Genomic DNA, 72,089 nt, shown 5'->3' on the forward strand with positions numbered 1-72,089 from the left:
AGTTATCTCCTACGAGCTATTGGAAGGTGAGGTTTTCAATTCCAAGTTTTGCATTAATCCGTTAGAACCAATTTCAATGGCCATTGAAAGGTGAGTTTATCACTTTGAATGACTTTGAGTTGCCAATATTTAGTAAGCTTTTGGCTTTAGACCATTAGTTATCTCTTACGAGCCATTCAAAGGAAGTCTAAGGTGAATAACCATTGATGAAATTCACTACCATCTGTTTTGCCATTTTAATGGATTAAAACTTGATTTGCTAAATCCATACCGGTTCGGGAAGCAAGCATCACCATAGTTGCAACCCCAACGCGAGGAGCCTATCCTGAGATTTCCAATTTGCGTAAGAGCCAGAGCATAGCTATCCTATCTTTGAGAAACTTGTTTTTACACCCTTTTATTTTAGTCTTTAATGTTAGCTTAGATTAGTTTAAATCTTTCTAAAACATTTACATCTTCTTTTAAAGCTAACATCCATAAGAAAATCACCTATTTTCCTAATTTGAATATCACTTGTGTTTGCGAAAACCCTTCCTAGTGAACGATCCTAGAACCACTATGCTATAGTAGCTTGGCTACTTTAGTAATAGTATTCAAGGTATAAATTTTGTTGATACGCCTTTAAAGCTAAGCTACCATGAGTCGCATCAGAGAGTATATGTGTCTTTTGTCCAATACAGGTAATACTATCACTCCAAAAATGTACATTACATGTAATTATAAAAGTATGAAAGGCACATTGCTTGATTTTAAACTCAATGGGACAATGTGAAAAACAAGGTATAGGTTAAATAGGTCACGTGGAGAGCATATGCGTCTTTCGTCCAATACAAGTAATATCTTCACTCCAAAAAATGTACATTGCATGTAATCATAAAGTATGGAAGGTACATTACTCGATTTTTAACTCAATAGGGCAATATGTAAAACAAGGTATAGGTTAGGTGGGTAAAGTGTGAAAAATGGTATTGCTCTTGATACCACTTGAAAAATAACCGAAAGTCAAATAGGAAACACCTAGATGGAGGGTGAATGGGTGATTTAAAAAATGAAATAAAAATGTATATGTTATATCAAAATTTTATCTTAAGAGATATCAAGGATGTCCCAATAGATGAGATAAACCTAAAATCTTTAGGTTTATAAAAAAAAATATGATTTTTAACATTTTAGGGATACCCTGCAATTGATTAGGGATAAAAAAAAAATATAATTATTAATATCTAAAATATATATTGAGATATGTTAGGGATAATAATAACCACCAGAATAACCAACCTAATAAACTCAATAACAATCCCAACAAATCAATCAAAAATGATCTTGAGAGTAGTTAAGGAAAACAATATTTGGTCATAGGTATAACTACCACAACCACCAAGATAATCAACCCAACAACCTTAATAACCAACTAACCAATCAATTATAAGGTTATCAATATCATTAATCGAATATCAGAAGTAATAAAAATATATGCAATGAGGCATAAGATTTTTATGTGGAAAACCCCCACAAACTATGGAGATAAAAATTCATGAGGCCTAAGACCTACCAATCTAAATTCATTATTTGAAAGCAATTTACACAACTTTAGCCACATTTGCAATGCAACAACTCCCTATTGCTCCCTAGTAGATCCTTTGGTTACTCTGAAGGGGTTAAGGTCTTCAACCAAATATTCAAAGAATTGAATCTTTTAAGTTAAAATAAAATAAACTATAAAGGATCACTCTTAACAAGCTTAGTAGAAAAATCATGGTCTTGATCATTAGTGAGCTAAAAGGGCCTAAATTATTAGTCCTATTGAGGCTTAAAAATTTAGTCAAGTAGTGATGTTTGTCTTTGAGCCAACTTAACTTCATACGCTTGAAATAAAATTCCATAGTTCTATTCCTTAAATTATAACCACCAATGTGAAGGAATTGAGCAACTTGTTCTTCTACATTATTATGTGTATTATTTATAAGACAACCTATTCCTCGAAGTATGTTTATTAGTCTTGCATATGCATCATTCCTCATACATAATTGGATATGACTATCTTCATTGTCCATTAACACAAGTCTTTCTAGTAAAACATGTCATTCATAATCTCCTTCATCAGAAATTAACCTATCTAAATGGTTTGAAAGATAATATATTGAAACAAGAACTACTGCATATGCAACATACATAGCTACACGAGTTATAGTCCATCTTCAAAGCCTTTGCCACTCTTCATTATAAGTGTACATGATAGAAAATTTGTGAAATATATATGAAATGATTAGTTAACCTCAAAATTAAATAACCTAATGTAACTTTCTCGAGATAGTGGAAAGACAAAAGCATTATGCAATAAAAAACCATCCAATACTAGTAAGCTATTACCCAATACAAGGACAAGTTTTGGTATATTCTAACAAAATAAAACTCAAAAAGATGTTTGCATTCACCAATTAAATCTCTTGCCAACAATTTGACCAATTGGCATTCAACAATGTATATATCATCAAAATTTTAACATAGCCTCCTAAATTTAGATAAGCAATTGATAAAATAATTAAATAAAGTGAAAAAAATACTAACTTTAATATAATAGAAAAACTAATATAGAAAATAGACATTATACTTAATTAGAGCACAAATTTAGCTTACTAATATCCATCTTATGAATATGGGAAAAAGTGCTCAAATTTTGGGAATAATAATGTAAGCCAATTTATAAAATAAGGATTATTACACTTTGTTAGGACATTGAGTCTTATTTATATGTTGACAATTTTGTTTCAATTAATATTTGGTCATAGAAGTCTTTTTAGATAGTAACTTGCTCTCAATTAAATATCAATGGTTGTTGTTTGTCCAACTAGGAAGTTAAAGGTACATCTAAAAAGGTTTGGCTTGTGGCATATAGGCTTCTTTGAGGTATAAAAAGTTTTTGTATCATTTTTAGATTTAAAATGTTTAAAAATCATTTTTCAAAAGAAGTAGGGGTTGCACAAGTGGTTAATCCCGCTCAAGCGGCTAATCTCAATCAAGCAAAGCGCTCAAGTGGTTAATTTCAATCAAGCAAAGCGCTCAAGCAGTCTAAGTCCGCTCGAGCGATCATGATAGTCCTGTCGAGTTTAGAAATGGATTTTGGATGAATTTCACTCAAACTCTAATTTTTAAACTTAAGATACCGAGACTCTTTTGGCTTTTACCTATATATACCTTTCTAATAACCTCTTGAGGAACGGGCAAAGAGATTGGAGATCATAGAAATCTTATAGTTTAGAGAATTTTCATTCTTAAGAGAGGGACTCCTTAAGAGAAAGCCTAATTGTCATACTATTCCTAAAAAAAAACCAACTACTTTTGGCTCCATCTTATTCTCGAAACCTACCCTTAAGAGATTAGAGAAAAAGGAATTCGAAAAATATGAGTTTGATTTTTCTTAACATGTGTCTTATAGAATATTTTGTTTTTCTTTCTTTCAATTTTGCAATCTTAAAAAAGCATACAAAGCTTAAAACCTTTGAACAACTTTTATACTATCATTTAAACTTATAAGGAGATTGCATAAGCATTGGAATTGGTTCAGAAGCAACAACTTGATAACACATCTCTGTGATAATATACAAGGGCACACATCACACTAGCTCTACTAGTGAGAGTGTTGCTCCAAATATTAGTCTATCATAAATATATTGGCTAATTGGGACTTTACTTTAAATATGCATAAAAATGACATAATTTCCAAGTAAATTTTGAATTTTTGTTGTATTCATTGAGAATATTCAGTTCATGGCTTAACTCAAATATTCTTAAGTTTGTACAAATTCACCAAGGAAACTCCAAACAATAATATGCAAACAACTCGAACAATTATGACAAGTCTCATTTAGCCCAAGTGATGAGCAAGCATTGTGCTCAATCCTAGGAAACGGTGAAAATATGAAGTGCCCATATTCCTTTGGAATTCCTCTCTAACACTTTTCTAATTTCTTCATATTTAGTTTCCTAGATTGGCTCAAAACTAACTGTACCTAATACAAATATGGTCCTCTCAACATAATGCTCCACAATCACAACTCTAAAAACACTTATTTAGACAATACATACAATATTGAACCAACACAAAAGGAAAACTAAATTAAATAAATGAAATAAAACCAAGAAAACAAGAGAACCCCTCTCTAATAAACAAAATTTGTATCTCACAAGGCCAAAACCAGAAATTCAAAGCATCGAAAACAAACAAGTATAGAATTGTTAGAGACCCATTTGTTGAAGTAGTGAATTCTAGTTCCAAATCAAGAAATAAGAGTTCATACGTTTTTTTAAGCTCAACATCCAAGTAATAACACTAAATCTAGCTTGTTTGCTTATAACTAAACACATGAAATTCTTCAATTAAATTATGAAGAACCTTGGGTATTAGATTTTTAGAAAATAGAAAAAAGAAACCCTTATGAAATTACAATATGTTGAACTTAATATATAAATCAAGATGTAAGGTTGAGGGAAGGGAGTTGTCAAACCTCACATGAAAGCCATTGGCTCAACTAGATTCATCTTATTCGATGGATGAGATTCATCCATTAGAGGTTATCATTCAAGTGAAGGTGGAGTTTTAAAAACATTGAAAGGTGGATAGAGCGATAGTGGTGGCTATTGGAAGGTTCATCATCAATTAGAAGCCATGGATGAAGGTGAAATAGGTGAACTTTGAACTTGTGAAAAAAGTCCTCATGAAAATTTTCCCAGTTTTCTTTCCGATATTCCTCACTATTTTTTGAGGAAAAATAATAGGGAAAATATTTTAACATTTGTCATAGTGTTTTTCTTCCAACTTTTTTCCTCCTTATTTTCCTAGTCATCCAAATATAGGAAAATGAATTTTCATGAGTATTTTTGGGAACCAAACATAGTCAAAGGTAAATTTAGGAAGAGGAAGAAATGCTTTGTCTTAAATTAAATATTAGAGTAGCAATATTGTTATCCCTTAAGCTTAGTTAGATACAAAAGAGACTTAGGAAAAGTTGTTCAAGAATTAATCAATTGAGAGTCAATTGCTCCTATCATAATAGTGTATAGATAGGTATAAATAAGGCATCACGTGTACAACTTGGGTACAATAGTTTTGTATTCGATTCTACTCACTTTTTATCATTTATAAGTTTTATTACTTTGTATCTTAATCTCATCTATTCATAATTTGGTCCCAGTTTGTTTGTATACTAATTTTATTTCTTTATATCCCAATTTCATTTTTTATTATTATTTTATTCAATGAGTTATAATTTATTATAGATTTTCAATAAATTAGATTTTGTTTCATTAAAAAAAGAACTTTAAGTAATAAATAAAAATAATTAACTTATTTTTAAATCTATATTTTATTTTATTTTTTTACTTCTATTTGTCTTAGTTACATTTATAGTCTTTTTTTTGCTGTTCTATAACCTCCATTGTTATTCGACCTTCTTTATCTTAATTATAATTGATAAGAATAAATATATCAATTTGATAATTTATAATAAATTTAAAGTTAATTTTTTAAAATAACTTTAATACTTAAAGTAAAATTAAAAATTAAAAATTAAATACATTTTAACTTAAAATCAACTTAAATTAATAAGTAATAAGTATTAAGTTCTATCAAAGATTCTCTTAATAAATTTTATTTATTCATTTATTATTATTTTTTTAATATATGTTAAAATAAAATAATAATTTATTTAACAAAAGAGGGCACAACTAAAATTGAATGATGGTATAAATATTCTCACTTTTTATCTTTTGGGATCCATTTTTGGCAACCAAATTTATGATTTTTTTTATTTAATGTTACATGTAGAATCCATTATTTGGATTGACATTTTTCTAAAGTTAAAAACTTTTTTTGGAGTGGACTAAAGATTTTTATCATGGTCATGATAATTTTTTTTAAAATTTTTTTAAGAAGGTTTTTGCCAAAAAAAAAAAAAAAAAAAAGTGTGGTAGAGATCAATATTTCCCGGTGCCAAACAGACCCAAATCTAAGAATCTATATCTAACATTAAATGCTAAGTAATAAAAGAAATGGAAATATATAAATTAGGTAGGTAAAAAAAGTACAGTTAGCGCGGTCTGCACACACAGCATATGATATGGAAAACGCACCAATAGGAAAAGAAATAAAAATAATAAAAAAATCATTGCGTGAGACGAGTCTTCTCTCTCATACTCCATTTCTTTCCTTTTTCTTTATTATTAAAACTTTTAAAAATAAAAAAATAAAAGGGTTTTAAATTTCGCAAAATCCGTACTTCTGACAACGACCACTGAGGGATGGTGGCACATGCCTGGTGTCATATCAGTGGGAAATGGACGGCCGAGATTCGCAGGTACGGATCCCCGAATGGTGGGGATTGGAATTTCCAAAATCTCCCACTCTCTCTTCTTCTCTCTCTCTCTATCTCTTTCTCTCTCCTCTTCGCCTCTCTGCCATCACTTCCAGCTTTGCTCTCTCTCTCTCTCCCTTGTTCTCAGCTCTTCAAGACTCGCCACTCTCTTTTCTCTAGTTCTCCTTCTGCTCCCTTTGTCTCCATCCTGGTAGTTTCTCTGAATTCGACAGCGATGGCGTGATGAACTGAAAGCAAGCTCAGTTCTACTTTGTTTGGTGGCGATCTTGGAGGAGAGTGGCTTTTGTGGGTGTGATGCTGATGTGACCTCCTCTTAGGGTTTTTGATTTGCTCAAGAGGAAATGGTGTGAATTCTTGTGGTTTTTTTGTTTGGTGGGTAATTGGAGGATGCAGATGGCAATGGTTGGTGAGAGGAGGATTTGGGTGAGGAGAGAGGAGGTAGAAATGTTAGACTGGAATAGTTCTAGGGCTTGAAAAGTACCAGAAATGAAGCTTTCAACATCAGGGTTGGGGCAGCAGCAAGGGCATGAAGGTACCTTATATCTATATAATATATATATCTCTATCTTTATGTGTGCGTGTATTTGTAGTTATTGGGCTTAAGAAAGATGAAACTGAATAATTGATAATTCATTTGTTTTATTTCTTGTGGGATTGTGGGGAATTGGCGATAGGGGAGAAAAAGTGTTTGAATTCAGAGCTATGGCATGCTTGTGCTGGCCCTCTTGTGTCCCTGCCTACCGTTGGGAGCCGTGTGGTTTACTTTCCTCAAGGTCACAGTGAGCAGGTGGTGTTCAAAATTGAAATTTATTGTTACTACTGCTATTGTTATTAAATATTGGTTTTATTGCTGTTTTTGGTTTATCATTTCAATGGAAGTAGTGGTCTGATAATCCCAATTTGGACTCAGGTTGCTGCCACAACTAACAAAGAGGTTGATGGGCACATACCCAATTACCCGAGCTTGCCACCGCAGTTGATCTGCCAACTTCACAATGTCACAATGCATGTGGGTCTTTACCGAATTTAATAATGTTGCAATTACAATTGTGGATGTATTTTAGTGAGAAGGTTTGTAAAATCTGCAAGGGAATTGATTATGTTGTGAATTATGTGTGTGGCATTTCAGGCAGATGTGGAAACTGATGAAGTGTATGCACAAATGACTTTGCAGCCACTTACACCGGTAATCTTGAGTTTCTAGTTCCAAATTGAGTTTCAGTTGTGATGTTTAATTATTTCCTTGAGTTATATTGAGTTGGAAAATTGTTTGTTCTCTGGTGTATACAGCAAGAGCAAAAGGATACATTTCTTCCTGTGGAGTTGGGTATCCCGAGCAAGCAGCCCACCAATTACTTTTGCAAGACTCTCACAGCAAGTGATACTAGTACCCACGGGGGGTTCTCTGTTCCTCGTCGCGCAGCTGAGAAAGTTTTCCCTCCATTGGTAGTCTCCTTTCTTATTTTCTTTGGTTTGATGCTATTCTAATACTGATTTACATTTTAATATTTGGGTTCACAGGATTTCTCTCAGCAGCCTCCAGCTCAGGAACTTATTGCAAGGGATCTCCATGATGTTGAGTGGAAGTTCAGGCATATTTTTCGAGGTAGTGTTTATACTAATTGTTTTTTTAATTGTTTCTGTTCTTCTAAGTTCATAAGAATCTTGCCTTTTGGTATATTTTATGTTTTTCTTAGTTAAGAGTATAGACTTGAAACCATATACTAGTCTTTCAATTTGTATTTTCTATTAAATTTTTAGGTAGCCTTTGTTCTATTCTTATAACTTTAAGGTGAGATATAGAACATGTAAATCATGCATTAGATTGGTAATTCACCTTGAGGTTAAAACCTGTTTGTGTTTTGGAAACTTTATAATGTTCTAGAATCTGTATCGTTCGGTCTTAACTCCTTTTTACTGCTTTGCTCTCGCCTAATTGTGAATCCGGTCAGTTGCTGCATTGCAAATGGTAGTATTAGAGCTCCTTGTGTGACATAAGTAATAGAACTGGAAAATAGAGAACATAAATTAGTTCTCTTTTCGATTCTAACTTACAGCCATCTCTTTTTCTCTCATTTTCTTCTGTTTTCTTAATTTACAAACTATAGAAACTTTTCCTCATTTTTCTCTATTTGGTCAAAGTGTTGAAATGGATGAAACAACTGATTCATATATTGCCATTGTTGGGTGTATGATGCTGATGCTAGCATCTATATAAAAACACGGGAGGGGTGAGTTAGATTGATCTTTTGGGTGCCCGGTGTTTCAGAAATCTTCATGACCACTTAATGTGTTTCTGTCTTTTGTCATACTTGATTTGCATACAGGCTCTTTTTGAGGGGGAAAGATTTGCTGTTCAATGAGGTTTGGCAATTTCTAAGATTGATTTGCCTGTCTATGTGTTGCTGGGGCTATCTTTCCATTATTCAATTCTCTCCTGAAGGTTTTGAATTATTTGTGATTCTTGACCATGGGTATTCTTCTATTGGATGTCATTTGAAGTCTGTTAGCTTTGGCTAGTGACTAGAAGAATTTTGTTGTTCTTTCCTCGTCCAGAAAGCCCATCTGTGGTCTGGTTATTTGGCATATTTGAGAAGACATTTGGGGTTACCTCAATTTCAATATTAAGAGGAACTGGAAGTATTTTATGCATGATCAGCTGTTATGATGCCCTTTTTTATGGGATATGTCACCCACATTGTAATAGGACAGCTACTTGGAACAGTCCTGGCCAGTTATAATGCTTAGTGGAAGAAGGTAAAAGCTTGGGAGCATGGAAGATATTTGGAACTACATGTATCATGTTTATTACATTACAAGTGGCAAGCCAAGAATTGCTTTAATGGTTTGTAGAAAGGAGAGAAAAAGAGAAAAGAGAAAAGAGAAGGAAATATAAGAACAAAAGGGAGGGAGAGAAAGGAAGTGTCCCCTTTAGATGATTAGCCTTCACCCTAAAGGCTCTTGTTTTATGTGAATTGAATATGATGTATTGGATCCATAATTAATGATGCACCACTTTATGTTTGTATATCTCACATTTTTGACATGTTCAATACCTGATGAAACACATAGCTGGACACTCTTTTGGTATGGACCTTTGCTAGTTGGTTGCAAAGTGGGAAGGGATGATGAGAAGAGTGTAGTAGAGGTTTTACAAGTGTTATATTTTGAGCCGAGCCCCTCTACGAGCACAATGGCAGTGGAAGCGATCTTTGGAAATAATGGCAACAACTTTTTGAAGGAGCAGATTGGGGAGGTAGGCTCTGAGCCCTCTGTGAGTCCTGGTGAGGCTCTTGATGGGCCGTTGGGCTTTTTGCTTCCTAAAGACAAGGTAGAGGTTGGCCCATGCTCTTCTAAAGTGGGCTTAGGTGCAATGGATAAGAGTGGTCTTTATGGCCTTACCAAATGGTACTTATTGGGTTAGCCCAAATGCATTAAGAAGCCGCCCATTTTAGAAGTGTTGGTGGGCTTGTCTTGGATGGGCTAGGGTGTAGTATTGGTGGGCTTGCCAAGGACGGGCTAGGGTCTTTTTCAAGTGACTCAAGAAGGTTACCTTCCAAGCCTATTAGAGGGGTTTTGGGCAAGGTTAAGAAAGCCTTTGAGGGTGTTCAGTACCTTCTGTTCAATGGAGAGAAAGGTAGCAACGATGAGAGGAGAGGGTTTTTGACGACCCCATTCTTTAGGTGAGGTCTCAAGGATTAGATGGGAGGGGTTTGGCTGTTGACAACACTTTCTTGGTGGAAGCAACAAGTTTTGAAGGTAGGTCAGCTCTCTGCTTTGGGAAGGGACTTCCTGTTTCTCTTCTCCTTTTGCTTTTGTGGCTAGGTCGCTAGGTAGTGGTAAACCTTTGATTCAACCCTTGGGAAACAATCGTGATTGGAAGAAGAATTCTCAGCCGAAGATGGGGCTTTGTGAAGATCCGTTTGAGGGTTTGAAGAACATCGTGGAAAGTCCTTTAGGCAAAGATTTGGTGATCAGGTTTGAGAAGCAGGTGTCTTTAGAGTTGAAGTCTTTCATTTAGCAGGTGAGGGAAGAGGTTCTTTTTGATGATCTCTTTTCTAAGTTGGCTAATTTCAGTAGCCTTATGGGGATGCTTGTCGAGGGATATGAAAATGAAAATTTTCTCCCTTTTGAGGAAGATGGAGACAAGAAAGGGGCGTGGTGTTTGTGTCTTAGGGGGGAAAAATAAGCTAAATTCACCTTCCCGTTTCAAGAAGGAGATCCAAAAATTGGAGTGTTCGGTTAATTACAAAAACTCTCCTTTGTTAGTTAGGGGCAAGGGGAGGAGTAGCGGGATCACACAGACCTTGTTGTGTGAGGTTTTTGTTAGGTTTCAGATGTTGGCTTTGTTAGTTTTCACATCTAGAAAGGTTGTTTTGGGGTGTTGTGGGCAGTGGGCATTGGTGAGGTGGTTACACATAGTTTTGGATTTTTGGATTGTTAGGGTGGGTTTGTTCCTAGCTTTTCACTTTCTCTTCTTGTAAGCCTTTGGGCCCTTGTATAATTCATTTGTACTTTGATGCGCCTTTTGCTTTTTAATATATTCTCTTATTTATTGGAAAAAAAAAGAAAAGAAAAGTTGGTTGCAAGTTCAACTTTATTGGCACGAGACATAGGAAGCTAAAATTTCAATATTTTGAGAAGTAGTAGAACAAGTCTAATTCGCATTAATGAAGGCATAGTCCTTCTATGGCCATGTATTGAGAGCAAAAGCCTTTGCTAGGTTCAAACACTTTTAAGTTGGTGACTCCATAAGGAGAAAACAGAGGAAGGTTTGGAAGGCTACTCCCCTATGCATATTTTAAACTTGTGGAAGGAAAGAAATCGATGAGTGTTTGAAAACGATGAGATGTTATATTATAAGTTGAAATGCTTGTTCCTGGGTAACCTCTTAGCATGGGCAGGGATGTACATAAAAGAAAGCTTAGAGACTTTGTTTGATTTTGTTGATTGGTTACGTTCTTGTTGAGTGAGAGAGGGAGGGAAAGAGGAAGAGTTGTTTTTTGTGCTCTCTCTTGCGTGGGTTTGCCTTGTTGTGCCTGTTGTGTATGTCCTATTGTTCTTTTTTTACCATATGTATATATCTTTTTGGTTGCTTTGTATATGTTGTGTATACCCTATTCTTTTAATATAATTGCCTTTACTTATAAAAAAAAATAACCTATAAAAAAAAGCCTTTGCCAGTTTCAAGTTCCTGGATACTTTTTGAGTAGCCTCCAAATGATGAGGAGTGGAAGAATGCATTTTATTAATGACAACTCTGATGGCATGAATGGCAACACTAATTACAAAAACAGTATTTGGTCTGGTAAGTGTACTAGTAGATCGGTCTTCATATGCAAGTCTGATACATACTTGGATTTGTTTGTGGAGTTTCATTTTCATCAATAGCTTATGATTCACCTAGTGCCTCAACAATTTGCATCTCAATACCCCATTTCTTTTAGCAAGTACAGACATATTGCATGAACAATGTTGATTGCATGAATGGTGACACTAATTGTATCTAGTGAAGGAGAAGTAGATTCCTGGGTCTATTGAGAGTTTTGCCTTCATAAATTAACTTTTGCTTCACCATAATTGGTGTCTCAACTGGTTTACCTCTTAATATTCCAGTTTCCTTTATCAAGTGAATACATATTTCTTCTGGCTTTTCGAATAAGTCTTTCTATATCGAGCAGTGTCAAACATAATAAGTTGTCTGAGACAACCCAAGTCCTTAATCTCAAACTCTCCCTTCCCTGGTTTTCTTTTAACAAGGAATGCTTGGTGGCATCATTGCTTGTTAACATAGATATAATGCATATATATGGTCCTACCAACCTTATGCTAGCCAACAAGTCCAAATAAATCTAATTTGCAAACCTTGCTTTAGGGGATTGTTCAAAACTATAAGGAGCTTTCTTCAATTCTCATGGGAAAAAAGGAGATCTGCTCTAGTCTTTGAGTCCTAGAGGAGGCACCCTACATACTTCCTCCTTAAGGTCACTATGCTGGAAAGCATTCTTCATGTGTACTAATGAAACGCCAATTTGGGCCTATTAAAAAAAAAAGGTAAAAGAAAAAAACCAATATGGGTAGGTAATTCAAATTGTGTCATCTTAGCAGAGGAGCAATGATCTTCTGATAGTTAATCCCATAAGTTTGTGTAACATACTTGAACTTGGCTTTATCCCTCTCAAGTACTACCTTTTGAACTATGTTTCAGCATGAAAGCTAGTTCCATGTCATAGGATTCTTTTATTGGCAGATCAATATTGCAGAGTTTTACACCTGTGAGAGATGAGAGAGAGCGGGGGCGATCTTGCGAGCGAAGGCGGAGAAGGGGAAAGCCGGGCGGAGAATCGAGGGAAGAGGAAGAGAAGTAGCTTCGTGGTGGAATCGAAGGTGTTCGAAGTAGAAGCTGAGGAGAGAAATAGCAAGAGCCATGCCATTATCTCGGAAGGGAGGGGTAGTGTCTTGGGTCCGTCTGGGACCGGCGAGTGTGGGGCTGCTCATAGAAGGGCTGATCCAGTGCACGAAGGATGGGAAAGATGGAAGATGGGAGAAGGGCTGGAAAGAAAAAGGGAGGATCTATTCCCTGGTGAGAGAGGCTAACAGGGCCGGGAGCTTCATCTGCCTAGGGGTGACGAACCTGGAGAAAAGGAGATTTGGTATCTGTATACCAAAAGGGAAAGGGGAAAAGGGAGGATGGGTTTCTATGGTGGAGTCCCTACTGTGGGTAGGATTTCGGCGCGAGGAAAAGGTAGTTGATCAAGGAGTAAGGGATTCAGGTAGGTCGTATGTGGAAGTGGCCAGGGGCTCAGAGCTCAGGGATACCTCAAGGGCCAGAGTAGAGACAAAGGAGGAGGAATTACGGAACAATGTGAGCAGATTGAAGCAATGCCTGATAGGTAAATGGAACCCTAAATCAGCACGAGAAGAGGACCTAGCGAGATTGGGGTGGTCAGTGGCAAGAGCGTGGGGATTGAAAGGTAAATTAGGCCTGGCTAGATTGGGAAAGGGCTGTGCTCTGTTGGAATTTGAGACGGTGGAAGAAGCCATGAGGGTTCTCGCCGCAGGGGTGAGATCAGTGGGAGGGACCCAACTGGGTTTGGAGATGTGGAGCTCGAGGTTTGGATGCTCTGCAGAGGATGAAGATAGGAAAGATGCTTGGGTGAGGATCCTGGGTCTTCCAATCTCACTGTGGGTGCCGTCGATCCTGAGGAGAGTGGGGGAAGAGTGCAGCGGGTTCTTAGGCATCGATCCTCTAACGGAAAGGAAAGAGGACTTGGAATGGGCAAGGATCCAGGTAAAGCTGAACGGAGGGGCCTTGCCGAGTTCGATGGAGATTGGGGTGGAGGGGGAGATATACGTCGTATCTTTGTGGTGGGAGATTCCGCCGGCAATAAGGAAAAAACAGGGGGATGGCCGTGATGAATTTGGGCGGCAGAGAGGGGAGGTCAGGGGTGATGGTGATCCACGCGCGGGATGGCGTGTGGGAGAAAAGCCGAGCGCTGGAACCAAGGAACAACGTCGGTCAGAGGAAGTGACGGGAGAGCAGGTGGGAAGGGAGGGAGGGGATGTGTTTGAAAACTGGACCCATATCGGGCGGGTGGCCCGACAGAGTTCTGGATCCGCGGGCGATGGGTCAAGTTCGTCCGGATCGGGGCTTGGCCTCGTGGGCCTAAAGCGGGACTACAGGCCAACTACGCAAGGCCCGCTTCTTTCTAAAGGGGCTGAATTGGCTGCAGATGGGTTAGAGTGTGGGCCGGCTGAGGGACGGGCCTTCGAAGGGTTGGAGCTCCTGTCCCATGGGCCTGCTATTTCGGTTGGGGGCTATCTGGGCCAATTGCAGTCTAAATACATGGGCATAGGCTCTGAAGAGGATTTGGGCCTAAAGATGGAAATGGAATTCATCAAGTGTCGTGAGAAGGAGATTAGTGGAAAGCAGATGCCGGCTCTCCAGTGCTCCATGGCAGAGAGAGAGATCGTGGATGAAGCCTTCAGGTATGGGTCCTCTTCAAATCTAAGGGTTGGGGAATCCTCTCTCTTTTCTTCTTCTCTTTTTGGTCGGACTCCGGAGAGGGAGTTTTGCGACCACTCTGGGGATTTAAGGGAGAGCCGCTAGAAAGAAAACAAGATAGAACTTGCAGCTACAAGGGGGGATACAGCGAGAAGAGAGGGCTGCTGGGACCTGATTGAGATCAATTGTGACGCTCTAGAGGTTCAAAACCCGGAATGGACTCCAGTCATGTCTGGGCCCCAGGTTCTAAGGAGCGAGAAGGAGACTAATTGGGAGGAAAGTAGCTTGGCTAAGTTTAGCAAGCTGTTGGGATTTTCAATAGAAGGTCTGGAGAGGGAGATTCTGGACTTTTTGTCCAAAATTAGGAAAAGACGGGAAAGGATACATAGCAAAGGGTTACTGGAAAAAAAAAAATTTGAGAGGGAGCTCAAAAGGTTGGAATGTTCAGTCAAATACAAGGGGAAGGACAAGAAGAACAGTCATTTGAAAAGTAGAGGGGGCCAATTACTGTTGGGTTAATGAATCTCAAGCTGATGAGTTGGAATGTGAGGGGTGCAAATGACGTTAATAAAAGAAGGATTATTAAGTCTGTGGTTAGAAAACAGAAGGTGGACTTGGTGTGTATCCAGGAGACAAAAATTCAGTTAATGACTGATGGGGTGGTGAAAAGTTTAGGGGTGGGGAGATTCTTAGATTGGAGAACTCTTGAAGCTGTTGGAGCAGCTGGAGGTGTGTTGATTTGTTGGGATAAAAGGTCCTTGGAAATGCTGGAGTGGGAGGAGGGCCAATTCTCAATTTCTTGTAAATTCAGAACTGTGGAAAATGGGGCAGTCTGGGTGTTCATGGGTGTTTATGGCCCCTTCACCAAAAAGGATAGGGAGTGTCTTTGGGATGAACTTGGAGCAGTCAGAGGTCTTTGGGGTGACCCATGGTGTGTAGGGGGTGATTTTAATGTTATTCTCGCTCAAGGGGAAAGAAGCAGGCAAGGGAGGGTGACCCCAGCTATGAGGAGGTTTGCTCAGGTTATGGATGACCTTGAGCTAATTGACCTTCCCCTTCAAGGGGGCTCTTTCACGTGGAGTGGGGGGCTTCATAATCAAGCCTGGGCCAGGCTAGATAGATTTTTGGTTTCTCCCAGATGGCTTGATTAGTTCAGCAATGTGACTCAGAAGAGATTATCTCAGCCTATATCAGATCATTTTCCAATCACAATCGAGGGGGGTGGCAAAAGAAGAGGCCCTTTACCTTTCAGGTTCGAGAACATGTGGCTGAAAGTGGAAGGATTTAAAGACCTCTTGAGGAGTTGGTGGCAGGGGATGTGGGTCAGTGGTAGGGCTAGCTATAAGTTGGCAACAAAGCTGAAGGGGATTAAACAAAACTTAAAAGTTTGGAACAGGGAGGTGTTTGGGAACTTGGAGAGTAATAAATTGGCTGCCTTACAGCAAGTGGACTATTGGGACCAAGTGGAAAGTGAGAGGAGTCTGTCAGAGGAGGAATTTTCCAGAAAGAAAGAAGCGAAAGAAGGTTATGCTAAGTGGGTCAAGCTGGAAGAGATTCACTGGCGACAGCTATCAAGGGAGCTGTGGCTAAGAGAAGGGGATAAAAATACGGGGTATTTTCATCGAATAGCAAACGCGCACCGAAGAAGGCATACCATGGAAAGAGTAAAAATCAGTGGGGCCTGGCTGTCAGAGGAGTATGCAGTTAGGACCGGAATAGTAGACGCCTTTCATCGGTTATTAATGGAAGACTCGGAGTGGAAGGCAGATATAGGGGGATTAAATTTGAATTAGATTAGCCAACAAGAGGTGGACATCTTGGAGCTGCCATTCATGGAAGAGGAGGTCCATTCGGCCCTAATGGACATGAATGGGGACAAGGCTCCAGGTCCGGATGGCTTTACGGGAGCCTTTTGGCAATTCTGCTGGGAGTTTGTGAAGGAGGAGGTTTTGGAGATGTTCAAGGAATTCCATGAGCATAATACTTTTCTCAAGAGTCTCAATGCCACGTTTTTGGTTCTGATCCCCAAACAAGGAGGAGCGGAGGAGCTGGGGGACTTCAAGCCGATCAGTCTCTTGGGCGGATTATACAAACTCTTGGCTAAGGTGCTGGCCAATAGGATTAAAAACGTGATTGGTAGAGTGATCTCTTCAGACCAGAACGCTTTTGTCATGGGTAGGCAGATTTTGGATGCGTCTCTAATCGCAAATGAGGTGATTGACTCATGGAAAAAAGAAGGAAAGAAGGGCCTGATCTGCAAACTAGATATTGAAAAGGCGTACGACAGCGTCAATTGGCAGTTCTTGATGAGAGTAATGGAGAAAATGGGCTTTGGGACTAAGTGGAGGGAGTGGATATGGAGCTGCATATCGACTGCCAAGTTCTCAGTATTAGTAAATGGGGAGCCAGCTGGGTTCTTCCCTAGCTCTAAGGGGCTTCAGCAAGGCGACCCTCTATCCCCATATTTGTTTATCATGGGAATGGAGGTGCTGAGTGCCCTTATTCGGAGGGCTGTGGAAGGGGGCTGCATCACTGGATGTAGAATCCAGAGGGGTAGGGGGCAGGCTGTTAGTATCTCTCACCTTCTCTTTGCGGATGATGCCATAGTTTTCTGTGAGGCTAAGAAAGAAGATATGACTTTTTTGAGCTGGACCTTATGCTGGTTTGAAGCCGCTTTAGGGCTGAGGATTAATTAGGCTAAAAGCGAAATTATTCCAGTGGGGGAGGTGGATGAGATCTTTGAGATGGCTGTGGAGTTGGGATGCAAGGTAGGTCAGCTGCCATCAACCTACCTGGGGCTGCCTCTGGGTGCGCCTAATAAAGCTGGTTACGTGTGGGATGGGGTGGAAGAACGGATGAGGTGGAAATTAGCCCTTTGGAAGCGGCAATACCTCTCTAAGGGTGGTAGAATCACCCTCATAAAGAGTACACTGACTAGCATGCCATTATATCAACTGTCCCTATTCCGTATGCCTAAGGTAGTGGCAATAAGACTAGAAAAATTGCAAAGAGATTTCTTGTGGGGAGGGGGAAGTACGGAAAGAAAAGCACACCTAGTCAGTTGGGAGAGGGTGTGTGTGAGCAAAGAGAAGGGGGGGCTTGGCTTGAGGAAACTAGTCCATTTGAACAAAGCCCTTCTTGGAAAATGGGTATGGAGATTTGCTCGTGTCAAGGAGGAGATGTGGAAACGTGTTCTTGTGGCAAAATATGGGCAAGAGGAATTTGGGTGGAGAACTAAAAAAGCAAATGGGGCGTTTGGTGTTGGGCTATGGAAGGAGATTCAGAAAGAAGCAGATTGGTGTTGGAACAATATGATTCTTAAGGTTGGAAAAGGCACCAAAATCAGGTTTTGGAAGGACCCTTGGTGTGGGGATGTGGAGCTGGCCCGGAGATTCCCTCAACTCTTCAATGTGGCTGCCCAAAAAAGTGCCACTGTGGGGGATTTATGGGACCAGAATGCTGGCCCAGGAGGCTGGAACCTAAGGTTTATTAGAGGCTTCAATGATTGGGAGCTGACCTTGGTTGACGAATTGCTTCAAATCCTAAGGAGTCAAAGAATTACCTTGGAGGAGGACTTGGCCTTATGGAAGGGGGGAAAAAATGGGAAGTTTGACGTCAAGGATGTGTATGGGCTGTTGACCAGCCATAGTACCCCTTTGTTTCCCAAAAAGGGCATTTGGGTGGAGAACGTTCCTTCCAAGTTAGCGTTTTTTGCGTGGGAAGCTACTTAGGGGAGGGTTCTTACTATTGATAGGCTTCAAAAGAGAGGATGGTAGATTCCTAACTGGTGTTATTTATGTGGTAGTGATGAGGAAAATGTAAATCATCTTCTTATTCATTGTACAGTGGCTAGTGTGTTGTGGGGGATGGTTCTTAGTCTGTTTGGAGCCCAGTGGGTCTTTCCAGTAACTGTAAAGGAGGCGATTATCAGCTGGAAGGGTTCTTTTGTGGGCAAAAAGAGGAAGAAAATTTGGAGATCCATACCGTTATTTATTTTTTGGACGGTGTGGAAGGAAAGGAATAGATTAGCATTTAGGGGGGGGGGGGGAAGTTAGCTATACAGAAAATTAAGTATTCTTTTGTTTGTAATATGTGGGGGTGGACAAAATTGTATAATGGTGCGGAGTCTCGTTCCCTTATAGGTTTCCTGGAGTGGATAGCCTCCAGTTGAGGGCTGGTGGGTTTTTGTTTTTTTTGGTCCTTTGTTGTGAGGCCTTCGTCGCCTCGTATACTCCCTGTATGCTTTGCGGCGTTTTGCCTTTGCTAATATATGTGTGTTTACTTATAAAAAAAAAAAGAAATATTGCAGAGTTTTACATTTTTCCATAACTTTTATTATTTTACACATTTCCCTTCTCTAGTTGGGTTGTGACATTGCTTCCAATACTGGTAAGGAACTGACATGGAAGATACAAAAGACAAAAGTAGGGTATTTAGAAGAAAGCTGAAGGTTGGACACACTCTAAAAGTGAAAGCAGGTAAACATTTACATTGGGAATATTTGTGGATAAAGGGAGAACATGACATGAAATTGGGTGAGCTCTAGAGATGAAGACACTAACAGTCCTTGTTATCTATATAGGTCTCCATGCTCTTGACATGAATAGACCCAGTAGGGTAGCGAAACAATGTCTCTTGAAGTGAAGATTTTTTTTTTTGATGAATAAAGAGAAATATATTAATAAAAAAGAGGCACTTCAAGGAAGCACCCCAACGTATACAGGAGGTATACAAAGAAAAAAGAAAAAACCTTTACCCATGGCCTAACCAATCAACAAAATCTACAACAGAAGTGGGACCAGAAACAAAAAAACCCCTGGTCCACGCCCATAGATTACAAAGTAAAACCGATTTACACCCCTGAATCGAGTGCTCTACATTTTCAAAAGCCCTACTGTTTCTTTCCTTCCAAACAATCCAAAAAAGGCACAAGGGTGCTAAATGCCACACTTTCCTCCTTTCCTTTCCCACATAAGGCCCTAACCACCCCAATAATGCCTCTCTTATTGAAGAGGGGAGCACCCACGAAACTCCAAAGAGAGAGAAAAGTAAGCTCTATAAACTTCTGGCCAACCCACAATGCAAGAGGATGTGATCAATAGATTCTTCCTCTACCAAACACAAATAGCATCTATTAGCCAAGGAGAACCCTCTTTTCTGAAGACGATCCAATGTTATGGACTTTTTCCACGTGGCCTCCCAAGCAAAAAAACTTACCCTCGGAGGCACCAAAGAATTCCAAATGATGTTTGCAGGAAATTCTTTACGTCTTTCCAGATCCAAATCCTTGTAAAGAGACTTAACTGAGAATCTTCCGTCCTTTGCCTTAGTCCAAATTTCTTCATCTTCCACATCACTGTAAACCCTCCTCCCTTGCAACCTCAAGAGAAGGCGTTCCACCTCGATCACCTCCCAATCATTAATTCGCCTAGAGAACCTAGGAGCCCACACTCCCCCTCCAGAATGACTCCATACATCCGCTACCCAAGCCTCCTTATCCAAGGATATAGCATATAAAGAAGGAAAAAGAGAACACAACTTATCATCTCCACACCACTTCTCCTCCCAGAATCTAATCCTCCTACCATTTCCCACAGAATAAACCAAATTGTTACCTACCGCTTCCCACCCTCTCCTAATCGCTTTCCACAATCCAACCCCATAACTTCCTCTCACAACACAAGACCTCCAACCACCCTCTTCTTCCCCGTACTTTGCACTTATGACTTGCCTCCATAAAACTTCCCTTTCCACCGCAAAACGGCAACTCCACTTACATAGGAGCGCCTTATTTAGCAACGCCAAGCTCCTCACACCCAAACCGCCCTTTCGTTTATCTGAGCAAATAATAGACCATTCCACTAAATGAGGTTTCCTTTCCAAGGCCCCACCACCCCAAAGAAAATCCCTTTGGATTCGCTCCAATCTCGAACTCACGCTTCTTGGCATCTGAAACAGGGACATGCAATAGATAGGCATGCTGGACAGGGTGCTTCGGATCAAGGTCATTCTGCCCCCCTTGGAGATATACTGCCTTTTCCAAATAGAAAGCCTCTTCCTCAACCTTTCCTCAACTTCGTCCCAAGTAGCCACCTCCTTGAAGCGAGCCCCCAAAGGAAGACCCAAATAAGTAGAAGGAAGCTTGCTGACCTTGCATCCAAACTCAAGGGCCACCTCCTCTACATTCTTCACTCTTCCCACCGCGATGATCTCACTTTTGTCTAAGTTCACCTTCAACCCTGACATTGCTTCAAACCACATAAGAAGCCAACTCAAATAGGACACCTGATCAATGGAAGGCTCACAAAAAACTAAGGTGTCATCCGCAAACAACAAATGAGTGATCTCCACTCCCCCCCCCTCCTCTACCACTTAGTTGCCACCTCGACAAAAACCCCCCCTTCTTTGCTCTCTTCAACAAGCAACTAAGTGCCTCCATGACAATCACGAACAAGTAGGGGGAAAGGGGATCCCCCTGTCTCAAACCCTTAGAACTTTTGAAAAAACCTAAGGAAGTTCCATTAATAAGGATAGAGAAACTGACAGTCCCAATACACCACTGAATCCAGCTGATCCACTTAGCTCCAAAGCCCATCATTTCCATCAACCAAAAGAGAAAACTCCAATTCACATGGTTGTATGCTTTTTCAATATCTAGCTTGCAAAGGATGCCCCCTCCCCCACTTTTCTGCATTGAATGAATCGCCTCATTCGCAATCAATGAGGCATCCAGGATTTGCCTTCCCTCCACAAAAGCATTTTGGGACTTGGACACTAATTTACCCATCACCTTTTTAAGCCTATTAGCTAACACCTTTGCTAGCAACTTATAAAGACTTCCCACCAAGCTTATAGGTCTAAAGTCCTTGAGGTCTTCAGCTCCTCCTTTCTTAGGAATTAAAACCAGAAAAGAGGCATTTATGCTCTTGACGAACTTGCCCTGATCATGAAAGTCCTTGAAAAACCCCATCACTTCCTCCTTCAAAAAGCTTCAACTGAATTGCCAAAACGCCATCCTGAAACCATCAGGACCAGGAGCTTTATCCCCATTGAGATCCGATAGAGCACCAAAAACCTCTTCCTCAGAAAAAGGAGCTTCTAACATAGTTGTCGTTTCCCCTTCCAAAACCCCAACCTGCAGCCCATTGCATCTGGGCCTCCACTCAGCTGATTCTGACAATAGAGAGTGGAAAGCCTGAACCACACCCTCCTTGATGTCACTATCTTCGGAAACCCACGTCCCATTTATCTTGATCTTCACCATGGAGTTGACCCTCTTGTGAGCATTGGCCATTTTATGAAAGTATCCAGTGTTTTTGTCTCCCTCCCTCAGCCATAACTCTCTCGACTTTTGCCTCTAAGAAGTCTCTTCCATTAACACACACTTCTCATACTCCTCCAAAGCCTGCTTTCTAGAATTTTGCTTTTCAGTATTCAACACCCTATCCCCTTCTATTGAATCCCAAAACATCATCTGCTTCAAAGCTGATTCTCTTCTGGCATTCACGTTCCCAAACACTTCTCTATTCCACACCTTCAAGCAGGCCTTGAGCGCTTTCAGCTTTTCAGATAGCGTGAAACTAAAGGAACCTCCGAATTTGAAACCCACCCACCAATTCCTAAGTAAATCCTTAAAACCTTCTTCCTTTAGCCACATATTCTCAAACCTAAAAGGGGAAGACCCCTTCCTCGTTCCTCCACAATCCAGCAGAATTGGGCAGTGGTCAGAAACAATTCTAGGTAAAAGACTTTGAATTGCCCCACTGAAATAGCATTCCCAATCCTCTGAAACTATAAATCTGTCCAGCCTTGACTGAGTCTGATTGTTCAACCCACCCCTCCACGTGAAAGACCCCCCTTGCAAAGGGAAATCCCTTAATTCCAAATCCTTAATGATCTCCGAAAATCTTCTCATTGCTGCCGACAGTCTTGAGATCCTTTTCCTTTCTCCCAAAAATCTAATAACATTAAAATCACCCCCTAAACACCACGGGTCCTGCCACAATCCCCTGATTGTCCCTAATTCCTCCCAGAAATCCTCCCTCAACCTCCCAATAGCAGGGCCATACACCCCTGTAAAGACCCAACAGAAACCATCCTCCACATTTTTAAATCGGCAAGAAACCGAAAAATTCCCAATTTCCATTTCCAACAGCTTTAGAACTCTAGTATCCCAAAAAACTAACACCCCCCCTGCCATACCCCAAGAATCAAGAGCTCCCCACTCCAATGATCTTCCCACCCCCAAGGACCGAACCAGACTAGACGACATTCTTTGGATTTTGGTCTCCTGCAAACAAACCAAATCCGCTTTCTGAGTCTTGATTAGAGATTTGATGAGCCTTTGTTTATCTCTATCATTTGCCCCTCTCACGTTCCAGGAGATAATTCTTAACTTCATTTACCCTCAGAGACTGACCCCCCCACTCTCTCTAAATAGAGCTCTTCCATGCCCCGAACTTTTAAAATTAATGGAGCACTCCAACCTTTTAAGTTCCTTTATAGACTTTGAGGTTTCAACCTTGACCCTTTTAGCCCCATACCTTTGGTTCTTCTGTTCTTTCCTCATGATCCATTTCTTGAGCATATTTAAAATTTCCTTTTCACATCCCGTGGTTGGCATGCCCAGAAAATCACTAAACTGAGCAAGACAAGAGGATTTCCATTCCTCAACTGACTCCGTTCCACCCACAATCTGCCTCAAAGAGTTTCTTTCATCAATACTCGTCTCTCCAACCAAAACCATGGCCATTTCCTCCCCGGAACAGGCTGCCTCATCCCTTCCGTCAGCCAATACCATGTTCAGGGGGCTAATGTCCCCATCCACTCCAACCATTTCCGTCACTGATCCACAGCCGCGTCTTCGAGACCCATTCGCCGCTCTTTTCCGACAGGAAAGAGAAGAAGAAGAGAAGGCCCGCACCCCCCGAGACCCATTCGCCGCTCTTTTCGGACAAGAAATAGAAGAAGAAGAGAAGGCCCGCACCCCCCGAGACACCAAAGGAGAGGGAGAAGAGGAATACCTTGACGCTTCAGCCTGGAGAACTTCATCGGCGCCTGAGTTCCAAGCTTCCAGCGGCTCAAACCACTCCAGCGGGACAGTCGCTGCTGCGCTATCGTCCCCCGCGATGAGCCCTAGCGGGTTCTCCACCCCCATGCTGCCCCCCTCACTTAAAAGAGAAGGGCCCCCGAAATGGGCCCGGCACAATCCTCCCTTCACTTCAAACACAGGCCCAGCTCCCCTCTTATCCTGTTGACTCTCAACTGGGCTTTCCCCCACCGGCCCGCTTACCCCCTTAGAGTCCCCTGTCATCTCCAAACAGGCCCTCCTGCCACCGCCTCCAAAAACGTCCTCGCCTACAACTACCTTTTGGAGATGGCTGTCCAATCCTTCACCTAAACAGCCTCTCTTCCCTCCAGAGCTTGACACGTCTTCTCTACCAGTCTGCTCCTGGCCAAGGTCTTTCTCCACTCCCTTGCTCGCGCGTGGATCACCACCATCGTCACCTCTAACCTTCGACTCAGGCGACCCTTCACTGTAACTTCTCGGAACAACCATTGAAAATTTCGGGAGGACTTCCCACCACAACTGGATTGAGTAGCACATAGACCCGGTCACTAGCTACAAGGAGTCGGGAAGTCTTCTCCCGCTCGATCTCACTAGGATCCTAGCCCACTGCATTTGGACCGAATTCTCCGAACCTTCATCCACTTCTACGAATCCCCCACAGCAGTCCCCGATTTTAATGAGGACTTCACGGCTCCACAAATGCAAAGGGAGACCCAATACTCTCACCCACGACTCCTTGTAAGCCTCCTCCTTTACCAAGCACCCCGTCTCATGATGCCATCTTTCCAAACTGATGAGTCTCTCCTTGAATCTTCTAGATCCTCTCATCAACACCCTTTCTACCTCCAAGACATCCTCAAACTCAAAAAGGATTAAAGACCCCCCAAAAATATGCACCTGCATGCCAAATCTCAACTGCCAAGTGCTCCTAGCCCACAACTCCAACACCTGAACCTCTGAAACTAACAAAGGTCCCTCCTCAAACTTCCCAACCAAACACCTCCTAAGCTTCTCTTCTCTGCCTTGCACAACTCCTTCTCCAATCTGCAACCAAATAGTCTCCTCCTCCAAACATTCATTCTTTTTTACTACACTCGCATACAACATCCTCTTGCTTCCATTCTTCCCACTTTCAGCCTTCCGGCTGTTCCCAAACTCAGCCTGTGGCTCCACCTTTTTCTCAGAAAAAGGAACCACCCCGAGCGCCCTTAAATTCTCAGCCAATATGAACCATCCCCCATGGATTCCTTCTCCTTCTGGGAACACCAAAGAGAAGCTCTTTGTTTCTACCGTGACCACCTTGCAGAAGATGAACCTTCCAGCCCCATTCTCCCGGCATTCCAGCCTAAAAAACCTTCCATTCTCCTTCCACCCTTTGCTCCACCTCGGCAACTCAACATCTCTGCAACAAGCTTCCACTCCTGCCAGAAGGCAGCTTAGACTGAGCTCCCCAAATCTGACCCACCTGGAGTAACCTCTTCCACGCTCCACTATGACCCCTCTCAATCTCCCTCCAAGCCCCTCAATAGAGATCTCAAAGGACTTGGACTCCATTGCAAACCACCGTTTTCCTTCTTCCCTCATCTCCTCTCTATACAGTTTATATGCTTTGATTACCTTTCACTTTTCTAAATGAAAGCACTTTTGTGACTTTCTTAAGTCAGTATTGGTACAAAAATGGTACATCAAAGCGACTACATTGGAGTGAGAAAGAAATCACGTCTCTTGAAGTGAAGATAGGATGCATAGGCAATGCCAAAGAGTACTTTTGACTTCAATTCATCAATTAAAGAGTACTTTTATTATAAAACCATGGAACATATTAAAAGTATCTATGATCTATATAAGTACATTTCTAATTGTAGGATGGTGATAGTGATAAACTATTTGGATACAACGTCTCCTAATAACACATGTTTTGGAGCTTTAGTTTTGAGATTAGTGCAATCTAAATAATTAATATGAACATATTAGACACGCCTGGACCATTTAATTTTCAAATCCTCCAAAATAATCTTCAGCATAGTAGTTTACAAACTCCTTGGACCATTGCTCGAAATTTTGCTTCTACACTGGACCTTGCCACCAAACTTGTTTCTTGCTTTTCCATGTCACCAGACCACTAAAAAAGGTGCAATACCCAATAGTTGATCTTCTATCAACTACAAATCCAACATAATTTGCATCTGTGTATGCTTTAAGTACTAGTCGTGAATTTCGTTTAAATAGGATGCCCTTTCCTAGAGACCCCTTAAGGCCCTGTAGTACTCGGTTAGCAATTTATAGATGAACCTTTTTTGGACTATGCATGAATTGGCTAATCACACTCGTAACATATACTATATCTGGTCTTGTGTAAGAAAGATAAATGAGTCTTCCTACCAGACATTGATACATCTCTCTATTTACTACAGTATCTTCAACCTTGTGAAGCTTATGATTAGGATCTATTGGTGTGCTTGTTGGTTTACATCTCTCTAGATAGTCCATGCCATATGTCCGAGTGTATCCTTTAGTTATCAGTTTTACCTTGTACCTCTCTAAGGTCCCTTTTGCCCTATACTTGGCAGTATATATCCACTTACATCCCATTGGTTTTTTCCTTGCAGACAAATCTACCATCTCCCAAGTTTTATTCTTTTCCAAGACCTCTATTTTTGCATTCATGGCTTGTCTTCAATTTTCATTAGATAAAACCTTAGATAGAGTGATAGGAATATGAATATTTATCTAACTTGTGAGAAAACTCTTATGGGATGGAAACAACTTTTTGAATGACATAACATGAGAAAGTGGATACAAAGGGGGTTTAGTGCGTTCCCTTGTTCTTTTCTTGATGGCAATAGGGAGATTTTGGTCTATAGATTTTTTAGACTGAAGTTTTGACTTGGTTTGTGAGGAAGGATGAGAAACTGTTTCCTCATTTCCAGAAGCCAGTTCAAATTCTTGAACTTGTATACGTTTAGGGATTGTAACTTCTTCCTTGAGTACACCTTGCTAGTCATTCGATCTTTAGGAGCAGGCTCAATTGGTGGCGACTCGGGTTCAGAGAAGTAGGGTGCGGATGTTGGACCAAAGACTGTAAGAGGGTTAATGAGAAAAGGGATCAATGAGATAGGAATCCTTATCCTTGTCATCCTTGATCGAATTCTCCCCCTCAAGACAAGGAGCGGGAAAGTATGACTCACTCTCGTTGAAAGTAACATTTGTTAAGACAAATTTTTTTTTTTGGATGGTGGATGGTAACGCTTATACCCCTTGTGAGTTGAGGAATATCCCACAAAAATACATTTGATTGCTCTTGGGTCCAATTTTCCCTTGTTTAGACTGTGAACATGCACAAATAACACACCCAAATATCTTAGGAATGAGATGGTTTGTGGTTCTCATATTAGGATAAAACGATGAAGTATGTCCATGGGACTTTTGAAACCAAAGACTTTGGAGGGTAACTGGTTTATGAAATGTGTGGCTGTTAGGATGACTTCCCCCTAATAAAATTTAGGTACATGCTTTTGAAATAGAAAGGCTTGTGTTACATCAAGAAGGTGACCATTTTTCCTCTTAGCAACTTCATTTTGTTGTGTAGTGTTGACTCATGATGATTCCTGAATTATTCCTTCATGTTGAAAGTATAGAGTTAGGACTTGATTGAAATAATCTCTGGCATTATTGGATCGAAACCAATAGACTCAAGAAAGTGATAGGGAAAGTGGTCTCCACTGATTAGAATGCATTTGTAATGGGCAGGCAGATCCTTGATGCCTCTTTAATTGCAAATGAGGTAATTGATGCATGGCAAAAAAGGGAAGAGAAAGGTCTCATCTGTAAGCTGGATATAGAGAAAGCCTACGATAGTTTAAATTGGCAGTTTTTGATGAAAGTCATGAGAAAAATGGGGTTCGGATCAAAGTGGTTGGGTTGGATGTGGAGTTGCATATCCACAGCCAAATTTTCGGTGTTGGTGAATGGAGTGCCAGTCGGTTTCTTCCCAAGTTCTAAGGGGTTGAGGCAAGGAGATCCCCTTTCTCCTTACCTCTTTGTGATGGGAATGGAAGTGTTGAGCAATCTTATTAGGAGGGCTGTTGAAGGGGGATTTTTGTCAGGGTGTAGGATCCGAGGAGGAGGAAGACAACCGGTGCATATATCCCATCTGTTATTTGCTGATGATACTATAGTTTTTTGTGAGGCTAGGAAGGAGCATCTAACTTATTTGAGTTGGATTTTGTTTTGGTTTGAAGCCGCGTCAGGGTTAAGGATCAATTTGGATAAAAGTGAAATAATCCCAGTTGGCGAGGTGGATGAGATGGAGGAGTTGGCAGTGGAATTGGGCTGCAAGGTGGGTTCTATGCCTTCTGTGTATTTGGGGATGCCCTTGGGGGCTCCTAACAAGAATACCTCCGTGTGGGATGGGGTGGAAGAGAAGATGAGGAGAAGACTTGCGCATTGGAAACGCCAATATATTTCCAAAGGTGGGAGACTTATTCTCATAAAGAGCATGATGGTTAGTATGTCATTGTATCAAATGTCTCTTTTTCGTATGCCCAAGTCGGTTGCGCGAAGGTTAGAAAAATTGCAAAGGGATTTTCTTTGGGGAGGAGGAAACTTGGAAAGGAAAGTGCACCTTGTTAATTGGGAGGTTGTTTGTACGGAGAAGGGAAAGGGGGGGCTTGGCTTAAGGAAGCTAGTTCCGTTGAACAAAGCCTTGTTGGGTAAATGGATATGGAGGTTTGCTTGTGAAAAGGAAAATCTGTGGAAGCAAGTGCTTTTGGCGAAATATGGGCAAGAGGGTTTTGGTTGGATGACCAAAAAGGCTAATGGGACGTTTGGAGTAGGGGTTTGGAAGGAGATTTTGAAGGAAAAAGATTGGTGTTGGGAAAATATGGCTTTTACTATGGGGAATGGTACCAAAATCAGATTTTGGAATGATCTTTGGTGCGGTTGTACAGTGCTGTCTCAAAGGTTTCCTCACCTTTATGGGATGGCTGCTCATAGAAATGGCACAGTAGAAGAAATGTGGGATCAGAATGTCGGCCAAGGAGATTGAGATTTAAGGTTTGTGAGGGGTTTCAATGATTGGGAGTTGGATATGGTAGGTAATTTGCTTCATATTTTGAGGGGATACAAACCTACCTTAGAAGAGGATGCAGTTTTTTGGAAAGGGGGAAGAAACGGGCAGTTTAAAGTTAAAGAAGTCTACAACTTGGTGGTTAATACCGTGGCTAACAACTTTCCGAAAAACAACATTTGGGTGGATAAAGTTCCAACAAAAAGTTTGTTTTTTGCTTGGGAGGCTACTTGGGGCAAGGTGCTTACGCTAGATAGGCTTCAGAAAAGAGGGTGGCAACTCCCTAACCGTTGCTTCTTGTGTGGCTGCGAAGAGGAAACTGTAAATCACATCCTCATACATTGTATAATGGCAAAAGTTCTGTGGGATATGATATGTGCTTTGTTTGGTGTTCAATGGGTTTTTCCAGAAATTGTAAAGGAGGTCTTATTAAGTTGGAGGGGCCCTTTTGTAGGGGAAAAAAGGAAAAAAATATGGAAGTCTATATCATTGTACATCTTTTGGACTCTTTGGAAGGAAAGAAATAAGCTAGCTTTTAAGAGGGGGGGATAGATATTCAGAAATTAAAAAATCCTTTTGTCTGTAATTTATGGTGTTGGGCGAGACTGTATAGTGGAGAGAGGTCGCTATCTCTTATAAGCTTCCTGGAATGGATAGCCTCCAGATAAGGGCTGGTGGGGTTTTTTTGCTTTCTTTTTGGTTGTGAGGCTTAGCTAGTTTGTATACTCCCTGTATACATTGTGGCTTTCTGGCCTCTTATCAATATATTCTGCCCTTATCTATCAAAAAAAAATTATTGGATCGAAACCTCTTGATAGTGACACCAAATTGGTTTTTTATCATGTCATGAAAGTTTGAAAGAACAAAACTCACATCCGATTTGTGTTTCAGTTAGAAAATCCAAGAGATCCCAGTACAATCATTGATAAAGGACACAAACCAACGTGCCTCAAATGTATTAGGAAGAGGGGAAGGGCCTCGAATAGCACTATGAATTATATGAAAGAGCTCTGAACTTCTTGTATTATTATTGGTGGGGAAGGTTGAATGCTTGTGTTTGACAAGTTCACATACATCACAATGGAAACTCTCACATGTAATTTTCTAAATAAAGAAAGAAACATAATCTTAAGGGTTCTAAATGATGGATGTCTAAATCTACAATGATTAAGCCAAAAATTTTCTTTATTGACAAGATGGTGCTTAGAAAGAAAAGATATAGATTACTTGCTTGATGTGTCAAGGTAGGATAGCTCGTTCCATTCCTTAGCAAGTCCAAACATCTTCCATAAGTCCTAGTCCTAAAATACATAATGAGTAGGGTAAAAAGTCACATTGCAACCTAAATTTTGTGTAAGCTTTTGTATAGAGACAAGATTAGTGGACAACTTGGGAACATGAAGCTCATTTCTAAGTGTGAGTGTAGTACAAATTTGGACATCTCCTACACCTATGACAGTGGTTAATGAACCATCTACTTTGGCTATTTTCCTATTGCTTGGACAAGGGTTATAGTTGTTAAATTGGTGTGATGAATGAGTCATGTGATCTGTGGCGCACCTGAATCTAAAACCACGAATGTGGCTATTTTCCTACTGCTTGGACAAGGGTTATAAATGTTAAATTGGTGTGATGAATGGGTCATGTGATCTATGACACCTGAATCGAAAACCCAAGAATTGGCAAAGGTTTCATTCAAGACTTTTAATCTAATGGAAATAGGAACCTTACTTGAAAATTCTAGTGAGAAGGTACTTGAAGATTTGTTATTTGAAGGTTTCTCAAGAGTTCCCAAGAAAGCTCTTAATTTTTCAATCTCCTCCTGATTAAACCCGCCTTGTTTTAGGGATTTTTCTTCAATTGGTTGAATAGAAAACAAGTTTGCTTGCCCGTTATTCCTTTGCTGCCTTCCATTTTAACCCCACTCATTGCTAGATGTGGTTGGCTTACCTTGAAGCTTCTAGCATTTCTCCCGTGTATGTCTAGGCTTTTGGCAATAAGTGCACCATAAGTTATCCTTGTTATTACAATTTGAAGCTCTTGAACAATCAATTTTTTTTGTTATCAGCAATGCTCGCCTTTTGATCACTCTCTTTGTTAGCAACCATAGTCGAGCCTTCCATATTCCAAGGTTCAAGCATGACACTTCTTTTGCTTTCTTGTGCTCAGATGATAGAGATAGTCTTATTCAAAGTTGGAAGCTCTTTGCTTAGAATTTGAACTCTAACTTGGTCAAACTCAAGATTGAAACCAACTAGCAAATCATAGACTCAATCTTTTTCGATATAATCCTCAAGGATTGTTGCATTCTCAGGACATTTTATTTCAATGCATCGATAGTAATCAAGTTCTTGCTATAGATTTTTCAACATATTGTCGTACTCTGTGATTGTCTTGTTTCCTGTTTCGTTGCTCCATCTTAACTTTATTTTTGTACACTTGTGTTGTATTTAGTGCCTTCGAATAGGTTTGGTGAACTACATATCAGATTGACCGAATGCCTCTCACCATTGTGAGAATTCCATTAAATAGAAAATCTGGTAGCTATACATGGAAACTCTAGCTATACACAGCCATATATTCCAACTATATACGACAAAGCTAAGAAAGGAAAACCAATTTGTATGGCTAATGTAAATAAGGTAAGAAAGATATAGATAGAATCTGCCGATCCTATTGACATCCCCCCTCAAATTGATGCGGGCTGATCAAGAAGCATCAATTTGTCAACTACAAACTGATGTCGTGGTCGAGGCAAAGCCTTGGTGAAGACATCTGCAGTCTGAAGATCCGTAGATATATAAGGAATACTAATTATTTTCTTGTCATAGGCCTCACGTATGTATTGACAATCGACTTCTATGTGCTTGGTGTGTTCATGGAAGACCGAATTGGCAACAATCTGAATAGCACTAGTGTTGTCGGCATAAAGAGGAGTAGGCTCACTTAGAGAAAAACCAAGCTCGCCCAACAACCCACGAAGCCAAACAATCTCAGAGCAAGCATATGGCATGGCATGATACTCGGACTCGGTGGAGGACTTGGAGACCCTAGTTTGTTTCTTACTTTTCCACGAAATAAGTGTATCGCCAAGAAACATGCACCAACCAGTAACTAAACGATGATTATTCACACAACCAGCCCAATCAGCATCACTATAAGTCACCAACTGAATTGGTGATGCAATAGGAAAGTAAAGACCGTGATGGGAAGTACCCCTTAGGTACCGAACAATGCGACAGACAGCAACCAAGTGTGGAAGACGGGGAGTCTGCATAAACCGACTAACCTGCTGAACTGCAAAAGAAATGTCAGGCCTAGTGATGGTCAAATAATTCAAGTTGCCGACCAATTGTCAATAGAGAGAAGGATTAGGTAAAAGCTCTCCCTCATCCTTATGATGCTTCACATTCACATTCATGGGAGTTTGCACAAAATTCCCTTCCTGGAGACCTACCAATGCAATCAACTCTTGAGTATACTTGTGTTGATGTAAGAAAGTACTAGCAGGAGTAGTTTTCACTTCAAGACCCAAGAAATACTACAGGACCTAAATCCTTCATATGAAAAGAGGCTTTGAGATGTTGGAGTTGTGGAATCAATATAGAATCGGTCCCTGTAATAACGATATCATCCACATAAACCAAAAGCAACACAATACCACTAGCAATTGTACGCAAGAACAAGGAAGAATCATATTGGCTCTGGAAAAAGGAAAAATCAAGTAAAGTAGATCGGAACATATCAAACCAAGCCCTAGGAGCCTGCTTCAACCCATAGAGAGACCGTTTCAATCGGCACACATTTGAAGGAGTAACAAACAAGCTTTGTGGTGGAGTCATATAGATCTCTTCCTTAAGATTACCATGCAAAAAGGCGTTCTTGACATCCATCTACAGCAGAGGCCAACCTCGTGAGGCACCTATGGCTAAGATAGTTTATATTGTAGTCATTTTAGCCATAGGAGCAAAGGTCTCCTCATAATCCACCCCATACTCTTGTCTGTTACCAAGCGCCACCAACCGTGCTTTATACCTATCTAGGGAACCTTCAGACTTTAGCTTGATGGTATATACTCATATACACCCAATGGGCTTAACACCAGATGGACAAGAAACAATATCCCAAGTATGGTTCTCTTGCAAAGCTTGCAACTCTTCATCCATGGCCTTTACCCAACAGGCTTGCGCAGTTGCTTGAGAGTAAGAATTAAGTACATTGATCTGAGCTAAAGTTGCATTGAGCGATGTGTGCAAAAAGCCATACCTTTTCGATGGATGAGATGGTCGGGAGGACCACCGAGGTGCAGAAGCTTCAGGACCAGAGGCCAGATCAAGGTCGGGAAGGGGCAATGATAGAAGTGGAGGTTGCTATCTCTGATAAACAACACCTGGTTTAAAGTGCTCAATAGGTCGAGATACATCATCAAAGTTAGGAAGCATAACCAAATCAGAATTAGGATCGATATGGCTTTGAAAGAAATATTGATTCTCAAAGAAGATCGGATATCTAGAAATACGAATGCGATCAGCCATAGTATCAAAGTACACAGTCCTTTTGAGATACACTGTACCCCAAGAAAGCACATTGAACAGATTAAGCAGCAAGTTTGTGATGTTCAGGAGAAGGTAGATGAACAAAGTACACACATCCAAATGTATGCAAGGCTTGATAACTAGGTTGCGAACCAAATAGATGATAATATGGTGACTCCAAGTCCAAAATTTGAGATGGCAGGTGATTAATTAGATAGACAGTAGTGGACAAAGCTTCCACCCAAAACTTAGAGGGAACAGAGGACTTTAAAAGCAAAGTACGAACAACATCTAACAAATGGCGATTCTTGCATTCAACCATAACGTTCTGTTGAGATGTATAAGGACAAGAACGCTGAGAAATAATACCTTTCTGCTGCAAAAAGGCTTGAAAAGCATGGGAAATATACTCACCACCATTATTTGACCTCAATTCCTCAAGACATGTAGAAAACTGGGTCTCAAGGTAGGCAACAAAGGTCTGAAAAACCTGAAGCACCTCAACCTTAGAACGGAGGAAATACACCCAAGTAAAATGACTATAATCATCAATGAACGTCACAAAATATTTATAACGGGCAAGCGAAGCAACTGGTGTAATACCCCAAACATCACTATGGATAACATCGAAGCATTTGGTAGCATGACTACCATGCATAGGGAAAGGAAGAATTTTTCTTTTGCCAAGTTTGCAAGAAGTCAATCAATAGACAAGCCATGAGCAGAAAATTGATCTTTATTGCCCAGAAAACCATGCTTAAACAAATGATGTAAAATTAGAGAATTGGGATGGCCTAATCGCATGTGCCAAACCTCACTCTGATTGCTTACAGTACTACAAGCCAAAGATAAAGCGCTAGGAATAGAAAACTGCAGAGGAAACAATTGCCCCACTTTAGGCCCCTTCATGATCACCTTCCCCGACACCTGATCTTGCACAAGACAACCACCGTGAGAGAAAGAAACGTTACAGTTATCATCCACTAGTTGTCCAACTGAAATCAAATTAGCAGATAACCCAGGAGACACAAACACATTCTGGAAGGAAGGGCCAATATCACCAACTGCATTAATGGGTAGATGACTCCCATTTGCTATCTGAATGTATTGAGGACCATTATAACTCTGAACATTAAGCAATGATTCAGACTGACCAGTCATGTGATTGGAAGCTCCTGAATCAACAAACCAAGGAGAGGAGACTGTCTTACCATTACCTTGAAGTCCAAATGTAGAAAAAGCTGAGATGATCATCTGCTGGACCATCCCAGGAGTGAGGACAGCTTGACTAGTACTTACTGGAGTGATGTCGGACCTACAATAGGTGAAGATTGTGCTGCTGGTGTAGCTTGGACAGCAGCTTGAAACGCTTGTGCCTGCCGATTTTGAGGACGGATTGGACACTCTTTAATGATGTGTCCTCGTTTCCTGCAATAATTACAATATGGCTTTGTGCAGCTGGTAGCAATATGGCCAAATTCTTTGCAACTGTAGCACTGGATTTGACCTTTTTCTCTTCCTCTTCCCTGGGTAGCATAGGCAACATTCACTTTCTCTGAATGCAGCCTCTCTTGTCCCATTTCAGCCTGAGTAGCCAATCTCTGTTCTTCCCGCAGCAACTCTCCAAGACAAATATCCAGGGTAGGAACTGGATTTCGTTTTAATAACCCAGCCTGTGTAGTCTCATATTCTGCCCTTAATTTCATCAGAAATTGATCACATCTGCTCTCTTCATGAACTGTCTGAAGTGCGGACAGCACCTCCTTGGGTACCTTACCATATATAATACCAGAATATTTGCCCCACAAGTTCAAGAAACCAGAATAATACTGCTCAATAGAAAGATTACCTTGAGTGAAATATGCTATCTCCAATTCCAACTGAAAACAGCGTGCATTGTTATCTTGATTATATATACGCCTTAGATATTCCCACATCTCTTTAGCTGTAGAAAAAGACCTCAAGTTGTTCACCATATGTGGTTTAATGGAGCCCAACAGCCAAGAGACAGTGCGTGCATCCCTTGCCTCCCATAGACCGAGTCCCTTGGTGTCTTCGAGGGTTGAAGACGTCCCATCAATATGTCCCCACAACTCCTTTCCTTTCACAAACATCTTAAACTGAATCTCTCAACTAAGATAGTTTTTGCCATTGAAACAAACAATAATGTTTTCTCCAGACATTACAAAGACAAAAATAGTCCCAAAAAAAAAAACTGTCAAAGAGCTTAAATCTGAGAACAAACGTCCAAATAACCTGAGAAAATCAAGAACCAAAGATCTCTAAGAGCCCAGAAGCGAAGAAACCCAAAGAAAACTCCAAGATAGCACCACAGATGTGCTGCTGCAACCACTGGAAAAACAAGAACCCAAAAGCTGGGCTAGAGTCCGAGAGCCCTAGGGCTAAGTCCGAGAAAACCCAAAGAAAAAACTAGAAAGCGTTTACACTCTAGGTTTAGAACACAAGCTCTGATACCATATCAGATTGACCGAATGCCTCTCACCATTGTGAGAATTCCATTAAATAGAAAATCTGGTAGCTATACATGGAAACTCTAGCTATACACAGCTATACATTCATAGCTATACACGACAAAGCTAAGAAAGGAAAACCAATTTGTATGGCTAATGTAAATAAGGTAAGAAAGATATAGATAGAATCTGTTGATCCTGTTGACACTACATCCCTAATATCTTTAGTAGTTTTCAAGAGCATACAAGTGTCACTAATTTCAAGATCATTGAGTTTCACAACCATGCCATAATCATTGATTCTTGCACATCCCAAGCATCAAACCAAGGGCCTCATCTTCTTGGTCTCGTTCCTAAGAGATGACTTAATTTCCCTTTTCCCTTCAGAAAGGTATGAACAAGCTACGACCATTTTAAATAATTTTTCCCATTAAGCCTGTATGCTGCTTGAATATTTTGCAATTCTCCTGTGTTGTGACTGGTAATCACTCCTTCACATTGAGGAATGATAGAGGTAGTTTATAATATGTTGGACTTTTTTTTTTTTTTGTCTTTTTTTAAACAAGAGCAAACTTTTAAAAACTTTTTCTTTTTAAAAAATATAAAAACAAAACTGAGGGTTTAAATAACATGTTGATTCGTGTTATAACCCTAGTGGATAGTGGTCTTTGGTTTCTTTCGCGATGGGTTCGTGATCTTTGGTTGTATCAACGATGCAAAGATGACGATGGTCATTGGCTACTTTTGCGATCTGTACTTGTAGTGACGGTCATGAGGATGACGATGAAGATGGTTGAAGCAATCTCAATGAAGATGGTGTAATGGTAGTGCAAGGGGGAGACGACTATAGTGCAAGGATGAGACGTTTGGCGAGGATGAGATGTTTGGCGAGGTTGAGGCAAGGTCGACAACAAGGGGCGACAACAAGGCAAAGGGCAACGACCCAATCTTTGATCTGTAATGTGATGATAGTTGTTGCTAGGTCACTGGTGTGAAGCGGAGGGTGTGACCTTGGTTTTGTAGCAATGGCTCAACTTAGACAAGAGTAAACTTTAAGATGGATGATGAAGGTTGATTATGGTTTTCAACTCGGCAATGAAGGTCGAAAAAAGAACTTCTCTTACTAGATTTACAAGGCTAAAGCTTTGATGCCATGTGGAAGAGAGATGGAAGGAATACAAGGTAAATTTTTTTATCCTTAATCCTTTTTTGTATAGAGATTCACATATACACACACAAGCACATATATATATAAATCCTAGCACCTAAATTAGGAACTTTCCTAACTCAATTACAACAAATCCCTTTGGTCACGGGATTGCTGGATTCTCTTTACAAAATCACAACTTCCCTAATTCCATTCTTCCATAATTTGCGTTGGTTCGAAAATTGAATACAGTCATATTTCTCTTGTACCTTGCAGCCAACTTGAATTGGTCTTTAAAGTAGTTAGATGTCAAAAAATGCTTTATTAAATGGTGAATTAGAGGGAAGAAGGGGTTATGAAAGAAGATTTGGAAGTGAAAAGGTATGTAGGTTGAAAAAATCACTCTTGCATTGAAATAGCCACCAAGAGATTGGTATGATAAATTTGCTTAGTCCATTAGAAGCCACAAGTACTCACAAAGCTAGGCTGATTATACTCTCTTTTACAATCATTCTAGTGATGGCAAGCTTTCTATAATAGTACTATATGTGAATGATATCATCCTTATTGGTGATAATCTAATTGAATTGGAGAGATTGAAGAATTTTTTGGCTAAAGAGTTTGAGATCAAGGATTTAGGAACCTTGAGGTGCTTCTTGAAAATAGAGTTTGCTAAATCAAAGGAAGGTATTTTTGTACCACAAAGGAAGTATACACTGAATTGATTTAAGAGATGGAATTGCTAGGGTGTAAACGAACCGATACTCTAATTGATCCTAATTGCAAATTAGTGCTATAAGAGAGTAAGCGTGTTGACAAAGAATGCTATTAAAAGTTTGTGGGAATTGATATCTCTCTCTCGTACTTGACCATATATAGCTTATTCACTAAGTGTTGTGAGCCAATTTATGCACTCTTCAAATTAAGAACACCTTAAGGTGGTCTGTTAGGTTCTTAAGTGCCTGAAACAGAGTCTAAGAAAAGACTTGATGTTTAGAAGCAACAATTGCCTTCATATTGAAGCCTACAACAATGATGATTGGCCTTGGAGTATAACGGATAAGAGATCTACTTCAGGTTATTATTTTGTTGTAGGAGGAAACATAGTGACTTGGAGGGGTAAGAAATAGTCTATTATTGCAAGAAGCAGTGTTAAAGATGAACTTAGAGCAGCTATTCATAATATTTGTGAACTTCTTTGGTTGAAGAAACTACTTGAAGACCTAAGAATTCCCAATGAGAAGCCAATGAAATTTTACTGTGATAGCAAAACAACTATTGACATTGCTCATAATCTAGTTCAACATGATAGAACTAAGCATGTTGAAGTGAACCGTCACTTCATCAAGGAGAATCTTGAAGCAAGGCTGATTTGCATGCCTTATGTGCCTACTGAAGAACAATTAGCATATGTTCTAATTAAGGGACTTCATAAAAGAGATGTTTAATTGCTTAATTAACAAGTTGGGAATGACAAATATCTTCAAACTAGCTTGAGGGGGGGAGCGTTGAAGATTTCCAAAGTTTAGGAACTAGTTGTATTCTAATTGGGTGCGAAAATAGTTAGGATAGTTTAGTTTTATTTATTTGTATTTTTAAAAAAATGTTTGTTCCTAGTTTATAGGAAATTAGTTGTATAGTTTGTTTCCTATATTATTGCTAGAATTCAACATGTATAGTTGTATTTAAATAGGCATTTGTATTCTTATTTTCTTAATGAAAAGATAATTAGAATTTTTCATTCTTCTCTTGGATTGCGTTTTACTACTGCTTGTGGCTATTGTCCTCAGGGAATAAACACTACTTAGCTAATTTTGTATGGAACAAATCAAGTGTTGCTGTCTTCTAAAAAGTTTTTGGATAAAAGAAGAGACTTTTGCATGAAAAAATGAAATTTGATTAGGATATCAATGAATAAAAACCTTGGAGACTTTTCAAAAATCCAATTTTTGATCTAGTAGCAAGGAATAACATATATTGATGAAGACTTCCACTCTTTCTAAGATTGAATAGTTGATATAGATCACTCAGATTTGGAATGTAACTTAAAACTTGAAACTCCAATTCTTAACAATGCACAAATAATAAATGGATGAATAGTTTCTGATCTTTAAAACATTCAGAAGCCTGTTTATTCGTTTCTGATGCCATGTTGTATTTCTTGCTATCTTCAGGACAGCCGAAACGACATCTTCTTACAACAGGATGGAGTGTGTTTGTCAGTGCCAAAAGACTTGTTGCTGGAGATTCTGTCCTATTTATTTGGTATTCTTTCTCTTATGTTTTTGCTATATCAATCCTCAACTTCTCATTAGATTCTTGCAGATTAAGATTTATTATCTACTTATCTTTTAATTTCCATCATTAGGAATGAAAAGAATCAGCTTCTTTTGGGAATTCGTCGTGCTACTAGGCCACAAACTGTGATGCCATCTTCTGTTTTATCAAGTGACAGCATGCACATTGGACTCCTTGCTGCTGCAGCTCATGCTGCTGCCACTAATAGCTGTTTCACAATCTTTTATAATCCAAGGTAGCAATTCAAAGTTTCTTATGCAAATTTTCATTCTCTCTTTCCTCTAATATCTTTCTTATGTCCAGGGCTAGTCCATCTGAGTTTGTCATACCTCTTTCGAAATATGTTAAAGCAGTATTTCACACTCGTGTTTCTGTTGGAATGCGTTTTCGGATGCTTTTTGAGACCGAGGAATCAAGTGTTCGTAGGTATTATGCTAATTAATAATTCACTATGACATTAAGTACCTTCAATTGATTCATATTTGTTGAAAGATTACGTTTCTTTAGTTAGTTTAAATTTGTGTTATTTAATATAAGATCAGATCAGATTTGTTTGTTAGGCAACTATCTTATCTGATCAGGTTGTTTATTTTTAAATTTATTTTTATGTTCCTAGATTTTAGGTCAGGCAAGAGGTTATCTTTGGCTTCTGTTTTACATTTGTTGTAACTCTATAAATTAGAGTTTGATGCAGTGGAAAAATGCGGTTGAATAAAAAATTATTTTTTTCAATTCAATATGGTATCAAAACACTCTCTGATTTCCTAAAAAAAGGTTATTATCCATGGTTAAAACAACAATGATTGGCCATGCTTGTGATGGAGCCTCTAGAGTATCCTTCGAGACAATTACCAAACCATCCAACTCTGTTTCTACCAGCAATATTGTTGAATCTCACATCCTGTAGATTACCCAACATAAATTAAATGGGACCAATTGTTTGGACTGGTCCCAATCTGTCCTTCTTGTCATTCGCAGCAAGGGATGACTAGGCTACTTAACAGGGGAGACTCAAAAACCAGCAGCAACTGAACATGGCTATCTCACATGGGAATTCAAGAATTACATGGTGATGGCTTGGCTGGTAAACTCGATGGGACCTAAAATAGGGTGGAATTATCTCTCTTACAAGACAACGAAAAAGATTTGGGACATTGCTAGGGTTATGTATTCAGATCTTGGTAATGTTTCTCAACTCTTTGAACTACAGTTTGAACTCAAGGAGAAGAAGCAAGGCGATTCCACAATGACAGATTATTACAATACCTTGATTGGTTTGTGGCAGGAGTCAGATTTGTTTGATGATAACACTGGGGCTTGCCCTGATTGTAGCATAAGATATACCAAGAAACTGGAGAAAGAAAGGTTGTTTGCTTTTCTCCATGGTCTTAACAAAGACCTAGATGAGCTCCGTGGACGTATTTTAGGAACAAAACCCTTGCCAGGGATTCAAGATGCCTTTGCTGAAGTTAGACGGGAAGAAAGTAGAAAGTGAGTAATGCTCAAAACCTCCAAGGATCCATCAGCCGAATCCTTGCTGCAAAACTTTGCTCTTGTCACAAAACGTAGTAGTTTAGCCTCTGGAGAGTAGCGGCCAAATTTTGGTGAGTAGCGTTCGACTCCTAACCTGCGTGAAGGGCGATGGAATAATCGTGTATGGTGTGATCATTGTTAGCGATATAACCATAGTTGAGAAAATTGTTGGAAATTACATGGGAAACCAACAAATTGGCAACCAAGAAAGCAAGGTGATGGACGAGGATAGCAGGCCACAGTAGAGGACAACAAGCCACATGGACATTCTACTTTTACCATTGAGCAGATGACAAAACTGCAATAACTTTTCATGCAGGCACAATTCCAGCAACACAATACTCAACCTAATCCTACTCCCTCTAGTTCTATAGCCCAAAAAGGTAGCTTCTCATTTGCCCTGACCACAAAATCAGCAACTGTTGAGTCATGGATTATTGACTTCGGTGCACTCGACCACATGACGGGCAGCCTTGACCTGTTTACTAATTATACACTATGCCTTGGGATTTTTAAGATTTAAATTGTTGATGGCTCCTTGTCATCTGTGGCTGGCAAAGGAACAGTGTCCATTTCACCTAATATAACACTACACTCAATCCTCCATGTTCCTAGTCTCAATTGCAATTTGGTTTCAATTAGCAAATTAATTAGGGAGTTGCAGTGTGTGGTTAAATTTTTCCCTTCTTATTGTGAGTTTCAGGATTTGTATTTGGGGAGGACAATTGGCAGTGCTAAGGAACAATGATGGTTTGTACTACTTAGAGGATCACAAACAAGTTGTGAATAAACAAGCTCAAGCTTTAAGTAGTGGATCTGTTCCGATTCCCATTTCTGTTTCAGATAAGATTATGTTATGGCATAAAAGATTAGGGCATCCTAGCTTCTCTTATCTAAAAAGATCATTTCCCTCGTTATTTTAAAATAAAGATCTAAATTTATTTTAGTGTGAGATATGTCAATTAGCCAAGCATACACGAGTTGTTTATCCCATCCGACCTTATAGAATGTCGAAACCGTTTTCAATGATTCATAGTGACATTTGGGGACCTTCGAAAGTAAATAATATCACAGGAGCTAGATGGTTTATCACCTTTATTGATGATCACACACGTCTATGTTAGATCTTCCTACTTAAGGAAAAATCTGATGCCGAGTCCACCTTCCATTTTTTTCACCAAATGATCAAAACCCAGTTTCAAACCCACATACAAATTCTACATACAGATAATGGTCGCGAATACTTTAACGCTATCCTTGGGACCTACCTTAAGAATAATGGAATTGTTCATCAAAGCAATTGTGTTGGAACCCCACAATAGAATGGCATAGCTGAACGAAAAAATAGACATTTATTAGAAGTTGACTGTCCTATAATGTTCACAAATAATGTCCCTAAGTTGTTTTGGGGAGAAGCCATCCTCACTGCCTCTTATCTTATAATTCGTCTTCCATCTAGGGTTCTCCAATTTCAAACTCCCTTACAAATCCTACTCCAAACCTATCCTCACCCACGATTAATCCAAAATCTTCCCATAAAAACCTTTGGTTGAATTGTCTTTGCTCATATTTCCACTAATACCAAGCTTGATCCTTGAGCCACAAAATGCCTTTTCCTCGTATATTCACCATGCCAAAAAGGATACAAGTGCTATTGCCCTAAAACTAGAAAACTGTTTGTCACCATGGATGCTACTTTCTTTGAGGACCAACCATACTATCCAAATCCTTCTCTTTAGGGGGAGAAATTAAGTGAAGATTGTCTTTGGGATTTCTCAACTATTCCTCTTCTAATGTCAATCGGGTCACCAAATTTGTCCAAACCTCCAGCTGAGTCAATTATGGTACTAAATAATTATGGAAAATATAGAAACAAAGTTGGGAACAGGAGGAGATTTGCCCATGCTTAATCACCAACCTAAGCTCCGTGTTTATTCGCGAAAGACAAAGCATCAGGTTCCTCAGGAAGTACTTGCTGTCACACTCCAATAGCACTGCCAAGAGACTGAATCAGAAACAAATCCCAAATCTAAAGGAGTCTCAGGGTGGGAAGGAGTCTCAAGTTTCCCGGGCAATCAACAAGAAGATATGTTGCAACAACAAAATGACTTGGACTTGGACATGCCAATTGCAGTCAGGAAAGGTATTAGATCATGTACAAAGTATTCGATATCCAACTATCTGTCCTACAACAACCTATCTTCATCATATTAGGCTCTAAGTGAAAAAATTACAGTTGCAGAAGTTCCTACAAGAATTCATAAAGCTCTATAAATTCCCAAGTGGAAAGCTGCAATTATGGAAGAGATGCAAGTCTTAAAAAAGAATGATACTTGGGATATTGTGGAGCTACCAAAAGGGAAATACCTAGTGGACTGCAAATGGGTTTTCACCATCAAGTATAAATCAGATGGCAATATAAATAGATACAAGGCTCAACTAGTGGTCAAAGGTTTTACCCAAAGTTTTGGTGTCGATTACAATGAGACTTTTGCTCCAATTGCTAAGCTTAATACCATTAGAGTACTGTTATAACTAGCTGCAAACCTTGATTGGCCGCTTCATCATATGGACGTGAAGAATGCTTTCCTTAATGGGGAACTTGATGAGGAAGTGTATATGGACTTACCCTCGGGATTTGATGGGGATTATGAAGGTAAAAAAGTATGTAGGTTTAAGAAATCTCTCTATGGATTGAAACAGTTACCAAGAGCTTGGTTTGATCACTTCACAAAGTCTGTAAAAAAATATGGGTACAATCAGGGCTAGGATCATATATTATTCTTCAAGCACTCTCAAAATGGGAAAGTGACTATTCTAATAGTGTATGTAGGTGATATTATACTTACAGAAGATGACTCAGAGGAATTAGTACAATTAAAAGGATTTTTAGCACAAGAATTTGAGATCAAGGGTCTAGGTCAACTGCGGTACTTCTTAGGCATGGAAGTGGCTAGAACAAAAAAAGGGATTTCTATATCCCAGAAGAAATACATAATTGACTTATTGAAGGAAACAAGCATGCTTGGTTGCAAGCCATCTGATACACCTATAGAATGGAATGACAAGCTAAGAATGAAGGCAGGTAATCCAATAGATAGGGGGAGATACTAGAGATTGGTTGGAAAACTAATATACCTTGCTCACACAAGACTTGACATAGCTTTTGCAGTGAGTTTAGTTAGTCAATATATGCAAGACCCATTTCAAGAACATCTAGATTCTGTGCATAGAATATTGAGATACCTAAAGACTATACCTGGAAAAGGGATATTCTTTGGCAAAAATGAGAAAAGGGGTGTGGAGGCTTATACAGATGCAGATTGGGTGGGTTATATTGATGATAGAAAGTCAACAACAGGATACTGAACTTTTGTATGGGGAAACCTAGTCACATGGAGGAGCAAGAAGCAGAATGTTGTGGCTCGGAGTAGTACAGAAACTGTATATAGAGCATTAGCAGGAGCAACATGTGAGTTGATCTGGCTTCAGAGACTGTTGGAAGAACACAAGATACCAAGTAAGAAACCTATGAAGCTTTTTTGTGATAACAAAGCTGTGATTAGCATTGCCTACATCCCAGTTCACCATGATCACACGAAGCATGTAGAGGTGGATAAGCATTTCATCAAGGAAAAATTTGAAAATGGAGTGATCTGCATGACTTATGTACCAACCACACAACAAATAGGAGATATACTCACCAAAGGACTGTCCAGACATATTTTTGAAGATTTGGCAAACAAGCTGGGAATGATAGATATCTATTCACCAACTTGAGGGGGAGTGTTGAAAGATTACGTTTTTTTAGTTAGTTTAAATTTATGTTATTTAATATAAGATTAGATTTGTTTGTTAGGCAACTATCTTATCTGATCAAGTTGTTTATTTTTAAATTTATTTTTCTGTTCCTAGATTTCAGGTTAGCTAAGAGGTTATCTCTGGCTTCTGTTTCACATATGTTGTAACTCTATAAATTAGAGTTTGATGTAGTGGAAAAATAAGGTTGAATAAAAAATTATTTTTTTCAACTCAATAATATTTTCACATTTCTTGCATTATGCAATGACATTTTTTATATTCTGAGGCTTCTATGATGTTGAAAACTTTTAGCAATTTTATGGCATTTTTTTTGCCATTTCTGCAATTTGTTGAGTTAATATCCTTTCAGTCTTTGATCAATGATGAATGAGCTAGAATTATGGGCCACTAGAAAATATTTATTATGTGGAGGAAGTGTTCCCTGCAAACTAGTATGGAAGGGCATGCCATTTTTATAGGTTTTACCTTTGGGGCAAAGCTGATTTTTGAGTGGATTGCCAAATAATTTCTGCCTTAAAACTAAGATTTTATGTTTAAATCATTTGCCTCTATTGTAAGCTTGTAGTGAACCCCTTAGATTAGAGCATCTAAACGTAGATGCCAACGGTTTATTTGCCTGTTGGATTGATTTGGTCTTTAAATTGGTGAGTGGTAGAAATAGCTTCTTGCAAAAGGTGCAGCTTAAATTCTTGTTGCATATTCCTGAATGGTGTGGCACCAAGGAACTGCTTTGTGGAGGTGACAAATATATTATTATTCCATGTTTATAATTACACGTATATTTATGTGTGAAGCTTGTGTGGTTCAGGTACATGGGTACGATAACTGGCATAAGTGACCTGGATCCTGTTCGTTGGCCAAATTCTCATTGGCGATCGGTTAAGGTAAATATGTGTAGTACCTATACGTCTTTCAACATGCATGCAGTTGTGCACTCTTATTTTCCTTGATAACATTTCAGACCTATATAATGAAGTACTTATGTTCAGTATAATGTTGCCTTAAGAAAAGGGTTTCTGTGTGAATTTCTTTCCAGGTTCTCTCTTGTTAAAAGTTCCACTGATTTTGAATTATTATGGTTGTTTGTTATCTAAATATGCCTTTTTATCAATCTTAAAATGCAAAGAAGCTATTTTTTATTTTTTATTATTTATTTATTTTTATCTCATGACGCTATTTTATTTATTTCATATTTTTTTGGGTTTTCTTTTGTTAAAAATTCCATGTGGGGCAGATTTCAATATAAGGATGTGCTCATGTATGTATTTTCAATTTTTTTTGGCTTTTGAATAATAATTTAAGAACAATCAATTTGAATTGGTAATATCTCGTGTTATTTGATGGTGCTGTTCTATCTACTCTGTGCTAGAGTTATTACCACATTTTCACTTGCCCTTTTTTTTTTTTTTTTTTGTTTGATGTTGTTGGTTGTAATTTGATTGTGTTGATGATTGAGTACAAGTTTCTCTAGGTAGAGTTAACATGTGGGAAAACTGGCAAACTATTCAAGTATCCATTTCTTTTAAGTTCATTGAAGATTAGAGGAGAATTTATGTCCATGATTTTTTGTACTTCAGACTACTAATGTTGAAAGAAATTATTATCTTTTTAATCAGAATCAAATAATTCATTTTATTGAATTTCAAACAATTATACGAAAAAGAATGAGTTATCCTTTCCAAAAAACAAAGCTTGTCTTGAAGGAAGAAAGAGTTGTAGAAAAGAAAGCAAAAAAGGAGAGTTAGAAGTAAAAAAAAAATAAAAAAAATCCCCAAATATAAAGCAGCTACAAAACATGAAATTAGTGCTCATGGAGGTAAAAGATTCCTTACAAAATGCTCTAATTGATTAGCTTTACGCTTAGCTAGATAATTTGCTATCTGATTAAATGCAATACAAATCGATGGTGGTGAAAGGATGTGATGATGCCTGAAAAGCACATGGATAGAGGGCATTGTTGCCAAGAGCTTAACGGAGAATGGATCTAGATATAATTGGATGCCAAAAATGCAATTATCTATGCAATCCTAGGCAGCTGGTATCAAGGCTTTGTTGACCTGAACTGGATTGAAATATTGAGTACAGTTGCAAAAGGTGTAGGACTTTGGTAATGTTATAAACCAGAACCTTACACATATAGTCCAATTTGAGAATTGAAAGGTTCAATTTCAGTTTTTGTTTTTAAGAACTTTTTAAAAAGAACACATTGTTCTTTGATTGGTATTTCAACACACACACACACACACACACACCTATTTGGTCATTTAAATCTATAATTGAAATTTTTGTTGATGCTTGTAGATATTGGCCATATTTGACATATCAGCTGATGCTTGACGAGTCAAATCTCTTTGTTAAGTTTCTCATCTTAGGAAATATTCCACTAATTGAACAAATGTGAGATTATTGACTCATCACTTGGTAATTTACCTGTTTGGACTAACTCGTTAATTCTGAAACTGTTGGAAATGAAAGGGCGAAGGAGTTTACATCATTTGTGAGACAACCTTGTTACCAAAATGTATTGTTAGATTATCCTTCAAACAACTTGGTCCCATACATACACAAACACACACACACACACACGCACATGCGTGCACATACACACACACACACACACACACGCACACATATATATATTTGTAGTTAGGGATTAAAATATCAAGATATTTCAGCGATATATCGCCGAAATATCATGCATCGGTGGACCTCGAAATGATATTTACCATGGATATATTGGTGGTGAATGCGGGTCAACGCAGGGCGGTTAAAACTAAAAAATGGGCTATTTTTTTTGCTGCTGAGGGGACTCAAACCCCAAACAAAACGTTTGGTAAGCACCTCAGCCCACCATTGGGGCAAGTTTTCCCCGTGATAAATATTTTGCACCAAACATATATATATTAAACGTTATCATATAAACAAAATATTAAAATAATACTTTAATGAACAAATTAATTATAATTATTTTATAATTAAATGAAATTTTTTTATTTATTTGATTAACATAAATATAAAAATTATCATGATAATTTTCTTCAGTGTTTTTAATATCATTAATATATTAATTAAATATTAAAAAATTATACATTTATCATCATTTATTTTATATCATAGCTGAAGTTGTCTGTGACTATAGCTGAAGTTGTTTGTCTCATAGCTTGGGCAGGCATTTTAGAGCAAGTTACTATCATATATGGGAGTTTGGAAAAGGCTATGTCTATGACTCAGGCTTTGAGGCCATTATTTGAGGAGTTATGACTGTCTTGATGTGTTGTCAAAGAGGACAGTTGACACCAATCCTCAAAGTAACTAGGAGGTTAGAACTCCAAATCTCCTTTGTAAAAGCAGCTATTGGCAAAATGATGGATGCAAGTTGTAAGTAGTTTCCAGAGTGAAGCCAACAAAACAACAGTCAGCAAAGTTGGTCCTTCCAAAGAAAGGAAAAATTTGTGTAAATGTCAACCTTGCAGGAATAGTTCAACTGTTGAACATGGTGAAAATTGCACATTATTTTTCCATAAAAGAAACAAGAGGGCTTTCAGTGGATCTAAGCAATAGACTAAAGGTATCTCTTGTGCGGGAGAGGCTTCTTCAACCACTGATTCCAAGAAATTTAGCACAAGATGGATATTTCTTTATCCCTTAACCCAAAAGGATTGAACTCCAGGTTTCTAAAGCATGTTTTCACATGGTCTCTTTGATACCCTTTTTGTAGTTGGTGCATTTATGTCTGCAGCATTTAGGTACTTCGTTGTTTTGCAATTCTTTTTATGATTGCAATTACAATTAGGACCACCCTTAATTTTATTTTAAGGTGGATGATTATGTGCAGATGGGATGATACAGTAGCTTCTATTTTTTTTCTTATGAAGTATGTTTCATTAGAGAGACTAATTATTCCATATTTGGAAGTTCTCAGTTTGTTACTTCTATCCCAAAGTTGGAAAAAGCGCTTCCTATTGCTTGTATACAAACCCTTAACCATGTAGTACATCATTAGCTTCAGTTATGTTGGTTTGTTCTGATTCAGTCTGCTTTTTGATGGATGACTTCATCGAATATTTGGGATCATACCCACTTATATAACTCCTATCCATATGATACACTCTCGTCTGTTCCCATTGGGGCGATGTCCCTTTGCTATTTGGTTGCTTTCAACTAAGCAAATACAGTGTTCCAATGCTTGAAGTTTCTCTATTGGAGTGTTTGTGTTAACAGCACTGGGATAATCTTTCCATTAAAAAATATTGGAACTATTAGACTTCCTATAACCATCTGGTTTACTTACTGTTTGCTAAAATACTAACATAGTTTCCCACAAAATTCGTCAGCATTTATTTTATTTTTTTGTCTTCAGACAATTTTCTTATCAATAGCTAGGATAAGATTTGTTTCTGTTTGAGGATAGCATGAGCCAACAACATATTGTTCTTTGTAGTACTTATTATTTGTTATTTTAAATTTTTTAACTTTTTATTCTGTAGGTTGGTTGGGATGAGTCAACTGCAGGTGAGAGGCAGCCAAGGGTATCATTGTGGGAAATTGAGCCTTTAACAACTTTCCCCATGTATCCATCATTGTTTCCCCTCAGACTAAAACGACCCTGGCATCCTGGGGCCTCATCTTTGCATGGTACACATTCTAAAATGTTTCTTTTGGTGCTTTTACTTCAAACACCTTACTTTTATTGGTTAGGATGAAACCATAAATGCATTTATATGTGATGTCAAAGTAGGCTTAAGTTGAGGTGGGGAAAAATAAATCTCATGCTAGGGTTGATGCGTTTTGAAAAATTTTGATCTGATCAAATAGTCAGTATCCATCTTAGTGTTCTGGAGTATGGTAAAGGCCTAGTTCTATTGCCTTGAAATTTGAATATTATGTTTTCTTATTTTACTAGAATTGTTGTGTGGTATTTATGGATGAAACTACAATAGAAGTTGGCTGGAATAGGCATCCTGTGCTTACAAAGCTGGATGTACTCTTCATGTAGATGGCATGTGATCTTTTCTAGATAATGTGCTTAATACATATAGAAGAGGATGATGGAATTTAAGTTGCTCAAAGATTTACTTTCTGTAACAATATCATTTATATTCACCCCAGTAAGGCCCTTTTCTGAATCTTATCCTTGTTGATTTTAATACATGGGTATTTGGATTGCATTGGGTGTCTTCAAATACCAGACCACCTGTTTTTGTCATTTGTTTTTTCTTTTTTCCATTGTCTTGTTACAGACAGCAGAGACGAAGCTGCTAATGGCTTAATGTGGCTAAGGGGAGAAACTGGAGACCAAGGTCTTCAGTCACTGAATTTTCAAACTGTTGGTATGTTTCCTTGGACGCAGCAGAGGCTGGATCCAACATTTCTAGGAAATGATCATAATCAGCAATACCAAGCCATGTTGGCAGCTGGGTTGCAGAATTTAGGAAGCGGGGATCCTCTGAAACAGCAATACATGCAGTTTCAGCAGCCTTTCCAATATCTTCAACAGACGGGCAGCAATAATCCATTGTTGCAGCAGCGGCAGCAGCCCCAAGTGATTCAACAAACAATTCCTCAACATATGTCGCATGCGCAAACTCAAATTTTACAAGATAACTTGCCCCGGCACCTTCTACAGCAACAACTTAACAATCAACAGGAGCAGCCACAGCAGCAACATTCTTATCAAGAATCATTTCAGATTCAAAGTGATCAGCTCCAGCAGAGGCCGCAGCCAAATGTGCCATCTCTATCATTTTCAAAAGCTGACTTCCCAGATTCTAACACCAAGTTCTCATCTATTACTCCTTCCAGTATGCAAAATATGCTTGGTTCTATGTGTCCTGAAGGAAGTGGCAATCTCTTGAACTTCTCGAGAACAACTGGTCAGTCTATGCTTAGTGAGCAGCCACCACAACAACCATGGGCAACAAAGTTCACACATTCACAGTTCAATGCCTTTGCCAACTCAACTTCGCTCCCACCATTTACGGGGAAGGATGCTGCAGTGGAACCAGAAAACTGTAACTTGGATGCCCAGAATCATACTCTTTTTGGTGTAAACATTGATTCGTCTGGGCTGCTACTCCCCACAACAGTGCCCAGTTTTGGTAGCTCCTCAGTTGATGCTGATGTTTCCTCGATGCCATTAGGGGCTTCTGGGTTTCAGGGCTCTTTATTTGGTTGCGTGCAAGACCCTTCAGAGTTGTTGCAGAATGCAGGACAAGTTGATCCTCCAACTCCAAGCCGAACATTTGTCAAGGTGTGAACCACAAACAAATGGACCTTTCTTTTATTTATTAATATCTGTTTAAGAGTGCTGGGCAAATCGTGGCCTGTTTACTTGTGTAGGTTTACAAATCGGGATCGGTTGGGCGGTCATTAGACATCACCCGGTTCAGCAGCTATCATGAACTGCGAGAGGAGCTGGGTCAGATGTTTGGAATTGAGGGGAAACTAGAAAACCCTCTGAGATCAGGCTGGCAGCTTGTATTTGTTGACAGGGAGAACGATGTGCTTCTCCTTGGAGACGACCCATGGGAGTAAGTATGAAATTTATATTGAATCATCCCATAATGTTAGTAGGATTTAAAGAAGTGGCCTCAATTATCCTGCGCAAACTAGGGACTCTAGTGTTGGGTTATGATGGACTGACCATGTGTGATTCCCATGTGCAGGGCATTTGTGAATAATGTCTGGTACATCAAGATACTTTCACCAGAGGATGTGCAGAAAATGGGGAAACAGGGGATTGAATCAGGATTCAGCCCAAATAGTGCTCAAAGGATGAATAGCAGTGGAACTGATGATCGAGACCTTGTTTCTGGACTACCCTCTGCTGGGTCGCTCGAGTACTGAGAATGCATGGAAAATCAGTTCTATAACACTCCAGAGTCATTGCTTCAAGTCCTACTCTTGGGAGTGAAATAAATGTCTTGTTGTATGCATTTTGTCCGGGATTTCCACGTTATGGTGTGTGCCATTTCTCTCCTGTCTGTTTGCTGTGCACTTGTCTGTACAAGTATTGTATACAACCTGTATCACCCATGCTACTTAGTTATTGGCATGAATGGGTTTCATATATTAAAAATGTGTAGGATCAGGACTTAGAGATTAGATTTTATTGGAAAATGATAAATCATTTCTTGCCAGCCTAGGCTTGTGGGAACTAAGCTATTGAATGACACCCTTGTTAAGGTATCGCTACTCTCACACCTCTCTTGTTTCATATTTATTCTTATAATTGCCAGTCAGCTGTTTTTGAGTACTTTCAGACTCCTTTGAACCTTCGCCTCAATTTGTGATGTATGAAAAAATGGTGACAGGAGAAATAAACAATGAAAAAATGATCGGGAGAACGATGCAGAAATTCTCTGTATTTCTCTATTTCTCTGTTTCTCTGTACATACAACTTTCGGTGATACAGGGGTTTTATACATAGAATAAAAAATCCATTCTAAGAAACTGTTGACTGTTTTGTTATTTCCACTGTATGCACATTGAATTCTTGCCTTCCAAATTACAATTATACCAAACCAGAATAATCTATTTTCCTTTAAATACTCACTCAAGTTGGAGTGTGAATGTCAAGAACTCCCAACTTGTTAAGATGAGATTTGAAAGCTATTTGCTCCAATGGTTTTGTGAATGTGTGGACAACTTGCTTCCCGGTTTGCACATAAATCATTTCAATTTCATTGTTTTGAATTTGCTTAACGGATTGTGTGACAATCTAGCTCAATGTATTTAGTGTGTTCATGATACATTGGATTTGCTGCAATGTATATGGCAGCTTGATTGTCACAAAACAACCTTGCAGATTCATGGTGATCAGCGTAAATCTTGAAGCAAATACCTAAGCCAAGTAAGTTCGCACATGATCGCTGCCATTGACTTATATTCGGTTTCTATTGGAGGTTTGGACATTGTTGTTTGCTTCTTGCTTTTCAAAGAAACAAGTGCTTTGCCAAGAAATATATATTACTTTGTGATTGACCTTCGCGTAGTTGAGTATCTAGCTCATTCCGCATCACAATAGCCAACTAATTTCAATTGGCCATGTCATACGAAGACAGTCCTTGCCTTGGTGCATCTTTTAGGTACTGAAGGATATGATGTACCGAATTAAGATATGGTCTTCTTGGTTGTTGCATAAATTGACTAAGAATGGATATTGAATATGTGATTTCTGGTCTTATGATAGTAAGATAAATTAATTTTCCAACTATCCTATAATAATGGGTTGGGTCCTTGAGAAGATCATCATCAATTGGAATTAGCTTCAAATTTTGTTCAATTGGAAATTTGATAGGCTTCACACCAAGTAATGGAACTTTTTCTAATGTCCAATGTATGTTTACATTGGCAAATGGAAATTCCAGCTTTGGAGTGTGTAACTTCGACCCTAAGAAAATACTTCAAATTTCAAGGTCCTTGACTAAAAAACAAGTGCTTAGATGCTTCTTAAAGTCACTAATAACCTCTTCATTGTTCTCTATTATAATCATGTTATCAACGTATAGTAATATGTTTGTGAAAGAATCACATGAACCTTGGTGAATAAAGAATAGCTTGCTCTTGATTGTTTGAAACCAATATTTTGGATCGCGGAAGAGAACTTATGAAACCAACTTTGAGAGGCTTGCTTAAGGCCGTATACAGATTTATTGAGTCGACATACAATTTCCTCTCTTTATCGATGAAAACCACGTGGGAGATGCATTTTAACTTCCTTAAAGAGTTCCCCATGTAGAAAAGTGTTTTGGACCTCCATTTGATGGAGATCCCAATTTTGAACAACAAAAATAGTTAAGAGGCAACGCATAATGATTGGTTTGGCAATTGAGGCAAAAGTTTCCTTGTAGTCAATGCCTTCACATTTTGTAAACCCTTTGGCAACTAGTTGGGCTTTATAATGCTCGACAGTTCCATTAGAGTTATATTTAATTTTGAATATCCATTTACAATTGATGGGATGATGACTAGGAGGAAGAGGAACCATGGTCCATGTATTGTTGTTTGTAAGAGCACAAAGTTCTACTTGCATTGCTTCAACCCACTTAGGATTATGGTAGGCCTGCTTATAAGATGCTGGTTTTTCCAAGTGAGAAATATTATGCACAAATTTATGATGAGCAATAGAAAAGTTAGAGTAAGTGATATATCGATTGAGAATGTACCGTGTACTAGACGTGGAAGGAGTGACTACTCCCTGGTTAAACAACAAGGCATGGTTGACTTGATAGTCTTTGAGATGAGTTGGGGCCTTGGTGGATAGAGTAGAATGACGAAGAGAGGGCTAATGTTGTGGTGAAATTTGTGTGGATTCAATAGGAATGGAAATTTCCATAGAGGATGGTGGTTCAACTTAGGAAAGTGATGAGAGAGAATCAAGAGAGTCAATCATGGCTGAGGGCGTAGTGGTTGTGACTTCATCAAGAGGTTTAGGTAAAACAGGATAATCATATTGATTTTTGAGTGGTGAGGTAGAAAAAGGAAATATGTGCTCATGAAAAACATCCTAAGAGGTGAAAAATTTCTTAGTATCAAGATCATATACACGAAATCCTTTTTGCCCAAGGGGATAGCCAACAAAAATGCACTAATGGGCACGCATGTTAAATTTGTGCATGGGTGTGAGGTTGGTTGCATGGAATAAACATCCAAAAATTCGAATGTGAGAGTAAGTGGGTGACTTTCCATGTAAAATTTCATATGGTGACCTGTGAGACAACAAGGGTGTAGGTAGATGATAAATGAGATAGTAAACTATTTGGACACTATCTCCCCAAAACTCTATAGGTAAATTTGCTTGAAAGTGAAAGGCACATCTTGAACCACACAAAAATCAGGGTAAAATGTCACATTACATTTCAATGCTTGAGTGAGCTTGCTAACTGACAACAAATTAGCTCGAAATTTTGGACCATGTTGTCCCATTAAGAATCAAATAAGATGATAACTCAATAGACCCAGTCAACTTGATTTCAACTTGACCATCATTAGTCGACAAAATCATGATTAATGTCCAATTTATTTTGTGACAATGGTGACTTAGGTATGTGATCGATCACACTACTATCCTCAATCCAATTTAAGGTTAAATGTGAACCATATGGAGTATTATTGCAAGTGGATGTGGTTATACCTATAGTATTTGTGAAAGATTGGTTTTTACCATTCTCTTTTCTAAACAAGGCCATGAGTTGATCATACTCTTTAGTGATAAATGAAACAGTCCCTATAGTTAGTCCTTTGATTGGTTCCACTGTATTAATATGAATGTTGTGTGCAACTGGTTTCTTTAGCTTCACATTCTTGTCATGCAATTTGTGACCAAATGAAAACCCATGCAAATAAAAACAACGATCAACAAGGTGGCCATTTTGATTGCAATAGCTACACTTGAGTTGCTTTCTTGGAGTCCCTCTTGCATAGTGGAAGGTCAACTTGTTTGGGCGAGTTGTATCATCTGTTGCAAATGAGTCAGTTGCATTGCATGATGGTCAATATTAGGCTTGCATTGCGAGGCTACATCAACTTGTCTTTCTTGTTGATGCACTGAAGCATGGGCCTTGCGCGTTTCTAGTAGAGGACTCATCATCAAAATTGATCCTCATACAGTGGCAAAGAATTCATTCAGTCCCATAAGGAACTGCATGACCCTTTCATTTTCTTTTTGTTTGGCAAGGTCATTCAGCCCACCATAAGTGTAAGCTAGGAGATTAAGGTATAAATTCAGTTCATCCCAAAGTGCTTTCATTTTGGTGTAATAATAAAAAAAAAGATTGCTATTCATATTGATGTTCAATAATTTCTTATCGAATCTGACAAATTATGGAGTCATTTCCCTATGAGAATCTCTCTTTGAGATCATTCTAAACTTCAGCAACTGTCTCGAGATAGATAACACTGCTGACTATGTCGGGGATGGATCGAGTTCAGGATTCATGAAAACACCATGTCATTGCATCACCGCCAAATGGGGAACTTTGGATTTGTAGATGCTAGTGCCTCAATGGATCTATTGATGAATTTGATCTTATTCTTTGCACTAAGACTTATATGCATGGCACGACTCCAGTGCCCATAGTTGTAACCTTCAAGGAGTTTGGAGACAAAAACAATTCTCAAATGGCCCAAGTGATGCAAAACAAGAGGATTCGAAACATCAATCATTGTTTCTACAACCTTTGTTTCTTCCATTGTGTCGTGTTCGTAGTGGAATGAGCTTAGGTTTCAAGAGTCACCAAGATTGGTGCTCTGATGCCATGAAAAAATGGTGACTAGAGAAATAAACATTGAAAAAAATGATTGGGAGAATAATGCAGAAGTTCTTTGTATTTCTCTATTTCTTTGTACATACAACTTTTGGTGATACGAGGGCTTTCTACATAGAATAAAAAAAATCTATTCTAAGAAACTGTTGATTGTTTTGTTATTTACACTGTATGCAGACCAATTTCTTGCCACAATCTGGATTTCATGCCTTCTAAATCACAATTATACCATACCAAAATGATTCTTCCAAATCACAATTATACCAAACCAAAATAATCCATTTTACTTTAATAATGTTTGATCAATGCAAGATATATAATGCCCTTAATTCTTTTTATATAGAAAAAAGTATAATGACATAAAAGACAAGAAAGCCATAAAAAACTTTTCTAGACTATATAACAAGAGGAAAAGAAAAATAGTAGAAACTTTAAATGTTGCATAATGAACTGAGTTTAACTACTTATACTATGTAGTTTTACGCTTCAACTATGTTAGGACATTAAGTCTTATTTGTATGTTGACGATTTTGTTCCTTTTTTTTGTTTGACCTTAGAATTCTTTTAGATAGTGACTTGCTCTCTATTGAAGATCAAGAGTTGATATTCGTCAAATTGGAAAGTCATAGGTACGTCTAAAAAGGTTTAACTTGTAACAATTTAGGCACCTTTGAGGTATAAAGGGAATTAGATTTGTTTTTGAACTTAAAATGATTTAAAGTTAGCTTCTAAAAGGGGAAATCAAGTAAGAACAAAACCCCTAAAATGACTCCTAACTCTTGAAAAAGTTGTCTGAGGAAAACTTTAGTCTGGGTCTAATGATCATGTTACTTATTGGGAAGGTGCCTAAAAGAAGTAGCACCCCTCTAAGCCCTAAGATGGTCTCTACTAATTGAGTTGAGGGAAATATGACAATTAATTAATTGATTATGAATAGCAAGATAGGTTAAGGTAATTTTGAAAGTTTGCTAACCCTAGTATGCCGAACAAAGATTCAAACCACAATCATAAAGAAAGAATAAGATGCTTACTTGGATCTGCAACTTAAATGTTAGGCAAAACACCAAAGTTAGTTCAAGTATTACATCACTCAACATGCATTTTATTAGAGGAAATCAAATGAACATCAAGGCACCCAAGGTTAATATCTAACAATTATATAGTTCTTAATGACATATATATTCATGGAATTTTGAAATGGGAAGATAGAAAGTGTACCTAGGTAGCAAGCACCAGTGCTTATATAGAAAATGAGGTTAGCTCAACAAGAAGTGTAAAACAATCTCATATAAATCATAAAGCAAACTGATATGCTAAACAAAAATCAAACAATCATATCTTTTGGATTATTATTGAAGGGAAGAAATCAAGGATGATAGCCCTAACCATGTGAATTTTCACTTTAATCATTTTTCACAGTGGATCCTCTCTAGCTCCATTAAGATTGCCTTTCAACATTATTCCAACCTTTCGTACTAGGAAAATCCCATCCATGTGCACTTGTAGGTTGGTTTTGTGAAGAGATAACAGGTTGTGAAGAGATAGCAGGTTATTGTTATCTGGTTATAAAATTAGTTACATATTGTTTACTTATTAGATACAGAGAGAGTTATTTAAGTTGTAAACTTTGTTTTCTCATCAATATGAAATACCCATTTTATCAATTCGAATATGGTATCAGAGCCATTCTAAATGGCTGGAGAGAATTCATTTTCTTCTTCGTTGGAGAGCTTTCCTTTCATGGCGAAATTTGTTCCAGTTGTATTCGCACACTTGTTGTCAATCAAGTTAGATGATATCGATTTTCTTCTTTGGAAACAACAAGTTGGAGCTGCAATACGAGGTCACAAACTGCAAAAATTTATTCTGGAAAATGAAAATCCACTAGAAAGGTTTCTTACGGTTGGAGATTGTGTTCAAGGGAAGATTATTCCAAAGTATCTTGATAGGGAACAACAAGATCAACTGCTCTTTTCATGACTACTTTCTTCAATGATAGAAGTGATGCTCACACGAATGGTTGGGTGTGAAACTTCACATCAGATCTGGAAAACTCTTGAGGTGTTCTTTGCCTCACAAACCAAAGGCAAGATATTTTAGTTCAAGACTAGACTCCATAACACAAAGAAGGGTGATCTATCAATAAATGATTATTTGTTAAAGATTAAATCCCTAATTGATCAACTAGCTTCTATTGGATATGTTGTCACAACCAAAGATCATATAGATGCAATCTTTGATGGATTGTCTTCTGAGTATGATATATTTGTTGTTTCGGTGAATTCAAGAAATGATCCGTATACAGTTGCAGAGATTGAATCATTGTTAGCACAAGAAAACAGGATTGAAAAACATTATAAGGAGCTTGATTCAACAAATCAAGTGAATATGGCGAAGATAGCTAACAATCAACAGTCTCATAAAATGTTTAATGGAGGACAAGGTGGTTTTCAATGCAATTTTACTGGATAAAGTAATTACAGATCTCAAAATTTCAATCCTACTTATGGCACACATAATCAAGGAAATAGAAAAAGTGGTAGGCAACAATGGAAGCCACAATGCCAGCTGTGTGGTAAAATTGGGCATGTAGCTGGAAAATGCTATCATAGGTTTGATCCAACCTTCATTCCAATTCAATTTCAGTAGAATGCAACTCCACAAATGTTTGCCCAGATGGCTGCTATGGTGGCTATTCCTAATGTTGTGACAGATAATAGTTGGTATCCTGACTCTGGTGAAAACCAACCAGTACACACAAGATCTCAATAATCTCATTATTTGAGACACATATGCATGAAATGACAAAATTCATATGGGAGATGGTATTGGTCTTGCAATTTAACACATTGGTCAGTCAACTTTTCCTTCTCAATTTTCATCTAAACTTCTAGTTCTAAAATAGCTTCTTCATGTCCCATCCATTTCGAAAAGTCTTTTGAGTGTCTCTAAATTTGCTCATGATAATAACGTGTTATTTAAGTTCCATTCTAATCAATGTTTTGTTAAAGACCAAGTCACAAGAACTGTCCTACTATAGGGTAAAGTAGCCAATGGACTGTATGTTTTTGATAGCTCAAGCATTCAACTCAAGTCCCAGTCACTCTAGTCCTCGTCAGCTTATCATGTTCCATGTTTTCCTATAAATCCAAAATGTATGTCAGTACAAGTTGCAACAACAACCTTTAATGCTTCAACTTATCCTATTTTTCAACTTTGGCACAATAGGTTAGGCCATCCTAATGCTAAAGTGATTCAAAAAGTCTTATCTCTTTGTAATATTCTCACCATCAATAAAGACTTGCCTGATTTTTGTAATGCTTGTTGTCTAGGAAAGTATCATAAAATTCATTTTCTTGATTCTACTACTGAGTACACTAAACCTCTAGAACTCATACTTTCAAACTTGTGAGGACCTTCTCTTGTTTTGTCTTCTAATGACTATAAATACTATGTTCACTTTGTTGATTCCTTCTCTCGTTTCACTTGGGTTTACCTACTTAAAAATAAATCTGATGCCCTAGAAACATTTATTAAGTTCAAAACTCAGGTAGAGTTACAACTAGGTTGTTTTATCAAGAAAATCCAAACTGATTGGGGTGGTGAGTACCAAGCTTTTACAAATTATCTTGAGTCTAATGGCATAATTCATTGAGTTGCTTGTCCTAGAATCCATGAACAAAATGGTCTTGCTGAACGCAAACATAAGCATATCATTGAAACAACCTTGACACTCTTAGCTCATGCCTTTTTACCTTTACCATATTGGGATGAAGTTAGAACATTAGTTTTTCTTATCAACAAGTTGCCTTCATCAGTACTTTTTGGTTAAATTCCTCTCCAAGTTCTGTTCTAACAACAACCAAATTATTCCATGCTGAAAGTGTTTGGATGCTCTTGTTTTCCAAACCTTAGACCCTACAACAATCCTAGGTTCCAATTTTGGTATGTGAAATGTACTTTCTTGGGCTATAGTATCAAACATAAAGGTTTCGAGTGTTTAGATCCTCAAGGTCGAATCTACATATCCAAAGATGTTCAATTCAATGAGAAATCATTTCCTTTTGCCAAAACCAAGTCCATTACTTCTCTTTCTTTTATTCCTAGTCCAACACCTACTTCCCATTCTGCTCTTATTCCTATTCATTCCTCAATTATGTCTGTACCTTCACCTTCCACTTCTTCTATTACAAACACAATTGCTGACCAATCCAATTCTGATCAAACCAATGCTAAGCTTGTATTAGATGTATCTAGAAATGTTCATTCCATGAGAACCAGATCTAAGGTTGGAATATTCAAACCTAAAGTCTTTATGGCTTCTAAAGAACCAGCTTCCATTCAAGAAGCTTTACAGCAAGATCATTGGAAAGCCACTATGGTTGAGGAGTATTCAGCACTTGTTCAGAACAAGACTTGGTCACTAGTACCTTTACCACCTAAAAGGAAAGCAATTGGTTGTAAATGGGTGTTTAAAGTAAAAGAAAATCCAGATGGCAATATACTGAAGCATAAGGCACGATTGATAGCAAAGGGGTTTCTCCAACTTGCAGGTTTTGATTTTACTGAGACTTTTAGTCCTGTAGTGAAGCCTACTACAATAAGAATTGTTTTAACAATTGCTTTGTCGAAGGCTTGGTATGTAAGACAGTTGGATGTGAATAACGCCTTTTTAAATGGAGATTTATAGAAGGAAGTGTATATGAAACAACCAACTGGCCTTGAAAATTCAAATTCTCCACACTTGGTGTGTCAGTTGCATAAAGCATTATATTTTAAAAACTAAGGGATGCTTTAGTTTCTTTGGGGTTTATGTCCTCCAAATCTGATCATTCTCTATTCATTAGACATTCTACTAATCGTACCATGTTTGTTCTAGTGTATGTTGATGACATACTTGTGATTGGAAATTCTAAAGTTGAGATTCAAGCCTTGGTACAACAACTCAATACTAGATTTGCATTAAAAGACCTTGGTGAAGTTGACTACTTCTTAGGAATTCAAGTTAAACATACTGCAGATGGTTTACATTTATCATAAACTAAGTATGTAGCAAATCTTTTGTGCAAGACAAAGATGCAGTATGCTAAAGAGCTGCCCACACCTATGTCCGGAGAAGAAAAATTGTCCAGCATTGGAAATGATCCAGTAGGCAATCCACAACTCTATCGAAGCATAGTTAGAGCCCTATAATATGTGACAATTACACGGCCAGAACTTGCTTACTTAGTCAACAGGGTTTGCCAGTTTATGCAAAATCCTTTGGAGTCTCATTGGAAGGTAGTAAAAAAAATTATTAGGTACTTAAGGGGAACACTTGATCATGGTTTACATCTTAAGAGATCAATGAACATATTATAGGGTTTTGTGATGTGGACTGGGCTTTAGACCTGGATGATAGGAGATCAACTACTGGCTTCTGTGTATATCTTGGTTCAAATATGATATCTTGGAATTCAAAGAAGCAAAACACAGTCTCAAGGAGTAGCACTAAAGTTGAATATAGGAGTCTAGCTATTTTGGCAGCAGAAGTTACTTGGATATAGTCCTTGTTGACATAATTACAAATTTCTCAAGGTCGTGTTCCAGTACTATGGTGTGATAATTTGAGTACTGTACTTATGTCAACAAATCCTATTCTACATGCTTGCACAAAACACATTGAGCTAGACCTATATTTTGTGCGTGAGAAAGTTATGAAGGAGCTGGATATTAGACATATCTCATCACAAGATCAGATTGCAGACATTCTGACCAAAGCTTAATCTAATACTTGCTTTTTGTTGTTAAAGAACAAACTAAGAGTTGAACAATTATCCACTCTTAGTTTGTGAGCAGCTGTGAAGAGATAACAGACTGTTAAGAGATAACAAGTTATTGTTATCTGGTTATGAAATTAGTTACACACTGTTTACTGTTAGTTACACATTGTTAGAAGTAGTTAGATATAAAGAGGGTTATTTAAGTTGTAAACTCTGTTATCTCATTGATATGAAATACCCATTTTATCAATTCTAATAGGTTTGATTGTTCTTTCATTATATTATGGCTAGAACACCATGATTTTACCGCTAGATCTCTTTGTTGCTCTGAAGGAGATTGCAATTTACGTTTAGTCCAGTCCTTTCCTGTCAAGTAATTCCCACCAACAAAAGTTGTTGCCCGAGCTAATGGTTCTCTCAGTAAATTAGCATCTCAAGAACGCTCATTGACAGGAGATTCATCATGTGCACCACCTGCGTTTGTAGTTCATTCTTCTTCCAGTCTCTAGTACTCGAAGAAAGTACCACCATAGGTTGATTGAGTTGATTTTTTTTTTTTTTTTTTCTGGGCCACCTTACAATCCCAATCACAAGACTTCCTCAGTTCGTCCATCTGAGGCTTACTGTCATTTTTATTCCATCCAGATTTATCAGCTTCATCAATCTTCTTTCCCCTGCAGACGATGACGCAAACTGTGGACGTCCACTGCCAAATGTTTCTTCCCAACAAGCAGAGATCTGGGAGAATCTTTGTGTGTCCTCCTGAAAGCTGTATCTCGTCCCTTATCAGTTCCCCAAGTCCCCTTATCATCCCAACTAGCAAGTCTGGAAGATTCCTCCGGCTCCCTTGTAGAGAAAGTATCCTTCATGGTTACTTATCAGTGCCCCAACTAGACCATACACTGGGCTTCAGAGTTGGGGCAGTAGTCTCTTTATTTTGATTGACAGCCCGACCTCCACCACTATCAGGTATGTGATTCTTCCAAGTGTTCTGGAATTCAGCACTATCTTCAAAAAACTGACTTTTCAAAATTAGAACTATGCTCTGGGACATGCCTCAGGATTTTCATCCTCCAATATTAAATCCTCAACTTCTGCTCCAAGACTAGCAATATCTGGTTCTTTTCCCTATGAACCACTTCCATCCTTCACATGCAGAGGCATCTTCTTATCATACTGACATGATGAAATGCTTCCTTTAGGATGAGCAAAGTTGCCAAGACGATCATCTTTGACAGAAACTGTATGACTGTTAGTCTGCTCTTCGACCATAAACTGATTTGCATTTACTTGACTTCGTTTCTTGTTTAATGCCCTCGGAGAAACATTTAGATTTTGAAAGTCTTAGAGGCAAGTTGCTGTTAGGAACTTCTGCTGCTTATTTCTCGTTCGGAAATAGCTCTACCTCCGTACCATCCATGAACCCCCTGATGTGAAAACTTTGACTCAATTCTCGAAGGACTAAGCAGGAAGTTTCCAAGCTCGATGTCACCATACACGTGCCCTTTAGAGTGCATCTTCTTTGAGATGGATTTCCGAATTTAATAAAATACTCCGGACTGTCAGATGACGATAATCTATCCAGGATTTGGGTGCAAGGCCGTGTTTAAGAGGCTCATGCAGAATATTTAGCTGTAGCTCCTTGCTGGAAACATCTGCATAGGGCATCTTCCCGGCGTGAACTATGGTCTTGGGTCCCTGAAAATTTCAATACAAGCTGGACTTTGCAGTACTAGGAAGACCTTCTCTCGAAGTTGAAGGGGGCCTTTTCTAGAAGTCCGAACGATGAACTATTAATGCAGGAAACTGAATATACAGGTACATAAACCGGTTGATGTCCATGTATGATCGAACAGGGGTCTTTCATGAATGGGTCCGGTTTAATTTGAACACCAATGGCACTGTAATAATTCTCTATATTGCTTCCAAATTAGTAAAACGAATGCCACTTGCAATCTCTTTCACAGCTTGAAGGATAATAAAATCCTTCCCATGCAACAATAGATTTTCAACACATCCTATTGCAATTACCCATCCTTTTCATTAGATCTGTGAGAATCTGCAGTCATTATTTCTGTCTTCATGTTCTCGAACTCAAATGAAAGAATCTTCTCATTAATACCTTGCATGATTGTCTCAGAGGGACCCTTGCCTTCACATATGCCAACAAAGTGTTCCTCAAGAGCTGTAGGTTCCCAAAGCCTTCCACCTAGACAGAGAAGCCAAAATTGGAAGACTCGCAAGCTGAAGGCTCTAGTTTAAGTTTGGGTCAAAAGGAACATATTTCTGGCTGTGTGGGACCCAGTTCGCACTACCCAACCCACACAAAATTCAGAGTCCAGAAATGCTGAAGGATGTCTTTTTGCATTCAAACGAGAGCAGCTCTTGAGAATCAACTAGTATCTTTCCAAGCCTATCACATAGTTGAGATATTCCTGGAGTTTCAAAATTGATCCAGCTCGACTATTATCTTGCATCCCATGAAGCCATAGTGTGGTAAAAGATAACATTTGTTGCTACCACATCAATAGGACTTGTCATCCTTCTCCTTCTTGATCTTTCAACCAAAGAATTTCCGAATTGGAGTCTTTAAAACTCGATGGAACTCCACTAGAAAATGCATTCACTGACGGCTTTAATATTGCCAATCCCCTGAAAATTCTGACAGAGGACCAGCCAAATTGTAGTTGACCAGCGACAAACTTTCCAACTGAGCTGAAATTTGTAATGTTGTTCCGATGAGCCACCGAGAGATGGCAATTGGCCACTGAATTGGCTCCTCCGAAGGTCGAGGCTTCTGGGCATTGAGAGCTATTTTGGATTCCTATGCTTTAGATTAAAAGATCTTGATGGCAGAGTGTTAAGCTAACCAAATTCAGTTAAGAAGTTAGCTAACCCGTGTAACTATAACTATGGTCAGTTAGTAACTACAGTTAATTGGTAACCAGAGTTAAATTCTAGAAGTTTTGATATAAAAACATATGTAAATCAATCAGATGGGTGTGTGGAATGCAAGAACACGTTTTTCAGTTCCAGAATTTCTACTACTCTGTTTTTCTCTTCTTTATACTCTGTTTTCTACTACGGTCATGTTCTCTTTATTTTTCTTCAACAAGACATGGTATGAGAGCTCCATTGATACACGTCCAAAATGGTAACTGATCACATCGATTTCTTTGCACCAGAGATGTCCTCACAAGGACTCCAATCTCCGGCAAGAAACTCGTTGGAAGTTTCCTCAATTCTTACGGGACAAATTTCTTCTACGCTTCATCCGATCTCGGTGAAGCTAGAGAGGAACAATTACACAATATGACGATCTCAGGTATTACTAGCAGCTAGAGCACATCGACTGGATCAAATTCTCATTGGTAAGCTACCAAAACCTCAAAGATTATCTCAATCAACATCAGTTAATTCATCTCAACCTGCATCCAATCCAGAATATGATCAGTGGGTGATTTTAAATCAATTCTTGTTGAGTTGGATTCTTGTTTCCATATCTAAAGCCATGTATGGTCATGTGGTTAATTGTCAAACATCAGCCGAAGTATGGAGTGTTCTTGAAAAACTTTTTGTCTCAGATTCAAAGGCAAGAACTCTTCAACTACGTTTCATGCTACAATAATTAAAGAAAGGTGCTCTAAGCATAAATGATTATGTGCTAAAAATAAGAAACATAGCAGATATGCTCTCTGCCTCTGGAAAACCTGTACCAGATGAAGATTTAATTCTTTACATTTTAGGTGGATTAGGACCAGAAATTGAAACAATTGTTGTGAATATTACATCTAGATTTGAGGCAATCTTTCTACAAGAAGTCCATTATCTGCTACAAAGTCATGAAATTCGTCTTGAGCAACTTTCAACAGTCTCTGTTATTGACGTTCCACCAGCAGCACATTATAGTTGGAGCTGTTCAAAATTCTAAAACTAATGATGGATAGTTCAGAGGCTCAAGCAACAGAAATTTTCGTCCTAGAAATGTACGTAATCCACAAACTTCAAGAATTGTTTGTCAATTGTGTGGAAAAATGGGACACACTGCTATGAAGTGCTTCCACTGTTTTGATGTGTACTTCCAATCTCCACCACGTGCACAAAATCAACAGTTTTCATTTCTTCATCAACCGCAACAATCTCAACTTCGGCCACCTCCACTGCAACCACAAATGCAGCCTCAAAGTCAGACTCAATATTATTCCACAAGGCCACTGGTACCATCACGTCCAATTCAGAATTCACACCAACAACATGATTCAATTGAGGAAGGCATTGTTGAAATCAATTTTTCGAATCTCCCAATTATATGTTACAGCCAATGTAAATACAACTCGAATAGTAGAGGCTTTGATCACTGGATTGAAAGTATCAGTAAATTCCACACTTGCATATTGTTGAAATCCTTTGGCTACTAGTCTGGCCTTGTAGCGTTGGATGGTACCATCAGAATTATATTTGACACGAAAAATCCATTTGCTATCTATGACATTCATGGATGGATGAAAGGGAACCAAGGTCCAAGTATTGTTTCGGACTAAGGCTTGATATTCTTCAACCATAGCTGTGTGCCAGTTGGGATTTTTCAATGCTTGACTAACAGTGGTAGGAAGTTGGTCTAAGGGTGAAATGGAACTAGACAGGTATGTAATATGGTCTGGGAGTAGTTTGGGTTTAAATGTACCCACCTTTGAACGAGTAGTCATGGGATGAAGGGAAGGAGCTGAAATAGGAGGTGAGAGTATAGAAGGGGACACTGGTCTTGATGCAGCTGGACACATGGAAGGATGAGAAGAGGTCTGTGACATGGTTTGTAAAAAGGGTATAGTGAAAGATGTGGAGGAAGTGTGTGGAGTAGGACTGGAATCATTCATTGGTAGAGATGAATAGGGAAATGTTTTTTCATAAAAAATAACACTTCTTGAAATGTAAACTTTCCCAAAATGATGAAAACATAGGTATCCTTTATGGGTGAGACTATATCCAATAAATGTGCATTGAGTTGACTGATATTCTAGTTTATGGTTTTTGTAAGGTCGGAGATACGGATAGCAAGCACAGCCAAAAGTCTTCAAGAATAAAAAATCAGGTGAGGATTTAAAAAAGAGTTCATAGGGAGTCTTACAATGGAGAACCGGAGTTGGTAGTCTATTGAGAAGGTAAGTTGCTGTAGAGAAGGCATGCCACCAAAAAGTAAATGGCAATTGAGACTTAGCCAACAAAGTCAATCCAAATTCTACAATGCTTCTATGCTTTCGTTCCATTTTCCCATTCTGTTGATGACCATGAGGACATGGATGATGGAAGAGGATGCCTTTCTTCTGCAGAAGAGATTGAAGGGGACAATACTCTCCACCCCATTCTATTTGTAGACACTTAAGTTTGGTAGGAAATTGTCGATCTACCAATGCTATGAACTGCAAGACAATTGATGTTGCTTGGGACTTTTGTTGCATGGGATAAATCCAAGTATAGTTTGTAAAAGCATCCACAAATGCAATGTAATATTTGTAGCCATCACATGAAGTTGTATGTGCAGGACCCCACACATCCGAAAAAACTAGTTCAAATGGAACTTGTGTTTTATTAATAGTGGTAGGGAGTGGAAGCTGTTTTGCCTTGCTTAAAGGACAAGCAGTACAAAAACTTAGTTCATTTTGGAGCTTGGACTTAATGCCTAATCTGTCAAGTACTAGAGACACAGTTTTGTTGCATAGATGACCCAGTCTTTGATGCCACAAGTGTCCAACACCCATGTTGCTGTCTTCTACACATCTTGTAGACTCAATTTTATTTACTTATAGGTTATATCCAACAGATGGAGCAACTGGTTGTTTGTTGATAGTAGATGGAGTAGTAGCTAGATGAGGTAGGAACACATTTGTATCTTCAGAGAAACCTACAAACTGTCGATTAGATGAGACCTTGGAGATATCCAGTTGATATAAGCCTTCCTTAAGGTTGCCTTGGAGTAATATCTCTCTGAACTTCTTGTCCTTAACAAAACAGCAATGAGAGTCAAACTCAAGGATAACATCATTATCTTGAGTGAATTTAGCTACACTGATAAGATTTTTAGTGATTTGAGGTACATGAAGTACATTGGTAAGATGCAATGACTTGGAAGATTTATGTGAAGAGAAAGAAGTATAACCAACACTAGATATATCTAGTGTTTGTCCATTGCCCACCACAACATTACCTGTGCCAGATAGTGATCAGAGACATCAAGAGTATTGGAATCAGTGGTCATGTGGTGAGTAGCACCATTGTCAACAAACCATGAAGTGTTTGAATCAAGATCCGGAGCAACAAAATAGGCATGAGGAGAAGTGTTTGTTGAATCATGTTGTTGGTGTGAATTTTGAATTGGATGTGATGGTACCAGTGGCCCTACAAGGCCAGACTAGTAGCCAAAGGATTTCAGCAATATGCAGGTGTGGAATTTACTGATACTTTTAGTCCACTGATCAAAGCCTCTACTGTTTGAGTTGTATTTACATTGGCTGTAACATATAATTGGGAGATTCGACAAATTGATTTCAACAATGCCTTCCTCAATGGAGAAATTGCAGAAACTATTTATCTTTCCCAACCAACTGGATTTGTTAGCACATCTCATCCCCAACATGTTTGTAAGCTACATAAAGCGTTATATGGTCTTAAACAGGCACAACGTGCCTGGTTCCAAAAGCTTAAGGAAGCTCTCCATACCTAGGGTTTCATCTCCTCCACATCAGGTACGTCCATGTTCATCTGCAAGCACAATGACAATTTTCTTTTGTTGCTAGTCTATGTTGATGATCTACTTATTACATGCAACAATGCTCCACTTATTCAAACTTTTATTCAAGATCTTCAGAATAGGTTTGCGCTAAAAGACCTGGGTTTTATGAAAGACTTTCTTGGATTTGAAGCTCTTCGCACAACAACCGGTCTTCATCTTACACAGTCAAAATACACGGTTGATCTCCTCACTAGGACCAATATGCATTAAGCTAAACCAGTTCCTACTCCCATAAGTGTAGCCCTTAAACTTCATGTAGCCTCCGATCCTGCATTTTCCGATCCTACACTTTATAGAAGCACCATTGGTGCTCTCCAATATTTGACTTACACAAGAATAGACATAGCATTTGTTGTAAACAAACTCAGTCAATACTTGCAGCAACCTACTGAGCTCCATTGGACATCATGTAAAAGAGCATTATGATATCTCAAGGGTACAGTTCATCGTGGACTGCACTTCACTCTGGCTTCATCTCTACATTTTCAAGTATACACCAACACAGATTGGGCAAGTTCAATTGATGATCGTCGCTCTACAACCGGCTACTGTGTGTTTCTTGGCACTAATCTTCTCACATGGAGCTCCCGCAAACAGTCTATGGTTGCAAGATCCTCAATTGAAGCAGAGTATCGCGCCCTTGCTCATGCATCAACTGAAGTAGCATGGCTATGTTCTATTTTTTCAGAACTTGGAATTTCTCTCGTCAACACACCTGTCATATGGTGTGACAATCAAGGTGTTGGTGCCTTGGCTGCTAATCCGGTATTTCATTCCCGAATGAAGCATATTGAAGTGGATGTCCATTATGTTCAAGAGCAGGTGCTAGATAACAAACTAGTGGTATCTTATGTTCCTTCTGTAGAACAAGTGGCTGACTTGTTCACTAAGCCTTTGTCTATTCCCAGGTTTCACTATCTGCTAACCAAGCTCAACCTTGCTGTCTCTCCAGGTTGTGCTTGAGGGGGGGGTGTTAAGATAACCAAATTCAGTTAGGAAGTTAGCTAACCCGTGTAACTATAATTATGGTCAGTTAGTAACTACATTTAATTGGTAACCAGAGTTAAATTCTAGAAGTTTTGATATAAAAACATATGTAAATCAATCAGATGGGTGTGTGGATTGCAAGAACACATTTTTCAGTTCCAGAATTTCTAATACTCTGTTTTTCTCTTCTTTATACTCTATTTTCTGCTACAGCCATGTTCTATTTATTTTTCTTCAACAAGACACAGAGTACTGGGATGCTCCTGAAAAGCCTTTAAGAAGGTGGTTGTGCAGCTATGCCGGAGTGGGAAGGATGGTGGTGGACGGATGGAACTGGCTTCGTGGAAGAAAAGTGGGTCAATCTTGATTCTTAGGTAATCTGGATGAACTCTCATTCAAAAACATGACCAAGCCAATTAACTTAGCATTAATGAAATATAGTGGTGCATCAAATTTTGCCCCTCAAACCTTCAGACATGGAGACTTAAAATAAGAGTCACACATAATTCTTTCCATTGAAGACGAATCTTGGTGCTAAAACTTTTGCAGAATGGCACTACAAGTATGGCACTACAACTTTCCTGATTTCATCACCTTAGACCTCATCATCAAGCAGGAGTGCATTGAGCCTATCAAAAGAAACCTTGATTTGGATCAAAGCAGATAGAACTTTAAGTATGGTTCTCACATGCTTTATTGACGAAGGAAACTTTCCTCCATCTGCTCCTTCTCCTATTTCCACACTAGATGTGTTTGGCTTAGCCGAGACTTCAATTTTTGATGGGTCAATATCGCCTTATGTTGCCATTCTCTAATGATTGTGAGTGAAACAAAGCAGGTTCGATGGGGTTTGACTCCCTGCTTAGAATGGGGAGTTTTGGGCAAAATGGTCTTCTTCCCGAACTTAATATTAAAATTGGGCTTCATCCAAAACAATTGTTCAAAGTAGCCCTCATCTATCCACATAAGCATAAAGACCATTTTTTATGTTATTTTTGTTTACTTTCCCATTTGCTTCCCATCTCGTGATTGCTCTGTTCAATTTTTCTATTCAAACCTTAACCCCACCAGTGGGCCACTGTGAGAGAGACATTGTTGGAGCTGCAAAGCATCAAGGTTGAGGTTGGTCCCAATCTTCCTTTTGGCTTGTTTTATGTAAAGTTTTTGAAACTTTCTCATCTTTTTCCCCATCTCGTAATCTTGATTTTCAGAAATATAGAGGAATCTTCCATTGAATCGAAACAAGGCACTTAGGTTTCTCCAAAACCTTTCCTAAAGATGTAACTGAATCTATGTATGCTCGAAATAATTCCCCTCTATAAGAGTTTCCAGAAAAATTCTGTAAAGCACATATACATATTTGTATTTTGTTCCTTTTTTTCCCATTGCTTTCGCTTTTCTCTTTTGTTTACATCCTTCACTGCTATTTTAGCAAAAAAGGTTTGTTATTATCCAAAGATTCAAACTCTTAAGATGCATATAAGACCCATAAATCAAAAGTTTAGGTTACAAATAGTTTTTTTAAATGTTTTACTAGCATCCAAACAAGAGTATTATTTTTTTTAGCAAGAAGAGATAAGGTTCCAGATGTGGCTTGAAGTTTCATGGAAAACGAAATTTTCATGGAAAATAAAAATAAGAAAGAATAAGAAAATAGGCTTGTTTTGTTTCGTTTCTCCGTGAAGGTTGGCTGGTCTTCAAGAGGAGGGTGGCCATTTTTGAAATGCTCTTTAGAGTCCCAACAATAAAATAATCATTTAATTCATCTATCATTTTCACTTGAAATGCAAGAAAAAGGAGAGACGTAAAATTTGGAAATTGATTTAACACCTCAAAAAAGAAAGGTTTGGAAAATGTTGGAAAATAAAAAATAATAAAAAATAAAATAAAATTTAAGTGAAATTTGGAAGCTTAATCTTGTACTTTGAATTGGGAAAAGAAATAAAGAAGTAATGCAATAAGTCATTAAGTTGTCATAATCTCATGCTTCATTCTATTAATTATGAATTTTTATTTTTGGTTTTAAAAAAATTAACATATTTAACAAATATTTATTTTAAAATTTAATTTTTAATATAAAAATATTAATTTAATTTTATCAATAAAATATTAAAAATTAATCTCATCCTAATTATCAAATTAGAAAAATAAACTAAACATGTTTGTAACCCAAACACATGTAAAACATTTTATTGGACCAAAAAATAAAATAAAATAGAATATATCAAATTACACAATAATATATATAGTAGTAAGCTCAATAGTTTCCCAACATCCAAATAAGAGTATTACCAGTAGTAGTTTTCTAAAAATATTTTATAAATTTTTGTATTGTATATAAGTATATAGTAATTTTATGAAGAATAAGTTGAGCAAATTGTATTTCATATTTGAATTCTTGAACATAATTTTGTTCTTAAAAACAATTTTTAAGGATTATAGAATAAAGTTAGTTGACTTGTCTTTATAGATGTGATATATGTTATTGGAACTTGGAGAACTTCCTTTGTTGTGAGTATCATTTTATAATAAGAGTAATGAATGAGGAAATAAGATGAACTTCCTATTTCCATTTTTTTTTTTTCTAGTATTTCAAACAGGTCACCTTTGTATGGCTTGAGAAATGTTGTTGCTTCAACACTAGTGAGGATTGAAAACTATAATTATCATGCTTAACTCCCATTTAGGATTGACTTTAGGTCCATCAAAGTAACTTTTTAAAATAATGCTTTTCTAAAAAAATCTTTTAATTTATTTTCCAAGAATCATGATATTTTATTTTATTGCCCATTGTATCTTCAAATAATTTCCTTTCATACTTATTTGATCTATTTTTCTCTCTCATCCATCTACTTCATTACCTTTTAAGATTCTTGTTATTTTTTTTTTAAAAAATAGTTATTATAAATATATTTATTGAATCAAAATAGAATAGGAAAATGAGAGTATTCCTTCTACAATGCCTT

The 72,089-nt window shown here is 38.4% G+C and overlaps 1 protein-coding gene across 1 annotated transcript; it reads left to right on the forward strand.

Moving 5' to 3' along the window:
• The first annotated feature begins 6,356 nt into the window (after window positions 1-6,356).
• LOC100258129 (auxin response factor 8) lies at window positions 6,357-51,508 on the forward strand. Its single transcript, XM_002266642.5, has 14 exons — window positions 6,357-6,903; window positions 7,046-7,158; window positions 7,282-7,380; window positions 7,501-7,557; window positions 7,662-7,817; window positions 7,893-7,977; window positions 38,842-38,932; window positions 39,036-39,200; window positions 39,269-39,391; window positions 45,129-45,204; window positions 48,808-48,955; window positions 49,561-50,570; window positions 50,660-50,850; window positions 50,986-51,508. The coding sequence occupies exons 1-14, from the start codon at window positions 6,858-6,860 to the stop codon at window positions 51,164-51,166; spliced, it is 2,541 nt and encodes an 846-aa protein (XP_002266678.2). The 5' UTR covers window positions 6,357-6,857; the 3' UTR covers window positions 51,167-51,508.
• Window positions 51,509-72,089: the final 20,581 nt, after the last annotated feature.

Source organism: Vitis vinifera, chromosome 4 (genome assembly GCF_030704535.1).
Source record: "Vitis vinifera cultivar Pinot Noir 40024 chromosome 4, ASM3070453v1".
NCBI classification, from domain to species: domain Eukaryota; kingdom Viridiplantae; phylum Streptophyta; class Magnoliopsida; order Vitales; family Vitaceae; genus Vitis; species Vitis vinifera.

Coding starts and splice junctions, on each gene's coding strand:
- LOC100258129 (XM_002266642.5), top strand. CDS start 6,858: ATGAAGCTTTCAACATCAGGGTTGGGGCAGCAGCAAGGGCATGAAG. Junction 6,904..7,045: donor GCAGCAGCAAGGGCATGAAG/GTACCTTATATC, acceptor AATTGGCGATAG/GGGAGAAAAAGTGTTTGAAT. Junction 50,851..50,985: donor CTTGGAGACGACCCATGGGA/GTAAGTATGAAA, acceptor TCCCATGTGCAG/GGCATTTGTGAATAATGTCT.